The 61,065-nt window shown below is 33.1% G+C and overlaps 2 protein-coding genes and 1 long non-coding RNA gene across 3 annotated transcripts; 2 read left to right on the top strand and 1 right to left on the bottom strand.

The window, feature by feature from the left end:
• Positions 1 to 3,609: 3,609 nt before the first annotated feature.
• Positions 3,610 to 13,887, bottom strand: LOC144856460 (mitochondrial tRNA-specific 2-thiouridylase 1-like). Its single transcript, XM_078714477.1, has 11 exons — positions 13,752 to 13,887; positions 12,775 to 12,917; positions 11,215 to 11,380; positions 10,547 to 10,719; positions 9,326 to 9,498; positions 8,695 to 8,748; positions 7,768 to 7,834; positions 7,059 to 7,159; positions 6,389 to 6,530; positions 5,545 to 5,627; positions 3,610 to 4,323 (listed from the first exon to the last, which is right to left on the bottom strand). Exons 2-11 carry the CDS (start codon positions 12,878 to 12,880, stop codon positions 4,204 to 4,206), a joined length of 1,185 nt encoding a protein of 394 aa, XP_078570603.1. The 5' UTR covers positions 12,881 to 12,917; positions 13,752 to 13,887; the 3' UTR covers positions 3,610 to 4,203.
• A 10,331-nt stretch (positions 13,888 to 24,218) lies between these two features.
• Positions 24,219 to 29,202, top strand: LOC144856453 (galactosylceramide sulfotransferase-like). The gene is made up of 3 exons (XM_078714469.1): positions 24,219 to 24,230; positions 25,565 to 25,744; positions 27,038 to 29,202. Exons 2-3 carry the CDS (start codon positions 25,578 to 25,580, stop codon positions 28,272 to 28,274), a joined length of 1,404 nt encoding a protein of 467 aa, XP_078570595.1. The 5' UTR covers positions 24,219 to 24,230; positions 25,565 to 25,577; the 3' UTR covers positions 28,275 to 29,202.
• A 28,685-nt stretch (positions 29,203 to 57,887) lies between these two features.
• LOC144856494 (uncharacterized) lies at positions 57,888 to 59,674 on the top strand. The gene is made up of 3 exons (XR_013614926.1): positions 57,888 to 58,218; positions 59,013 to 59,078; positions 59,613 to 59,674. It is a non-coding gene; the product is annotated as an uncharacterized LOC144856494 (long non-coding RNA).
• Positions 59,675 to 61,065: the final 1,391 nt, after the last annotated feature.

The raw sequence follows: 61,065 nt of genomic DNA, 5'->3' as shown, positions 1-61,065 counted from the left end.
GGTGTTTATATTGAATACTCTCTTTTGTTTATGTTCCAAAGAATTATCGAACTAGGAGAAATTCCAAATGAATGGAACAAATCTACTATTATCCCTATTTTCAAAAAAGGAAATAGGTTAGACTTAAATAATTATAGAGGTATTTCGTTGACTTCCTGTATATCTAAGATTTTCAATAGGATTATTGCTTTCTCAATAACTGATTTTCTTGAAGAAGGGGATGTCCTTTCGGAAGTACAGGGAGGTTTTCGCGCACAGCATAGGTGTGAGGATCACATTTTTACATTAAAAAGTATTGCTGCCTGCAGATTTGCAGAAGGGAAAACACCTATATGGCCTTCCTGGACTTCCGAAAGGCATTCGACAGTGTATGGCGAGAAGGGCTACTAAAAGCTATATGGAACTGTGGTATTAGGGGTAATATATGGAAACTTATTGACAAATTATATAAAAATGTTGAAGGATATGTAAAATTTGGAAACATTTCTACTGATTCATTTGTAATCGATCAGGGAGTTAAACAGGGATGTACTCTATCTCCTGTACTCTTTTCCATTTTTATTAATGAATTTAAGAAGTTGTTAGAGTCAAATAATGTTGGTGTTAAGATCCAAAATAAATGGATGGGTAGTCTTTTCTGGGCTGATGATGTCGTGCTAATTGCCAATAATGAGCATGACCTTAAAAAGATGCTTAAATTAGCAGGTGATTTTTCAAATGATTGGAAAATTAATTTTAACTATGAAAAATCAAAAGTCTTGATTTTTGGAAAAAAGATAAATAAATATAAACAATGGGATCTTGGCAAACATCACATCACAGAAACAGACACCTACCAATATCTAGGAGTGCTAATATCAAGAAATTTATGTGAACATCCGCATATTGACAATGTTGTTAAAAAGGGTAATAGATTAGTTTCATATGTTAAATCTATAATTGATAATCTTGATGACTTTGACAGAGTATATTACGGAAATATCCTATGGAAAACAATAGTTTTACCTTCTATTAATTATGCTTGCTCTGTTTGGACTGGAGGGTCCAATTCAGATATTGAGAGACTGGAACGGCTTCAAATGCAGATGGCACGATATATTTTAAAAGCACCAGTGTATACACCCAAAGTGGCCTTATATGGAGATTTAGGATGGATACCCTTAACCGTATCTCATAACATATTACAACTAAAATTCTTTGAACGTTTAGTCGGGTTAAATGAAAAACGATGGCCCAACCTATTGTACAAGACTATGCTTAATTACAACACAAAAGAATTACGATTTAAATTCCTTAGTTGTGTACGAACCACTTTCTGTAGATTTGAATGCATGCATATTTTTAACAATGTTATTAAAAATCGCACTATGGAAAATTGGTTTAATTTACTGAAACAAAATATTTTAGATAATGTAAATAATCAATGGTCAGAGGACCTCGCATCTAAAACGTCGCTATCTTTTTATGCAAAGTTAAAATCAAAGCCGGATCTTGAAAAGTTTTTACTTGATAAAACAAATTTTAATGGTGCCCGTCTTAAATTTCAAGCCCGTTCCAATACTCTCCCTTTAAATTTTAAATTAAGTAAATGGACCGTGGATAATGATGGTCTCTGTTTATTGTGTAACTCTGGAAATATAGAGGACATATCTCACTTTTTATTTAGTTGTGATGCATTACAATGTGTAAGAGAAGAACAGCTAAATATACTTAAACAAGACTTAATTTTTCATAACGAGTTAGATGTTTGGGAAACATTCTGCACCAGTAACAATGACGAAAAAATGTTATATGTTCTGGGGACGGATACACTTCCCCTCAGTAATAATGTTCTATTGAGTCTTGACAAATTTTGTAAAGTATACCTAGCAAGATCTTGGAAAATACGAAACAATCTTATACAACTCGCAGATAGCATGTAATGTTTTTGTTTTGTTGCGGTATAGAGATCTTTTTATTTTGAGTTTTTAATATTACTATTTTTTTTTTTTAAATTTTGGTACAATTTTTTTTTTTTTTTTTTTTTTTTTTTTTTTTTTTTTTTTTTCAGTTACTGTACTACTTAAAAATTGTTTGTATTTCTTTTCTTTTTAACTCATTGTATTTTGCATAAGTGCCGTACGACTACGATAGCGATCGAGTCGGCGGTTGATAATTTTATTTTGTATCTGTTTGTTTTTATTAATTTGTATCTGTTGAATGTCTATCTGTATATAGAACGCACCGTGTATGAACGGGTGCCACCGTTGTAAAGGTGTAGTTTCAATAAATTATTATAGGCCAATTAATGCCGACCCCGATTGAATAAAATGTCAGTCTATAATAGTAATCAAAAGTTTACGACTGCATTACGTGACAATACGGGAGGGGCGATTGCTTCACCATTCTATAATCTGGAAACTTTTAAAACATCTTTACAATATCGTATATTAGCGGTACGTTATTACATTATTACGTTTACAATGACTTATGTACTTACTATTATTTTCGTTACCATAGTTACAATCTGAATCATGGGAGATTATACAATTAGAAAATCATCTAATCGACTCCATTGCTATACTTTTGGTTTCCATTTTAAGTCAGTCAAACCCTACAGTTAGTCGTATATTTCTTTTCTTTAAATATGTGCAATAGTCGATGATGTAAAAATAGCGAATTTTCTGCCAAAGGAATGCCGATGAACTTTCCTACAAACTTTGAGGCAACGGCCAACTCAACCAGCTTAACTTTTTAGTAACAACAACAAAATTATAGTAACAATACGTACAAAGGAATGCGGGCAGATTAAAGATGTATTTGTCCCCATGAAAAATATTTTTTCAAAATTGTTGGTTGAATATGCCATTTTAATGCCACGTAATTGGATCGAAAAGAAATTTATTTATCTGAAAAAACTGTAATTTAAAGGAAAATAGTCAAATTGGCTGCCAGCCAATGGGTTTTTGGTTGAATTCAACCATTTATTTTCTCATTTTATAAGTGAAAACTTTGTTTTTTCCCCGTTTTCCTCTACTGAAGTGATTAACGTTATTATACTAAATTATATTAACTACAAACTAACCTATTCAAAGTCTGATTTAATTAGTCTTCATTTTTCATGTTTTTGGGGGACAATACATCTTTAAGTTAAGAAGTAAAATAATTTGAGAATAAAACCATGATAAACATACCGAACTTTATTTCTAATATTATATATATACGCATAATAAAGTACAGTATAAAACGAGTTTTTATCTCTCGTCTCCATATTTATTATGTATATAACATGACAGGATAAAAAAACATCCAATTTTAAATGTACGAAATGCCATTTTAAAACTAACTCTCACTACTTGTTATATTATTTGTTTTAAACAAGTAAAGTTTTTGCTGACCTAGTTTTTACTTTTACAAAATAAATTGATGTACAGGTATTGAACATTTGTAATATACCAATTGTACAAACTTAAAATATATTACTTTATTTGATGGGCCTACATTTATATTGTTTCTTTAAATTAATTGATTAGCATCGCTTTTCACTTTTGTTACTTACTGTTTTGTGTTATATTATGTATAATGTGTTTTACTTTTTCTGTGTGAACGCATAGTTATTGTGTACCACTGTTACAAGATTAAAGACTATTATAATTATACCATGTCCACATGGTCACAAATATGTATTATTCTTCTGATTGCCACAGATTCGTACTGATTCAAGTTGTTTCTTTTACATATTACCACAAGCTGTCGTTTTCCCAGCCAAAGCATATGTATGACACGCCATGTGTGCCAAAATGTTTATCTTTTACAAATAAATTATTATTATTACGAATTGCTATAATACAATGGCACACCCAGAATTCATAAAATAAAGTATAATAAAGTTAATGTTAAAATCTTAATACAATAGTACTATTATTTATTACTTTATTATTCTGTAGCATATCTCTCAGCTTTTGTAGAAATCAGCGTTTCCAAACCATGAACTCGGATAATGTACATCGCAAGTTACTTGATCTTGTACACTATTTGTTAGTGTCACTAGGTAGGCCTACATAGTGCCACTAGGTAGGCCTACATAGTGCCACCAGGTAGGCCTACATAGTGTCAATAGGTAGGTCTACATAGTGTCACTAGGTAGGCCTACATAGTGTCACTAGGTAGGCCTACATAGTGACACTAGGTAGGCCTACCTAGTGTCACTAGGTTGGCCTACATTTATGTCATTGACCATGTACCAGCGTGATAAGTGTCTTTATGTAAAGCATATAATGATGGACCACAATGTAGTATTCTACCACTGCCTAGGCACTCATCTCCAACATAGAGCACTGCAAACTACAAAATTGAAAAATTAAAGTGTTTCAATAAAAAGACAATAATAGTGCTTGAAACATAAAATGTGTGTAATAATAATAATATCATGGATTTATATAGTGCCTAATGCTGTGAAACCTCTAAGCGCTGTACAAAAACTAATACGATAAAAGGGATTCCAACCATGCCAAAAAAACCCAAACCGAAGTAAGGGGATACACCTTCGTTGAACCCCGGTCAGCACCAGTTGTGCCTCGGTCATCCCGGACTCAAGCGCCTCCTGCCCTACTTAAACTAGATCTAAAACAATCTTGGTGGCATGGTAAAGGAGAAACAAGAGCATTAAACTATGCAAGACAATGCGTATAACCTATTGTTATTTTGATATTAGTTTTAAACAAAGTGTTCCAATATAAACTGACAACTAGTGCACACAAGTAGTAGCTATGTTTAACTCCTCATTTCTCTATCAGAGTTACATGGCAGTTGATGTGCCCATATATGGACACAGTGATGTCATATTACTACCATATTTGGGCACATCACACTTTTTTGTCCAACTAGTTTGATAGCTTTAGAAAAAGTATATAAATTGAAAGAACAATCAATTTTACACAGGAAAATACTATTTCAATTATTTAAAACAATTCCCTTTCAATTGTAAGTAATTGAAAATCAGTAAAATCCCTTAAAATTTAATTTAAAAAGTCCTGTAGAACAACTTTAAAAGAGAGGCTTATTTCACGATGCTCGCTATACTTTACCGCTGACAAAAAATATGTGCGGTTACTATCAATACTACTTACTTAGGTGATTACTTAGGTGATATACTGGACGCAGGACTAAAGTCCTCTATATCCAGATCCAATTCTGGTATTTTGAATCCTTAACTTGTGATCGTAGATAATATTGTACTTTATAATAAACACTACCCTTTAACAAACTACCATAAAACCTTGAAAAGAAGCCCATCTCAAAAAGAAGGCCATCTTGAAAAGAGCCCACTCAAAAAGGCCATCTTGAGAAGAAGCCTATCTCAAAAAGGCGGCCATCTTGAGAAGAAGCCCATCTCAAAAAGGCGGCCATCTTGAAAAGAAGCCCATCACAAAAAGAAGGCCATCTTGAAAAGAGCCCACTCAAAAATAATAAAAAAAGAAGAAGCCCATGGGCTTCTTTTCGAGGTTTTACAGTATTCCATTCGAGACATAGGCCTAACTGTAAGTATACTAATTAAATTCTTACCTGGCCCGGTGTTAGTGCTCTTAAAGGTTTTTTCAATGAAATTAGCAAACTGTTATCACTATTCAACGTCAGTTTACAATCAACTAAAAAAATAAAAATAATATATTCTAACATAGATGAACACAAAAAGTAAATTCTTAGAAGATTGTTTGTGTGTACAATAATTACATACGTGTGACATAATTTGAGCCACCTCAAACGGTAAGGGCAAACTTTGGTTTAAAAGTATATAATGGCCAAAAGCAGAGTGACTTTTGGGAAGAAATAAACTCAGGAATTGGAAATCAAGTGGTATATTTCAAGAAATGATCACTTAAAAAATAGACTGCCATCATAACTGTGTAAAATAAAAATAGGACCTCAGGCTGAATTGAAAACTGTAAAAGATATTGTCTCCCTGAAAAAAATAATTATTAACACATTTTTTGTTTAATATGCAATTTTAATGTAACATAATAGATATCCACTTTGTTCAAAAATAGGATCGAAAAAAAATGTATTTACCTGAAAAAACTGTAATTTAAAGCAAAAAATGGTCAAATTGGCTGCCGCCAATGGGTTTTTGGTTGAATTTAACCATTTTATAAGTGAAAACATTTTTTATGTTTTTCTACGGAAGTGATTAACTTTATTAAAACTACAAAATAACCTATTCAAAGTCTGATTTAATTAATCTTCATTTGTCATGTTTTTGGGGACAATACATCTTTAATGCATAATATAACTGTGTGAACACCATGGCATTTTCATACAGCTTGTGTAAGCCACGCCAGTCTTGCACTGTACGTGTGAACGTACTCTTAGATAACCTCCCACAATTGTTTTACAATGGTATATAAATTACCTGGGACGTCTTCATGTTGGAAACGGAATTGGCACTCAAATGTTTTATTAAGTTGCAACGATGAGGGCATTGAACTTATCCAATGAACAGGTTCAGTGACAACAGATTCTGCAAACAGTGACGGATGATTTGTTGATGGTGCCTAAAAGATAAATTACAGTACCATTAAAAATGAGATTCAAGTGACCAAGCGGTTAGGACAGGGGCGTTGTTTACTGTACTTAAAGAGCCAACAATATCAATATGGGTTTCGAGGCCGACTCGCTTCTAGTTGTGGTGGAGAGCTATAAACCGTAGGTCCAGTGATCTGATCCGACTTCATAACCTTATTTGTTAACTATATTTCGCCTTGTGACTTTAAGAATCAAAATTGAGCGAGTGAGTGGCCGAGCGGTTACGACAGTGGAACCGTAATACGTAGCCACAACATCGGCAAGGTTTGAGGCTTACTCGCTCCATGGTTCTGGTGGTAGAATGAGTCTTCTCAGATAAGGACTATAAACCGTAGGACCAGTGTACACATCTGGCTTGTGTGCACTTTTAAGAACCTAGTACATCTTTCGAGACGAGTAGCGGGTTAAGCAGGTGTACTAGTTCACACACACAGCCACTGTCAAAAGATACCACAACAAGAGCCAATTGAGCAATTTCTCAAAATAATAAAACTTACAACATAAATAGTTCTTGTTGACGTTTCTTTTTCTACTACAAACCATTTGTTATTCTGTGCAGGTATGCGGGCATTCTGTCCGAGTGTGTAAAGAAAACATCCTGCAAAAATAAAATGAACAATAATAAAGCCAATAAACTTCTTCTTTTTTTAGGACTCTTGGGTGGGTTTCTTTTTGCGATGGGTTTCTTTTTGCGATGGGCTTCTTTTTGCGATGGGCTTCTTTTTGAGATGGGCTTCTTTTTGAGATGGGCTTCTTTTTGAGATGGGCTTCTTTTTGAGATGGGCTTCTTTTCAAGAATATTACTTTTGCAAACTGAAGAGAAACGAATGCTGTAAATTTTGTGAATTTCTACTACAACATGATTTTTTTTACATATTTGAAGCAGACAAGAAGAAGATACATGATGCAATCAAAGTAACATTTGGAAAGCAATAAAGTGTACAATTAAGTACTGTATATCATTAATACCATATCATAACGCGATTTTATATTTCTATTCCTCTGACATGACATTCAAATACAGTCTATCTCGAAAAAAAAGCACATACTATCTTGAAAAGAAGCCCAGTGGGCTTGATTTTGAGATGGGCTTCTTTTCGAGAATACTTTCGCAAACCCCAGACGGGCTTATTTTCGGTATTCTAATGAATAACATGGTTTTGTGACCTGCATGAAATAGCAATTCTTATTTAGTTAAAAACTTACCATTGTGGTGCCCAATAACTTCACCGTCTTCAATTGAAATAAACTTTCCAGGCGCTGGCTCTACATACTGTCAATAAACATAATAATAATTAGCAGGTATATTTGCATAACTTTAACAATTTTACGAAAACACAATATACTGCATTAATTATGGTATCTTCAGGGTAAAAAACATTTAGAAAACAGAGGGGACACTCGATAGACTGTTGGTATCGTGTATGGCGACAACAAACAGCCTATGGTATCATGTAGATGACAATTTACTCACATGGGCAACTGTGTTGCTTTTTGCTATACATTGCCCCAGTTTTCAAAAGCAATATATCAACACTTGTCTGCAAGGCAGCTTTTTGACTGAATGGTTAGTGTATTATTATCATTTGGTTTGTAGAATTAAGAGAATTATACCATTTCCTAAAAAAGTAACAAGTTACCAGTTGCATAGTGTGAAGGAAAGTTTGTAAAAAAAAATTTGGGAGAAAAACACACCAGCAATAGGTCAGTTCTTTTTCCCCAAGATTTCCCAAGTTTGTACTGCGTATGTGTACTTAGTTCTTTGATATAACTGACCAATCACAGTACACATTATTGGAGTGCAACATTTTTTTGTTTATTTTTTTTAAATACTTCTACCAAGATTTCAAAAGGTTGGCCAATGCGTGTGTAATAAAAAAAAATGTGATAAGTCTGGAGATCAATGTATGTTACAACATGTTAACAGTTTTAACAATCTATAAATATGTGAAAAGGGTATTAGGTGAAAATAATTATTTAAGTGTTGGTGTTTTGATTGAGCCTGTTGCTGTCAACAGACACGATACTCCAGGCTGTTTATTGTCGTTAAACATGATACCATCCAAGAATTGCTGGCATGTGACAGAAAATACATAGTAAAAATAAATTAAACGAACAAAATATATGTCTTACCTGTTGAATAAATTGATGAAAATTTCGCTGACCTATAAAACATATTCCCATGCTCTTAAAAAAAATATAAATAAAAAATACATCTAAAATAAAAATAATCTTGGTAAATACTCAGTATCACAATATAAACATATTTTTTTACATAAAATAATATAGACATAATAGCATATTATTTAAGCACAATATAGTACTCCTTTTGGACACCCCTTTTATTAAGGGAACTTCTCAAAAAAGGAATAAGCGTCAATATATGGCATAACCTGGCATTGTGGGGAAAATATAGTTGGGTTACATAGGTTTCGACTGTAGTGAAGCAAAGGCCACCATTATGTGGTTACATCATTGTTGAAAGATTAAAGACGTTGATAGAAAACAATCCCAGCTTTATTGAATTGTATTAATTTTAATAATGCTGTCCTCTATTGTTGGGAGAGCACAAATAGTTATATGCTACCCTCTATTGCTGAGACAGCAGAAACCAAATGACCTACTACACCAGTGGAAGTTGCGCTCACATGCATTTTCTTTCCTTTTTGTCTATATTTCACTTTGTTATTTTGATATTTTTATGCTTTTTACTATTTTTTCTTATGGATGAATAAAAGAAACTACATGATTGATATCAACTAACCTCCTTCTTCTTAACAATTTTCTCCAAGCCAGCTTGGAGTGCGATGTCTTTAACGACAGTTTTTGTCAAGTCGCCAATTGGAAAAATAACCTTTTGCAGAGCTTCCTGTCTTACTTGTGACAAAAAGAAGGTCTGATCTTTCCAAGTATCCACTGGCTTCATTAACTTTACTCCTGAAAAACATAAATCGTGGTAATAAAGTTACATGTAATTCTTTTATATTGTTAGAAGTCCCCAGGTGGATAGGTGACATTTTTACGAAGCATTTTTTATGGAAAAGTTACACTAAAGCTCTGTCTACACTTTATGTGACAAAAAAATGTGATGTGCCCATATATGTTGGATAGGTGACATTTTACGAAACATTATAAATGTGTGGCCAAACAATAAATCATGTTAGTATAACAATTTAAAAAAATTTAATAAACCATGTCATTACTAAAATTAGGTAAAAAAAACGTCGGAAAATGAGTCTTAAATTTAAACAAGTTGGCAGTATTGGTCTATTCATAAGGCATATCTGACTGGTCTGTTTCGAGGAGATTTAATTCTTCGAACTCCCCGCTGTTTTTTTACGTAGAGTGCAAGTAGATCTTTTGTGAGCAGTTTTAGGAACTTGTAAGCAACCAGTTGAAAATTCTAATGTATAAAGTATACCATTGCAGGATTTTGTTTTATGGAAAGGTTCACTAAAGCTCTGTCTACATTATAAAACTTTATGTGACAAAAAAATGTGATGTGCCCACATATGGACACAATGACATCATATCACTACCATATTTGGCAACATCACACATTTGTCCCTTGAAATAACGGAATGGCAGGGTTTAGTTTTTTAACAACACCGAAACCAGTTCTAGAAATACCAGGATGGTGTCCGGCAGGGGATAGTTTCACCATGTAGTTTAAGTTCTATTTATTTGTTGTTAGCTGAACAAATTTCAATGTAAATGTTTTTTGGTTATCCGCCAAGTGCCCCTTGTTATTATATGTTTACAATTGACAATAAATTTACTTGACTTTGTCAAACTAGTTTGATAGTGTAAACAGAGCTTAAGAGTAAGATGTTGGTAGGTTACAAAATACAATCTTGGGAGAGTTTTATTTTTCGGGGAGAAAAATAAGGGAAGAGATGACACACAATCAACTAAACATTCAATCAAAATGATTTAGGATATTATTTATTTATTATAACATAATTTATTGATAGCAAACACTTACTTCTCTCTTTTGTAGAATCATCTTCTTGTAACCTGGCATAGTGACCAGTTGCTAGGGTATCAGCACCAATTGTGTGAAGAGCGTGGTGCAGAAAATGATCAAACTTGATATGTTTATTACATAGAATATCTGGGTTTGGTGTATATCCAGTCTGGTATTCATTTATCAGGTAGCTGAAGATAATGGAAATAATGTAGATTATCTTATGCTTGGTTCCCACTAGGGACGCAACACAACAACGTAACACAACGGAAGAGATTTGACCAATCACAAGCAATGCATTATTTAAACTGTTGCTTTTCATTGATCAACGCTGCGTCTATAGCGGGAACAAATGTCAAAGACATCATGTTTATTAAACATGTTTAGCCTCAGCTTATCCAGACATTAAAACTAAACTCCTCAGTCAGAACCATAACATATCTTAGACCCACGCATGGCATTACATATTTTTTCAGGTAGGTCAGCACACTTGAGCATTAGTAAGAAGCAGATGGGGGTATGTAATGCTATCATGAAAAATTGGTGGGGGGGGGGGGGGGGTTGGTTGTCTAGGTGATTCTTGGTAACCAATAGGACGCAACGCAGATAATTTGACCAATCAAATTCTGTGATTAAAAAAAGATACTGTCATTATTTAATTAATTATTAAATTAATATTAACAAACCTGAATACTTTATGCCAATACTCTTTTACAAAATTAACTTGTTGAAACGGAATTCCAAGTTTGTGACAAACATATTCTGCATCTTTTGCGTCATTGTCTGCCACACATTCACCGTGTTCATCTACGACATCCCAATTTTTCATAAACACTCCAGTCACTTTATATCCTTTGTACAAAAAAAGTTGCATAATATAAACTACATACTTCTTTCTTTTTTCTTTAGGCTCACAGCCTGTACAGCAAAGGATTCCTATATCTCTGTCTACATTATTAAACTTTATGTGAAAACAAAATGTTGTGTGCACATAAATGGACACGATGTCATATCACTACTACCATATTTGGGCACATCACACATTTTTTAGTAGTAGTTTGATAGTGTAAACTGAGCTTTAGAGAGTGAATGTCATGTTAATGTCGTCCTTCCGGAGTCTTGTTATTCTTTTTTTTTTAAAGTCTTTGGAAGAGGGAAGTTCAATGTCGTGAGAAAAAATCATGATTCGACTTCTGACAGGATTTGACCTCAGGAACTTTAAATAAGCTATTTTAGCTATCAAGTTATTAATATTACTTTTGCCAAAAAATGATGATTTTGCTTATCAATAAGACAAAATAAAAACAGGTCAATTTTCAATTTCAAAAAGAAACCCATTGAGAATGAAATTTAAATTACAGTTGTATCAGTAAATATTTTAAATTTTGGTTAAAGTGAACATTACAAAAAAAATATTCAACAGTGATGTTTTAAAAATAAATTTTTCATTGGGCAATATAATTTTATATAATATACATTATTTCTTGTATCCAGGTACTGTAATTATAAAAGGCGCTATGTAATTATAGATGTAAACCAAATATGTTATGCCAGTGGATTATGGATTTCGAAACTTGTACTTAATTTTGTTTTTTTTACTAGCAATTTTTTCTAACCATTGCCTAGAGGGATGGGCTTTGTTAGGTTTCGAAGGCTAGAGGACAGATCTTCTCAATACAGAAGAACCTTCGTTTTACGTACCCTGATTTTACGTTCCCTTGATTTTATGTACCCTTAAAATGACGTCATCATTTTCTTACATTGAGGGCGCAATTTAAGAACAACAAAGCACGGCTGTGTGAGGAACTCATGTGCATTCCCCTACAGCAGCGACTGTTTTTATTGATAGAAAATACAAGAACATTGATATTTTATTTTAACACTTTATTTAAACATCGCACAGCCTGTATATACAGTACTTTTCTAGGCCTCACGTCTTGCTAGGCCTGCTAGCCTGGCCTAGATTAGTCTGTCTAGGAAGGGCCTAGATTAGTCTGTCTAGGAAGGGCCTAGCTAAGCTAGTGACCACCTGCATGCTGTACAAAGTAGGCAAACACAGAAGCCTTTTTAGCTACGATCTACGTATTTGGGGGTCAATTTAAGGTCAACTTGGATTTTACGAAACCCTTGTTTTATGCACGCCCTTTGGGCCCGTACTGTACGTAAAATGAAGGTTCTACTGTACTGTCAAAAGATATTGTACCATCCCTAGCCACGGTGTATTTTTAAATAGGTTCATATTTTACCTTGACTTTTAAGGATCAAAGCAGCAACAGCACTGTCCACACCACCAGACATTGCACATGCCACATGACCCATGCACTTTGACATTCCATATATGGTGCTTTTCATTATACACTAGTTCCAATCATACACACCATACTGTAATCTATGAAAAACAATGAATGCAATCTAACAAACATGTTATATTATTTAGACTTATAATTCATATTTTTATCTTTTAATTGATTTAAAAATACAACATATTTGGCATATATAGTTAGGCCTATTAACTTTAGAAGAATTTCTGATGTATTTTTATATTGGACCAAATAAAGAATGAATGAATACAGTTAAGCATAGCCATAGTTTTTCTATCTGTTGTGTATTCATTAAGTTCAACAAACGGCCACAGGAAAAAAAAACATTATTTTTACAAAACATCAACAAATTTCTGGGATGGGGTATATAAGTTTAGCTATAGGAATACTTAATAGTTTTTTTTTTAAAGTTGATCGAGAATTGAACCTAAAAAACCACTAGCCGCAGTACCACACCATTGACTAAGCCCATGGAATTGAAGTATCATTTGAGACAGTGAATTTTAATATAATAAATTTCAGCCAGCTTATACCTCCATGACTAAACAAACCAGTAAAAAAAATCAGTGTTGTACATGAATGAACGATTTTCAATTGACCAATCAATGGGAGTCTTTCTGCCAGAATAATAAATAGGCTAGGCCTAGCTAGGCTACTTTTAGGCCTATATATACACATACATTACAGAGCGATAAGCTAGCATAGGCTAGGTCTAAATAAAGCATACCTTAGCTAGCCTAGTAGGCTAGTTTAGGCCTACCTAGTATTAGGACTAGGCCTAGCTCTAGGCCTGGCCCTAAAGCTAGCTTATGCTAGGCCTAACTAAGGCCAGGCATAATCTTCGTTCGTCGCCCAGTATCGCCCAGCAGCAATGGGGTTATTATGACATAATAAAAGTTTACCTTCTAGCCTGGCTAGGCCTGTATTCAATTAACTATTTCTTTAGCTTATAATACTAATATTATGAATCGTGATAATCACTTTACTCGCAAATATTAACACATCAGTTACACACACACGTTTTTTTTACGGTAAGCGTTATATGGGCGGCACCAGTCATGCAGGTTTGTTATGAATATTAATGAGGAGGTACTATTTGAATATTCATTTATCAAAACCCAGCAGACCAAGACCATTCAGCCTGCAGCTTCTCGATTCCGTAGGCTTTACCTTTACAGTTACTAATACATTCTAGACTATGGGATAGTTAACTATTATGTATGTATTGACATTTGTAATATATAAAAAGCATTTACATTAATTAATTAATTGTCAGTTTAACACAATGACCTTTAGATTAAAATATGGCCATAAGCATAATAGGCATAGTACGGAACTACACCCTCGGGCCTATCAGGCGATAATAAGTGAAAAAATGTAATCAATTTCTTTTTTTTTCACTTAAACAATTATTATTATTATCTTTTATAAGTGTTTTTTTGCTCTAACCAATAAGAATTCAACCCACAATTCAACGTCTAAATGATGTTCTGACCTATCTCTTATGAATCTGCTGCTTCCACAGCTGTTTATTTTTCCAATACAAAATCAGAAATTTGCTTTCTGTACACTATCAAAAACACATTTAAAAACTAGAGGGTACTCCGAGAGTACAAACCTCCGCCTACTGTAAAATTCCCCTACATAAAATTCCCCCCGAAAATGTTTTTTTTTTTACATTTTTTTTATTAGTTCTAAAGTGTAAATAGGCTAACTGCACACTACAAAGTTGTGGATGAGAGTTTGGTGTAATGGTTATGTATCCAGCCTCTCACAGTTAAGAGAGTTTTTTTTTTTTTTTTTATTTTTTTTTTTTTTGTGGACCTTGACCCTGACCCTTCAAAATTTAACCGAAATTATATGATGTGTCATTGATCATTGTGGCTAAGTTTGGTGAGAATCGGATCAAAACTGTGGTCTCTAGGCAGTAATATAGTTTTTTGTTAGTTGTGACCTTGACCTATGATCTTTCTTTCCCCCTCAAATTCGAACTCGTCCGAGCTTTTGGGGCATAGATCATTGTGTCCAAATTTGGTGAGAATCGGATAAAAACTGTGGCCTCCGGGCTGTTCACAGACACAGACACACACACACACACACACACAAACATACAGGGGTGAAAACATAACCTCCTTGGCGGAGGTAAAAAACCAAAATCATATAATATGAGAGAAAAAGAGTACAGTCGCGCCGATCTGCACTGCCCAAACGTGCAGCAGACAGCGTGTTTTGAAAGTATGACGTCATGAGCTCAGGCATGCAAAATGAATATTCATGATACATACACACCCTCTATAGTTTCTGCCTTAACCTAATAGGAAAACAAATAATGCCTCCCAGGCATGCCATTGGCAGCAACTAAAGCCTGGTTTCCATAAAATCGCTACACCGTTTCCATTGAAATCGCTACACGCGCAGATGTCGCCGACGCGCATCGGGGAGGTCTCCCCCCGATTCATCGCAGACATAGTCCATGAGATTTAGACTTTTAACTCACACAAATTGCAAGAAAAGGTTTTTTTGATGAAATGTGTTCTTTAGACCCTACTGAACACATTTATCAACGTTAGGACATTTTTCGACAACGGGAAGTAGCCTAATTTGCATAATTAAAAATGGCGGCCATTTTTAATAACGTACTCTGTATCTTGGAAACCGCTAGTCACAGATACTTAATTATGGTGTTAAAATTGTTAGAATATATGTTTTTATATTCACTTTAATGAAAAAGTTTGTCCAAAAATGAATGGAAGTGCTATTTCTAACATTATTGACCTTTGACCTTGATTTATCATATCTCAGCAACCACTAATCGGAGATATACAAATTAGGGCTTAAATTGTTCAGAAACTACACATTTATATCCAGTCTAATGGCATGTTTTTACAAAAAATGGCGGATTCTAACATTATTGACCTTTGACCTTGATGTATCATATCTTAGCAAACACTAATCTGAGAGACACACAATATGGCTCAAACTGTTCAGAAACTACATATTTATATTTAGTCTAATGGCATGTTTTTACAAAAAATGGCCGATTCTAACATTATTGACCTTTGAACTTTGCACTACATAAAATCGCATAACTTTGAAAATATTGTACATATGAAATTATTTTTAGTGTCAAATTGTTCAGAACATACATGTTTCTATAGAGTCCAATGACACATTATGTCCAATAATGACCTATTGTATGGTTATTAACATTTGAACTATATTTAAAAATGATTTTTAAACCCGGAATCTTCTTCATGTAGGCATTCATTAGAACATGTGATTTGGCACTACTTGTTTAGAATATGGTGGTAATTTAAAGTACATGTAACCAGTTGATTTAATTTAGTTACTGAAAATATTCACTTAAAAAAAAAAATATTAGACTATGTATACATACATTATAGGTTTGGATTATTAATAAATTTTAAATTAGGTCTTACATCTTACTCAGGAGAAAGTTGATGTTGACACTATTAACAGAGCTAGCCAACAAAGATGTAGGTTTTTTTATGATATATTGTACATACTTTAAATAGGCCATGCCATTTTGCAGGTTTATTAAAGTTTTTTTCAAGTTAGTAATTTATTTTTTGATCAAATTAAATTGGCATTACATAGCATATTCAAAAAAACAAATTTCTAAAGATTATTTAGTTTATATTTTGTTAAGGATAGCATCACTCTTCAGGGCATTCTTTTAGGTTGAAACATAGTCTTATTTATTAAGAAGGCCTTTTCTACTACTAGACGCATTGTTGACAACTGGAATTTTAAAAGATCGATATTAATGCAACATATTTAGTTTAGTTTAATTAATTGGCTATCGAGACTCATAGTTAGGCTGACCACCACTTGCAATATTTTCGCCGTATACAGTAAAAACCTCTTGTCATTCAGCTTCAGCTGCGAAGACGATAAGAAATAAAATAAACAAACGTGTAAACTTGTAGGCAGTTTATGGATGAATGCAATAGTTTATGCTTATAAAAAATGTAATGTACCATGGCCTACTTTAAACTAAACATAATAAGTCAACGTTGCAACTCTTACATTTTAGAGTGCCAAATCAAATGTTCTAATGGATGTCCACATGAAGAAGATTCCGGGTTTAAATCCTTTTCAAATATAGTTCAAATGTTATTAACCATACAATAGGCCATTATTGGACAAAATGTGTCATTGAACTCTATAGAAACATGTATGTTCTGAACAATTTGACACTAAAAATAATTTCATATGTACAATATTTTCAAAGTTATGCGATTTTATGTAGTGCAAAGTTCAAAGGTCAATAATGTTATAATCGGCCATTTTTTGTAAAAACATGCCATTAGACTAAATATAAATATGTAGTTTCTGAACAGTTTGAGCCATATTGTGTGTCTCTCAGATTAGTGTTTGCTAAGATATGATACATCAAGGTCAAAGGTCAATAATGTTAGAATCCGCCATTTTTTGTAAAAACATGCCATTAGACTGGATATAAATGTGTAGTTTCTGAACAATTTAAGCCCTAATTTGTATATCTCCGATTAGTGGTTGCTGAGATATGATAAATCAAGGTCAAAGGTCAATAATGTTAGAAATAGCACTTCCATTCATTTTTGGACAAACTTTTTCATTAAAGTGAATATAAAAACATATATTCTAACAATTTTAACACCATAATTAAGTATCTGTGACTAGCGGTTTCCAAGATACAGAGTACGTTATTAAAAATGGCCGCCATTTTTAATTATGCAAATTAGGCTACTTCCCGTTGTCGAAAAATGTCCTAACGTTGATAAATGTGTTTAGTAGGGTCTAAAGAACACATTTCATCAAAAAAACCTTTTCTTGCAATTTGTGTGAGAAAAGGGTCATTTTTTAGCTAAATCCCATGGACTAACAAATCGGCAAAGTTCAACCATGTTCAACTTTGCCGATTTTGTCGGCGATGAATCGTATACGCGTGTACCAAAGAATATTTAGCGCTCGCGTACTAGATCCCCGATATATTCTAGCGTTTCCATAGAATCGCTACGCTCTGTCGGCGACAGCAGTCGGCGACACGGTGTAGCGATTTTATGGAAACCAGGCTTAAACGAGTTGCAAAAGATGGAGGCCATGAGATGCAAGCAAACTCGACCACCGATTGATGATCTCATCTCTCTTCTATCTGGTGTTGATTAATTTGTATTTGCTACATAAGCTGTTGGTGTTTCTACATTAGCTGGATGTTTTACTACATTAGGGGTGGATTGTTCTACATTAACGGTTGTTTCAACGTCATTAGCTAGCGTTTTCTACATTAGCGGTTGTAACACCGGTCCCTGTTTTATTTGTAATTGTATAAAGTACATACGGTATCCTTGTGGTAATCGATTTAGTCATAATGTTGCTATTTCTAGAGGCATCGATAACTTGCATTAACACATTTTAATATAAAACTTAATGAGCTGTTTTGCGGCAACTGATCAATGAAAGATTCAAATAATGACATTTATTTACAATTTATTATGTTGGCTACTTTATTTATTACTTTAAGATATTAAAAGGCATAACGATGGATGAGTGAAATGCTTTACGTATAATTGCGTGCAGTAAGTTTACATTAGATACCTGGGTTGAGTATGGTGTTAATTTATTCATATCGTATTTTCCATATTTTACAAAATAACAGTACAAAGTTGATCAAAACGTTAAGATTAAAATGAAACAGTATAAAATGGAAGGAGGCTTTTATAATAGTATTACTTTTTATGGTATGATTACTTTTTACATCGATTTGTTTTGAATTTCAAAGGATGGAGTCTACCGCGATGTGTTACATATCATTAATAACGGGTAAGAAGAAGTGTTTTCATGTAGGCCTATGTGTTTTTTCATTATACAAAGGTAACCAAGAAGACAGCGAGACATAATAGTCCCTTAGTGCGTGTGGTTGTTGAGGATCGGCCGCACCGGATACTGCACCTTTCATTATCAGCCAAAATTATAAATCTTTGACCATGGGCATAATATAATACTTAGGTCCATGCTTTAACCAAGGCAATCGTGCTCAGTGTGTATGTTGTGCTCGTCTGCCAGTTAAAACATTAGCCCAAACGGTATGTATAGGTTTATAGTAATTAGCTTTCTTTCCCATATATTCTAGGCCAGATCAATTGGGATTGAGTGTGAAGTTGTAGCTTGGTGTCATATGGCTAAAAAACACAGGATGCATCATGTTAGGATCCTGGGCCCAAATCCAAAGTTTCTCTTGACAAAAAAAGACGTTGTTTTCGAGAGCATCTTTTTGTATACATATTGAACAGGGTTGCGAAAGAGAATCACTTATCTTTGGAAATTTGGCTAAATAAAAAGTAACAACTAGGAGCAGGCATAGAGTATAGGTTAATTTATTCTTTTAAATATATGGTTAAACAATTAGATATCAATGCAGTGTTTGCCTAGGGCTAAACACAGAGGAATGTACAATATTCCGTGTTTTTTAAATCAGTTTAATTTTAGGCAAAATATTTTCACTCAAAAGATACAAAGCAGTTTATTATTAATATTAACATATTGCCTGAAATTGTAATCATTATTTGTATGCATATACAATGTATACAAACAAAACAAACCTTTTTACCATAGTAGCAATTAAAATATAAAGTAAATATATGGCAAGGCATGCTTTTTGTTTTTTCATTCAGAAAGATTAATTATGTGATAAACATTTTTTTCTCAAAAATGTACTTTGTTGTCGTTTGCTTCAAAGTAACTGCGGCACACAATCGTTAGAAAACAGGAAAAAGAAAGGCCTAAATATAGATATATTATCCCCTGAAAAATAATTTTTGTAATTTTTTTTTTGAATATGCCATTTTAATGTCGCATAATAGTTATTGACTTCGACCAAAAATTGGATCGAAAAAAAATGTATTTACTTGAAAAAAAATTGAATTTAAAGCAAAAAATGGTCAAATTGGATTTTTGGTTGAATTTAACCATTTATCATGTTATTTTATAAGTGAAAACATTATTTTTTTGCGTTTTTTTTTCTACGGAAGTGATTCACTTTATTAAAACTACAAAATAACCTATTCAAAGTCTGATTTAATTAATCTTCATTTTAGATGTTTTTGGGGGACAATACATCTTTAAACCTGTTTAATCATCAATACATATAAAATGTAGGCCAATATTGGAAATTGACCAGAGTAGTAACGGTATACAGAGACGTAGGTTGGTTGCTGCCTGAGGATGTGCGAACATTGTAAATGCGGAACTAACTAACCTAAAATGGCACTTATACATTGATATATGAAGAAACGTAATTAATTATAAGTCTACAGTCCAATATGGTTGGGGTGGAGCTAAGAAAACATTGAAAGTATAGTTCAATAAATAGGATAACTGCGCACTACAAAGTTGTGGATGAGAGTTTGGTGTAATGGTTATGTATCCAGCCTCTCACAGTTGAGATCGCTGGTTCAAGTCCCGCTGAGGTTTTTTTAATTTCTTTTTTTTGTGGACTTTGATCTTTGACCTGACCCTTCAAATTTTTAACCACAAGTATACGATGAGTCATTGATCATTGTAGCTAAGTTTGGTGAGAATCGGATAAAAACTGTGACCTCTAGGCAGTAAAATAGTTTTTTGTTATTTGTGACCTTGACCTATGACATTTTCCTCTCAAAGTCGAACTCGTCCGAGCTTTTGGGGCATAGATCATTGTAGCCAAATTTGGCCAGATTCGGATGAAAACTGTGGCCTCCAGGCTGTTCACAGACAGACAGACACACACACAAACATACAAGGGTGAAATATAACCTCCTTGGCGGAGATAAATATATAAGTCTCAAGAACCAGCCCTACTGGAAGTTATGAAACTTTTTAAATATAGAGCTGCTAGGTGCCCGGAAAATGCACTTACATTGACATATGAAATGAAATTATAAGTGATCAGCCCACAATGGTTTGGGTGGAGCTAAGACAATTTTGAACAAGGCCATATAGATGGCTGCAGTCGCGTGCTCAAGTTAGTGTTTACCGACCGACCGACCGACCGACCGACCAAACTACTAACCGACCGAAATTGCTGAACATGTTTAAAAATGTTGAAATGTTTAAAAACATTTATATTTTTTTAATTTACACGTGCGTAGCAGTTTTGACGTGCTCGTATAACGTAATTTCGAGTTATAAAGTAAGTCAAGAAAACAGAAATCGGGCAAAAAGAGTGCAATAACATTTAACGCGCAGTGCGCAATTGCCTGAAACGTGCTCTTAAATTAATCGAAAATAAATTTTGAAAATTTTAAGCGCGCGTACGCATGCGTTACATGCGCTACGTACGTAATTGTATTGCCATATAGTGATTTATGCCCTGAAATTTATGAGTACCAAATTTTATTTAATTGTGATTCATGGTTGTGAAGATATGATTACAAACGTGATTTCACGGTTGCACGCGATTAAAAATATAGTTGCATGGGGACTTCGAAATATGAAAGTCTCCCAATCTCACTACGCCATTTGTAAGCGGTAAGTGGAAAACAAAAATATAGAATCTATGTTATTTCTTAATCACTTAAAGATGTATTGTCCCTTTGACTAATCCCAAAAAAATAAAAAATAAAAATTTTATTATAGAGTTATTAACTTTCACTAAAAATTAGTTGAAAAAAAAATCATTTAACTGAAATACAGACGTTTTTTGGTTCAAAAAATAACTTTGACTTCCAGTCACAGTTTTCGATCAAAACATATCTCATAATGCAACGCGTTTATTTGGCTACTCTGTATGCATAATCATAAAACGTCCTCGCGATCTGTGTGAAAAGACCTTCTCAACCGTGACGAGTTGTAAATAATCCTAATTAGCATCATGCATAATGCATACTCATGGTTTGAAATCTTTGTTTACTTTCGCTCATGACGATTTTCCAGACGAAATGTAATCAAATTAATTTACCTGTTAATTACGTAACCTTTTGGTTTTTCGACTTAAAGTGAATAACTTTAATACTACTTTGATATGACCAATTTAAATTTAGAATATTTTGACCTTCATTTTTTTGTGTTTCAAGGGACACTACATCTTTAAAGAAAACGCGGAGCGGACGGGCGGTTGAGCTGGAACCAGAAAAATAACATATTAATCAGAGCAAACAGGACACAAGACTGGAATTGTTTATCTTTCGTAGATAGAATCTGTTGTAAACTTCATTAGATTACTGTATGCCACTCCATGACTAAATGATAACATTAAGATTGTAATAATATTGTATACCTTCCTAAAGTTCAAATATTCCGCTGTGCAAACCCGAACAAGGAGAGTGCAACAGATATGGATATTTGGGGTAATCCTTCTGAAAGTGAAAGAATACACAATTGCTAACATGAAAACCCTTAGAGGTCAAATAGTAGGGCGACTGCATAAAGCTCTGTCTACACTATCAATCTAGTTTGACAAAAAAATAGTGGCGATGTGCCCACATAAGGTAGTGATGACATCATCGTGTCCATTAGTCTGGGTTCCAGACGGAGTTTTGTCTTAATATTAGTAAAAAGATAAATATTTTGGCACATATGGCGTTTCATACGTATACTACTTGATTTTGGATATTTTCAGACAAAAATCGCGGTCAAAATAAAAACAAACTAGAGGGTACTCGGAGAGTACAAACCTCCGCCTACTATAAAATTCCCCTACATAAAATGTCCCCGGAAAATATATATATATTAAAAAAAATTTTTTTTTATAGTTCTAAGTGTAATTAGGCTAACTGCACAATACAAAGTTGTGGATGAGAGTTTGGTATAATAGTTATGTATCCAGCCTCTCACAGTTGAGATCACTGGTTCAAGTCCCGCTGAGGCTTTTTTTTTATTATTATTTTTTTATTTCTTTTTTTTTTGTGGACCTTGATCTTTGACCCTGACCCTTCAAAATTTAACCACAATTATATGATGAGCCATTGATCATTGTGGCTAGGTTTGGTGAGAATCGGATTAAAACTGTGGTCTCTAGGCAGAGACCTTGACCTATAACCTTTTCCCCTCAATTTCGAACTCGTCTGAGCTTTTGGGACATAGATCATTCATGTGGCCAAATTTGGTGAGAATCGGATAAAAACTGTGGCCTCCCGGCTGTTCACAGACTCACACACACACAAACATACACGGGTGAAAATATAACCTCCTTGGCGGAGGTAATAAATAAAAAAAAGACAATGAATACAGACTTGGGGCAAGTCTACGTGTCCATATACATCATATTGTTTTATCACACAAAGTTTGATAGTGTAGACAGAGCTTAAGAAATAGAATGGATTATCTTGGTTGACGCGAGATGCTATTGAGATTTGTCATCTTCTCATCTTATTTCTTCTACTGCAATTTTATTGTGACGTCAAACATCATTGTTAAGGAATTGTATCGTGTTCCTGCATAATTACACTTATAGCAATTATACTCATTGTGTACAATAGGTATGCTACACATTAAAGCCAAATTATCAACACGATACGCAATTATATACTGTAGATTGTAGAAGGCCGTAGAATCATTTAGGCATAATTCGAGTTGTCAAAAATTAACTTATTTCGTCTGATTGTTTAACCGTACACGTCACATCTGTACTAAAGTCCGAACAATGTAAATACTGAAAGGTTTAAAATGATAACAGAACATGTGTTATGTGGGAGCTAGCTGTACCTTACGCGGCCAGTAACAACTCATTATTTTACTGATTCTTCCGTGTGGTCTTCACGACGTTCGGTAAGTTTTTGCATCTTGTGCTTTATATGTATGATTTATATGTATTCGGTGTAGAGTGTGTCTAAGACTGTGGACTTTGTTATAATACATAAAGGAAAGTAAACCAAGTCAAACATAGGCCTATCCTAATACACGCATAATCATCTTGTTTGATCAAGACACCATAAAAGGTCTGAAATAATATTAGCGATTGTGGCTGTTTGATTCTTGGTAACTCCACTAGATGACCTGTGCACCTTTATCGGCCTAAACGGTAAGTTTCTATAATGGTGGGCTAGCTTTTGGGCCGGCTGCTAAAATGTTTTATTTTTATTTACGGTATATAGTAGTAATCTTCCAATGTGTATCATTATTTAAAGGTATTTAAGTTTAAACACGTATTTCATTACCTGAAACGGTTAGTGAGCTACCAAGCAGGAATCGGTCCTCCTAAAGTACGCCTACACTCATGGCAAAATAATATGCTAATTTACACTTGACCTATTCTATTGACTTAAAACGGTGGCGGTTTATCTACAGATATTCTTACGAAATGCCACGCATTCACATAGGCATGTGAATTAAATGGCAGTGTTAATGTACCGCCTATGTGGGGAGACTGGGTGAGATTGAGGGGGCGATCTATCCACAATGTAGGTCCCAAAGTGAAGCACTAAGTTTAGGATGGAAGACGTAGGCCTAAATATATAGAGGAGACACACGTCTAACTTTTTTGGTGTGAACTCCTTCCGACGCCCGACGCCAGTGTATTATTACTATTAGGGAGGTTTCGCAACCTTACGAATACGATAACGAAAACGGATACGTTACACATTTGTGAAACTTTTGAGCTGATCCCCATTTCATATTCGTAAAGCGTTTTCGTGGTGACGAACATCATCAGTCATATTGTAACTACAAAACGAGTATAGTTTTTGATCTATTTTGCACATTTTGCATTTGAATCAGAAATTATTCATGATTATAATATAATTATAGATTTATTAAAAGTGATTTACTAAAGTGCCAGGTAAATTTGGATAAATAACAAGTCCTCACTCGCTTTGATGTTACACTAGGTACATGGGCTTTCAAGTCATATTTTGGACGGCGCCCTCAATATTTCGTTGCCATTCGAAACAGATTTTGAGTGGCTTACAAAAACGAATACGTGTGCGTGACGTATTCGTTTTCGTTATCGTATTCGTAGCGTTGCGAAACCTATCTAACACTGTAAATGTTTTACATAAAACTGTCATGTAGGACGTTTCTGTTAATGTAGTATTTACATAGTGGAGTTGTAGTCTGGATGCTCGCCTATCGATCCCATGATCTTTGGTTCAAATCAGCTAAGATTTTTCTAAAAAAACAAAACAAAAGAGAGTCTACGGCATGCTAACGTTGACGCGCAACAAGCAGGTTTGATTTCACCCAGGCGGGGGCAAACACAATTGGAAGGCCTTTTGCTTATGTTGCGTGAGTTGCGTTACGTAGCGTCGCTAGTGGGAACCAGGCTTTAGCAACAGTTCGCGTAATACATTTTGTATTACGTTTTGACTACGTGTGAATTAAGCTTTAAACTACTTAAACGTCGTTTTGATACATCCTAGTGGAAACCAAGGTTTGGATACCACGCATGCAGATTCAAAAGACAGTCGGGTTAAATTTGCTGATTCTTTTCTATATTTTTATTAGGAATTACACCCTCCCCCGCCCCTGCTTATTGTTTCCCGGTTCTACATACAGGCAGACGATGACAATGTGTCGTGTACATTTCTTATTAGGTCTATTGAACAGTAACGTAGTGCTAATTACTAAATCAACAATCCTCGGCATTATATCCATTGCCCTAAATGACTAGTACTGTAGCATATCGATCAATATTGCTTTTATTTTTTGAATAAGAATCTGCAGTATGTGCGCCCATTTCTTACTGTCGATACATTACTCATTTCTTCACTTCGTCTTCTTGGATTATTCTTTTCAGATACCAGGTAATAATGGCGCGAGGTGTGTTGGTTTATCGCTCAAAAGATACCATTTTTACGACATTACTATTCGTCTGTTTAGTGAGTCTCCTATGCCTGTTTTCATTACAAAGTAGCGTTCTAAGCGGCCACGAAGAAAACATCGGAAACAAAGGAAAGTCCTTGTCTTGGACATATGGGTAAGCTTACAACGTATTCATTTATTCATAAAGGTTTGGTGAATACACTGTAAAAATAGTTTCTAGATCTTAAACATCTATTTTGTACCCACTTTTTCACACGTTTATCTTTTAAACACGAGTTACATGTTTAGCGTGTTTAAACCTAAACGTGTTTATAGCTACATGTTGTTTTCCTCCACTTGTTTAGCAGTCAACATGTTTCTGTACGTGCTTAGCGTTGCAGGCATATGATTTTACTGTGGCGGAAAAAAGATCCACACATAAACACGTTTAAAACCTAAATGTGTCTTTACATTGCTCCACATTGCTCTACAACCATCAACACGTCACTGATGTGTTGAGTTGGATACAGACTACATGTTTACAATGTATTTAGAACCTGATCATGTTAATATCTAAACATTCTTCTAAGGCTAAATGTGTGGAAAAAGTGAGTAGGCCTACAAAATACATGTTTAAAATCTAAACACTATTTTTACAGTATAGATAATTACTAATTAATATTAATCAATAATTTCCCAAATCACTTACAAATAAACAAATACCCATTGATTTATACTTAGAAGTCAACCTTCGATCGTCCCTGCTTAATTAAGTATGGAAACACGCGAATGCGTATTAAATGCCAGGTGCGGGCAAACAATGTCTATTGATCATACATTCCAATAATTATCGATCTATAGTTTCCCCTATGTTTCATAATTTTTGGGATTTTATTTTTGTTACACCAGCTTGTTTAAAATAAGCACTTTTTTAATAGTGGGGGGATAGTTGAAATTACACAATAAAATCTGTATTCTTTTGTACACAAATGTTGTAAATGGAGAGGCATTTTAAAAAAAAACTATGAAAAATAAACTGTGTGGTAAAAAATGTTATCAGATGACTAAATATAGGTAATATAACTTGAATTGTACATTTCTAGTATTTTTATTCAACTTCAGAGTTTTATTTTCATGCTATAGCACAAATTATTCACTGTATATCCACCATCTTTTTTCACCTTCTATGGAGACACCAGACATGTTATAACATTAGGTTAAACTACCTAACTACTGAAAAAAGCTCTTCCTGGTTTTTATAGCAGAAATTTTCCAAATTTTGTATTTGACCTTTTTAAGGGAAATTCATGTTTTTACGTCTTGATTTTCTATTACAAATATTTTATTTTTGTACAATTAACCAGATATTATATTTAAAATTCATGCCTGTACCTCAGCTTTAAGCATTTAAAATTAATTACCTTCATTTCATTTTTGCTTGAGTTAGACGAATCTTCTTTTTTTCCAGAGATGATGTTTACGTGGACCACCATCCAGACACGTTATCTACACAAACGAGGAATAACGGTCGAGTCAACACGGTTATACCCAGGCCTACAGCAAAACGTGAATATTGCAACGAATCACGAAATATTGTATTTGTTAAAACTCATAAGACAGCCAGTACAACACTAGCATCGATTTTACAAAGATTCGGTTACACAAGAAATTTGCTATTTACACTTGGAAAACGTGGTCACGTGTTGTCGAGTACACACTTGTTCAATCGCAAAATGATACCGTCTCTTCCGCCAAACGTAAAGCTCTTCAATAAATCTCTAACCGGCTATAACCTACTCACTAATCACGTGAGATACAACCGGCCAGAAATGGATGCAGTCGTTCAAAATGCAAAGTATATTACGATTATTCGGGAACCTTCTGCGCATTTTGAGTCTTGCTTTGGATATTTTGAAATGGCGAAACGGTTAAAATTAACAAACTTTAGCAACCCGATTGAAATGTTCATGAAAACGCCAAGTAGGTTCTTGGCAAAGAAGTTCTATATGTGGCAGAGAGCCAAAAATGGTCAATTGTATGACTTAGGCCTGGATCACGAAAATCACGGCGACTTCTTTACAGTCAAGTACAAAATCAAACAATTAGATTCGGAATTCGATTTAATTTTATTGTCTGAATACTTTGACGAATCATTGATATTACTGAAAAAGTTAATGTGTTGGAGTTTTGATGATATTTTGTATATTTCGAACGGAATACGAAGTCATAGTCATCGTTACGTCATCAACGATCAACTGCGTACACGAATACGTAAGTGGAGCAGTGCTGACGTCATGATGTACAATCATTTCAACAAAACATTGTGGAGGAAAGTTAAAGAATATGGAGAGAGTTTCAATGCTGATCTTGCTGAATTTCGGCAAAGAGAACATCAGGCTATACAGAAATGTATTGACGAACAGCGGACGAATAAACGGGATAGAAGGGAGGAAAAGTTTGTTTTGAAAAGAAATATGACTGGGTCAGTTTTCTGTGAAAATTTACTAAGAGGCGATGTCCAATACACCGGCTTGATTAGACGTTTTATGCAGAAACAAGGCTTGCACCCGACGTCTCCTCCAGTCAAAGACAACGTGCCTAGAGAAAAGGCATCTCGAGGAACAAAATCTAAAAAGACTTCACCGAAAAACCAAAAAGTTGTAAATAAAACAGAAACAAAATCAAAAGTCAATAAAAAATCTTAGAATTTCCAGATCATATAAAAGCAGTTTTTTTATTTAATTTTCTAATAAGCAGCATCAGGTAAACTCTCGCACATCTTCCAGTTTGAATGAACAACATGAACTGTGTATGTAATTGAATACTTCGGCTAATTTAAACTGTTTACTATCGTTAATATATGCTATTTTGATTTATACACATGTTTTATTAGGGAAAACAAAACGATGCCCGTATGTCCGAAATCGATGAAAACTGAGGCTGTTTAATATTGCGTAATTTAAGATTATGTATGCAATTTAAACTGTGTTATCTTTATATCTATATTATTTTATTATATCTGAACGTTTACAGTTAAAGCAAAGCAAATACATCAGAGGAATGATAAATCATTGATTATACTTGAACAACAGCATGGATGAGTTTTAAATAATCATCCATGGTAATAATATGGTTTCCCACAGATCCAAATGATGGCTTAGGTTTGCCATGGGGTAAGGGCTAGCTCAACATACGTCAGGATTGTCATGGGGTAGGGCTAGCTCCACATACGTCAGGTTTGTCATGGGGTAGGGCTAGCTCCACATACGTCAGGATTGTCATGGGGTAGGGCTAGCTCCACATACGTCAGGTTTGTCATGGGGTAGGGCTAGCTCCACATACGTCAGGATTGTCATGGGGTAGGGCTAGCTCCACATACGTCAGGTTTGTCATGGGGTAAGGCTAGCTCCGCATACGTCAGGATTGTCATGGGGTAGGGCTAGCTCCACATACGTCAGGTTTGTCATGGGGTAGGGCTAGCTCCGCATACGTCAGGTTTTTCATGGGGTAAGTCTAGCTCCGCATACGTCAGGATTTATAGATAAACTGTTTGTTTGTAATGCATGCTTGATTTTTAGGACACTGTACAAAAGTCTGAACACCAACAAAATAAAATATTATAATTTCAGTTTATGTAATGGGACGTTTTGTAATGTTTGTATTTAATTTATAAAGTATACTATACTATCCCGGTCGCTGTTATTGATTCTCAAATTTCTAATGCAAAAATCGCGGATTGCTCATTCTTCAGATAATGATATTCCTTTGGTTACTATGATTTAAGTTAGACAAGTTGTAAAAATGTTATTCAATAATTATTGTAGTTTTAATTTTATGAAATTCCAGTTGTATTTCTTTTACTGTTAGATAATTTGTTAACGAATGGGCTCGGCCTTTTCTGTAAATCCCGGATGATACATAGAACGCCATAGTTAAGTATGGAACGCCATAGTTAAGTAAATAACAACCCTTTTAGAGAGTTATCTATAGGCCTAGAGACTAATAAAATATTTATACATTTGTTAAGTGTATTATTTCTACGGTAAAGTTGATAAGCTAAATTCGGTGTATTTTGATAACGGTCATGGTTGACTCCATTTTCTTAGCGTCTGGGCGGGCCAGACTAGTTTAGTGTGCGTACCGGGTACGGCACTTCTTCTTCACAAACGAGTCTGATTTAGCTGTACCGTTGTACATGCATACCGGTACCCATTTCTGTCAACTGAGTTGGGAGGAGCAAGTTGGATACAGATTCTTGCTCAAGAACCCGGCAACCCGATGACCGGATCGGAGCTTGGACCAAAAGTCCTCTAACCATTGCGCCACAAAATACAGTGCAATGGTCCAAATAATTTTATAAGGTTACAATAGAATCATTTATTTTTCACCGTTATTTGGGTATTATGAGTACCATTGAATGGACGAATATAAAACATTTGTGTTTATAAATCACCTACTTTTAACAAGAGGCCTAAACAATTCGATAAGGACAGTTACTGTACGTACTTTTGGATACGGAGTAGAGCAATCAACACACCGGGTGTGTTAACACAACAATCAACTACAGAAAGATTTTGAACAGCCTTGTGTCGAGAACATTATTATAACGAAATTCAACGGTCATAGCGATATTCAACGATGACATACAACAGTGTACGGTTGATGATGTAATTGTCTTGAAGTTGTTTGCATGTGACCGACAACTCTCCAATCAAATGACAAGAATCTACTAGGTGTGTTTTAATAATATTAAACGATATGATAAAGATACACTATCACTTATAACAAAGTTATCATTATTTCAAATATTGAGTCAGGCTGAAATCAAGATAATACGATATAAGGTTTTGTCAAATTTCCGGATTTTCTACATTTCCCTACCACAACACTCGTTCATTCACGAGGTCACATTTATCCCTAATAACTAATAACTATTGTGTACATTATGCATTAATTTTAATGATATGCAAGAAAAATTACCTCCGGAACGAGCAGAAAACTTGGTTACTTCATTATTTTAATCACTACAAATTTGTTTCGTATGACCAGCATGTAGCTGGCCGCACTCTTCAGGTGAAATATAAAACATATTTGACACAGTTATATCACAGGGCTTAATTGAAGTGAGTCATCAGGAAGTCGTATACAATAGCCTATTGTTTCAATTAGATAAATTATTTGGATCTGCAATTTAGTAAGAACTTTTTCCTATGTCTGCAAGTAGAAATTAACTCGTTCTTACGGTTCAGTGAGCATAGCTCTGGTTGACATATAATAATATACTTTTCATATATACATAAATTACATCTTTTGTTAATATTTGAGTAAGGTTTGCATTTCTTTATAATTTTCCATTAAATTGAGTAATTTGTTTTAGAGTCTTTAAGTGTCCATATATGTTTACTGAGTTCCGTTGCGTTTAACTGAACTAACTGAAAACCAGTTTAAAACCAGATACAGAAAACATACGTCTTCATTCCGGAACGAAAAACTAAGAAACACAACACAAGGGAGTAAACACAACGTAAGCGAGTTAACCAATCACACACGACAGTTGGAATAATACATCGCTTGTGATTGGACGCTAACGTTGCGCTCTGTGCATTGCGTCTCTCTAGTGGAACCAATCGTTAGTAATATACCAAACATGCAGTAATACTTTTTTTCACCAGACTATACATTGATACGGTACTCATAATCAATCAAAACATGATACAGCTAATAAAATTACAGACCGGAGTTGATGTAATTATATGTTTCTGTTGAGGGCCCCGTTGTGGACAGAAAACCCCTAGGCCTATATGAACAAATAATGTACATTACTCCCATGACGCTATAATATAATTGGATAGGTTCACCAACCCTATTAAAATTATATTATTACATTAAATAAAATAAAAACTAATATGGTATATTTATAACAATAAAGTTCACAAAAAATGATATGAAGTATATGAAATAAGTATTTAACTTTGTAAAGTTCTTTTTCTGTTTTTTTTTCTAAGGAAATAATTAGATGAGAATAAACGCGGTCACTTATAGTCGACCTACCACAATGTACACATCAAGGAAGAAATAATATCAAACTAACTTGATATCATACCGTTTGGCTATGCATCATAATCCGATATATTGTGGTACCAACAAAGTTAAACTAACGATAGAGGCCATGGGTCAATTATCATTAACTTCTTTTATAAATTTCCACTATGATAATATATATCTTATCAGCCAATCAAATCTTGAACCATGTTTCTGTTCACGTTAACACATTCGTTATATGCCTACAGTATTATCAATTAACACTTATTTAGCGCACATTTCTATGAAAAGCACACAATCAGCTACTGTCACAACATTGGTTGAATTAAAAAGTCTTTATTTACGGTTTTTAAATTATTAATTACATTATAGTTATCCGGCAAATTGTAACTGAAAATGAGCGGTCAACAAATGTCTTCGCATTACATCCGTTGCACTGCCAAACCGACTCTCTAGAAAAAGAAGCCTAAACTATCTTAAAAAGAAGTCAGATAATCATAGGGGGATTTTTCCAATGGGCTTCCTTTCGAGATTACTTTTTCAAACTAAGGAGAGGCTTCTTTTTAATGTGTTCTTTTTTTCGAAGTGGGATTCTTTACAAGGTCGGCTTCTTTTTTTAGAAATTCGTTTTCTTTCATATAAAGGAATTTCATCAGTGGGGATCAATATGTTAAACAAATAGTATTTGTTTTATATGGCCTATACAATATTTAAATAATAACTTTATCTTTATAATAATTACTGAAAAGCGAACATTAATTATAATAATAATCAGTATTTATCTATCAAATCATCTATATATAAATTATGGTTAATTCTGACATAGGCGAGCACAATGCAAAAACTTCGGTACAAATATCCGCCTTGGATACCTACCTTATCTATCTCAGATGTACCGCGAAACGTAGATTTGATAACATTAATGTGCAGTTCGACGCTATTTTTCCATATTTCTATCTTAGCAAGATATTATAAAGAGTTTTTTAACAACATTTATGATTTCAACAGTAGATTTTCTACTCAATTTCAATTCTTGGCGGTCAAGTTATTTCCGGGTTTATGATAAGTTCATCTTGCAGCAACTTGGTTTCAACTATTTTCTCTCTTTTATACACAAGGGAGCAGTTAAAATAATAGATTTGACCCTAAAGGTGACTGGGAACAGGCACTTTCCATCAATCAATACAGTGTCCCTTTGGAAGACGGAAGAAAAAAACAGATACTATAGTAGGACTGGAGCTTAAGTTGGCCATTAGTCATAGCCATTTTAGTTTTTTGTTTATTTTAGGAACGGATTGCGCGTGTGAAAGGTACAGTAGTGAAAAAATAAAAATTATACTGCAAATTAATAAAGATCAAATTAAATATACACCATAAAGAATCGGAATATATTGTGGGGAATAGTATTATAAAATTACATAGGGAGATTTGATCGAAGACATTAATCGAGTGAAATCCCGATAGCTGAGTTTTATTAAGTAAGCTGGCAGGAATAACTGTAGGCTATCTGTGTACGAGATGTCTGCCCATGTTGCAAGCCGTAATGTCTTCTTTCTTGGGCCGAAATGGCCCACTCTGTCACGGCAGTTAGTTTCAAAAGATGTTTAAATTAAATAATGTATTAATACTTATTAGAATGATATTTATTTGAATAAACGCCTCTCCAATAAAACATCACTTTGAATAATAATCAACACCCCATGCCCCCCCCCCCCCCGGCAACCCAACTATCTAATAAACGTCCATCCCATCCACATTTATAATAACACAATTATACTATTTGTAGTAGAATTCATCGCACTGTTATCTACAATTTACCAAGCATTTGTTCTTTTTTACCACTTTTCATATCTATTAGATAGAGGATTCCATTTGATTATAAATGTTACCATATTATTAAAACTAAACAATTTAACATATATCCCTCGAATAAGCCCCTCCCTCGAGTCAAATGAACTCCGCCTCCCCACCTCCGCCCTATAAGGGCCCTACCAAATAATAAAGACTATACTTTAAAATGTTATTAATCATCTAAGACACTGTGAAACAGAATAGTTTAGTTTTACAAATGTCAAGCATTTTCAATAATGGTAACCGACAGAAAACGTAAAAGAAGAACATTATCATTCCGAGAACCATCGTCTACACTTCCTAGAGGGGGAGCGAGCGAAGCGAGCTCACCCTCTAGTACATAAAACTAATACAATTCACAAAACTACATCGATAAATGAATATGTTATATTAATGAAATAAGCCAACATTAATTGAAATAAATACTACATTTTATCTACTAAATCTTACATAACACTAATACAATCCACCAAACTACATCGATAAATGTATAGGTTATATTAATGAAAAAGCCAACATCAATTGTAATAAATACTACATTTTATCTACTAAATCTTACATAACACTAATACAATCCACCAAACTACATCGATAAATGAATATGTTATATTAATGAAATAAGCCAACATCAATTGAAATAAATACTACATTTTATCTACTAAATCTTACATAAAACTAATACAATCCACCAAACTACATCGATAAATGAATATGTTATATTAATGAAATAAGCCAACATCAATTGAAATAAATACTACATTTTATCTACTAAATCTTACATAACACTAATACAATCCACCAAACAACATCGATAAATGTATAGGTTATATTAATGAAATAAGCCAACATCAATTGAAATAAATACTACATTTTATCTACTAAATCTTACATAACACTAATACAATTCACAAAACTACATCGATAAATATATAGATTATATTAATGAAATAAGCCAACATCAATTGAAATAAATACTACATTTTATCTACTAAATCTTACATAAAACTAATACAATCCACCAAACTACATCGATAAATGTATAGGTGTATAGGTTATAGTAATGAAATAAGCCAACATCAATTGAAATAAATACTACATTTTATCTACCAAATCTTACATAACACTAATACAATCCACCAAACTACATCGATAAATGAATATGTTATATTAATGAAATAAGCCAACATCAATTGAAATAAATACTACATTTTATCTATACTAAATCTTACAAAACACTAAATACAATCCACCAAACTACATCGATAAATGTATAGGTTATATTAATGAAATAAGCCAACATCAATTGAAATAAATACTACATTTTATCTACCAAATCTTACATAAAACAATACATTCGACCTTCTGTACATCATTAAATGTAAATGTTATATTAATGAAAAAGTAAACATATACACTGAAATAAAACAACATTATCAAATTGACTAAACTACACTGTACATCGATAAGTGACTATACCGTAAAACTTTGAAATAAGGCCCGTGGGCATCTTATTTTTTAGGGCTCTTAGCTGGGTGCCTCTTCGAGATGTACTTCTTGTCGAGATTACTTTTGAAAACTGAAGAGGGGGGCTCAATGAATGCTGTCAAATGCTACACTGTACAAGAATATTATTTTTAGACATTTCCTGCTAATACATATATTTGCCAAGGTAGCAGACAAGAAGAAGATACAATCAAAGTACCACTTCATCAGATAATTTTAATTATTACAAGGATTGTAAGGTCATTAATATCTTTATATGATAACACGATCATACATTTCTATTCCTTTTACATTAATGCAGTCTATCTTGAAAAAAACCCAATGGGCTTGATTTTGAGATGGGAATTTTTTCGAGATCACTTTTTCAAACCACAAAAAGGGCTTCTTTTCGAGATGGGCTTTTTTTCGAGATTTTTTTTTTTTCAAACTAAGGAGCGGCTTTTTTTCGAATTGGGCATCTTTTCGAGATGGGCTTCTTTTCGAGGTCGGCTTTTCTAAAAATAGATTTTACGGTATGTCATCAAAACGGACATAGTACCCCACATCAGCAATTCGTTTTTTCTAAAGGAGAAATACAATCATGTCGCTCCACTTCATCCGTATTAGGGACCGGGATGCTAAACAAATATTATTTGTTTAATATAGGCCTAACGTACGAAATGTTCACATTAATAATTTTATCTTAATGATTAGTGAAAAGCCAACATTAATTTTAATGATAAAAATACAGTAAATACTTTATCTACCAAACCTTACATAAATTCACAAAATCCACCAAACTATATCGATAATTGTATATGTTATAATTAATGAAAAAAACAACATCAATTGAAATAAAAACTAAATTTTATATACCAAATCTTACATAAATTGAATACAATCCACCAAATTACATCGATAAATGAATATATAGTAATGTAAAAGCCAACATAAATAATTAAAATAAAAACTAAGCCTACATTTTATCTACCAAATCTTACATACATAAACCTAATACAATCCACTAAACTACAGCGATAAATGTATATGTAATGTACTTTTTTACGTCTTTTATGGGATCGTCCCACTTTTATTTAATTTTCAATAAACACGTTCTCTATCAATTGTTTTGTAGTACAAAACATATTTTATAGCTTCCGGCGAAACACTTTTTACGTGTAACTCAGTGGGAACTTGGGCTTACTTATGTTTACATGTGCACATATAGGCAATTGTGAAAAGATAAGGGTTGACCGACGAGTTTATTGGTATAATAAACGTCGCTGCCCACACGTAAATTTCCTCAGGAATATCCCACCACCCCATTTCTGAACAGAAACTCATTAGGATTATCGGGAACCAGCAACAGAAATCGGTAAAGACAATGATTCCTAATTTCCGCGCCATTTTTAATTGCTCCTTTCGTTTTTGTCTTCTACAGACGGTGGCTCCTGACCTCTGAACTGAGAAGAAAATGGTGGCATAACTCACAGCGATGACGATAAAACCTATTCCATTAAACACAACAAATATGGCAACGGCGTACTCCCATCCTGGCCATCGGCTTCTGGTTAGCGGAAGGGCAAGACATACGCTTTGCTTTCCATAGAAATTGTCGCCAAAATACGGTATGTCGATGAGGTTTAGTTTGTGCACAACTGGTAGAAAACTAAGCACAAAGAAAACCAGCCAAGCGATTCCGATGAGAATTCTGCAGTATTTGCGATTGAGACGTCGGGTGCTAAATGGGTTTACGATGTTAACAGCGCGATCAACGCTCATAACCGTTAAAGTAAACACCGAACATTCACCCGAAAGAGTAGAAACAGCCCCGGAAAAGCTACACAAGAAGCTGTCCTTCCAATCCTTTGCAACTACCCAGTATCGTCCTCTGTAATAAACATCCGCACTTGCAATTGTTATTAAATAAATAGCCATTAACAGGTCGGACACGGCAAGGTTGGTGATCAGTGTGGTTTGAACTTTTTTCGCACTGCTGTTGATATTACCGGTGTTGTCATCCTTTTCATAACATCTTGAAATTATTACTACTAAATTTCCGATGACGGATGATATCCCAATAAGGAACATCAACACCCGTAAGACTTCTCTTTTGAGTAAGTCTTTGCATGAAGCAAAGACATCGGTCGGCTTGCAGATTTCAATGTCACCCACAAGACAGCATATGCGAGGAAAATCCGATTGCCTATTTTGGTGATGTATAAATAAAAACAGTATTATTTGTAATGTAAACGTGTATATATTGCATTATTACGAAATCTTATTCGTCCTCCTGAAAAGGGATTTTTGAATTGTTTTGTTGAATGTGCCATTTTGATATCACATGATAGTTATTCACTTTGACCATGGATCGAAAAAAAAATTATATAAAAAAACTGTAAAAAGAAAAGTCAGATTGGCGTTTATTTTGTCTGTTTTTACTACGGCAATGATAAACATTATTAAAACTAAAAAAATAGAAAATGAAAAGTCTGATTTTATTATTTGTTATTGTTTATGTTTGTTGGGTATACAATAATAAAAGTATAATACAATAATTATTATTATCGAATTCACTATGTCGAAATGTCTTACTATGTCGACATAGTAATTCGATAATACTTTCTTACCTGACTATACGTTGATTTTAAGTTACTTATAGATTTAAGTTACCTTATATTTTATGTGAAATTCAATTTCTTTAAGTTAATTTGATGGAACCAATATTAATATGTAAACTTCACACCGACTTGTAGGTTCATGTATGGTATATTATATTAATAAAACTATGTGAATACTTACAAGTAGTTTATGCTGATCAAGTTTTCAAAAGTACTATCTTTGTAATTTTTTAATCCGTTGCCTTCTATCCTCCTGCAAAAAAACATTTAAGAATAAAAATAAGTAAAAAATTCAGTGGTGTTAGGTCATGAAGAAAGCCAAAGTTGAGTTGGGGTCACTGTGGACATTTCTCATTATTGGTTAAACCCTGTACGTTACTAACCGTAAGATGATTGGAGAGTTATCTTGGATCCCACTTAACGTAAGGACGTAAAAGGAAGCAATTTGACCAATCACGACATAACATAATAGGTCATCCGAATTGTTGTGATTGGTCAACTCATTTGCGTTTTGCCTACGTCGTTGCATTGCGTCCAAGTAGTGGGAACCTAGATTTGGAGTAGTATATTTTATTCAGCACTTTATTGTTTCCTACTCGGCAAGATAAGCATATACTTCTTGTTTTCATTTTTTTGTTGTTAACTTTAGATGATGTTCATTTGAACAATATCAACAGACAAACCAAACGAAAACTTAAGTTACAATTTGTTCTAGATTCACCCTAATTTTGACTGATTAAGATTTAATAACCTCGTAATAATGTTTTAGACACGTCGTTATTGTGACACTGTGTTTAATACAGCCGAATGTCGTTTACAACTTAGCTGATCCAACGTATTTAAAATGAATGCAGTGTGTAGAGGTAGGAGGAGAAACTGTTGGAGTTGTTTATTTCCTATAAACGTACAACCGTACAAGAATCGGGTGTCCAACGCCAGTGGCCTAAAGCATACGTGTATTTCGAGCTATTAAAAAGTTTTAACATTTTACAGACTATGTCTACGATACGTAGTGTGTTGTATGTAAAATAGAATTTGGTAGTCCGATGAATTGTTCAGAGCATACAAACAACTGCATGTAGATTATTAAATTGTTACACAGTTAAGTATTAACTTACAGTTGTAACAGTGACGAAGCAAACGCAGAAAATGCACCTTGCTCTATGGTAGTTATAGCGTTATCCTCTAAATACCTGCAAATAAATCAATATACACAAATTTCCAAGAGGTATTATAATACTACTATATAACAATACAATAACTAGAATAACAATCAATATTTCATAGTACAGTTATGTAATTGTTTTCATCATTTCAGTGGCCGATTTAGACTTTCTCTCTGACACACAAATAATTGTCAAAGGCAGGCTAATTATGAGGTGCAAATATGAGAGAAGGGAAATTATAAATTGTATAGAAACAGATATCACCTCACAAGCAAGCTATTACTCAACCATACAATGTGAGGAAATACATCAAGACACCAATGGTTTGACTGTGGTCTCTTTATTTATAAAACGTGAATATCAGCAAAATGGCTAAACTCTGGAAAATGCTATGTTCACATTTTAACTTAAATTAATCTTACGGACGAATAACGTGAATAATGTACGTAGGCCTACAATCCAAATTAGGTCCGATTTGTTGCGCGTGCGAATAAAGAACCAGTGCTATTCCACCGTACGGAGGGATAAATAACAGACGCCTCTCAATTACTTCATTTAATAACATTTAAGTAATAATAATAATTTACTGTAAAACTAACGAATCCAAGCATCAATACACACAATACAACTACAGGAGCCTATGTTAGAATAACGGATACATCAGTCATAATCAAAAAATCCAGTAATGCAAATGATTAGCCTACAAATGAAATAATATAAAAATAAATGTTATATTACAACGAAAAAGTATGATAAATAAGAGAAACACTCACAGTTCTTTCAATGATGTCAAATCATCAAACACATTTGCTGCTAATGTTGTTATTTTATTACTAGATAAACCCCTGTGAAAACCGTGAAATAATACAATAAATAAGTATACACAGTACCAAAGGATAGTACCTGGAACCGTGAACAATGCGTTAAATAATAATTATTACAGTTCCCAGGTACATTACGATCAATAATTATTTTTTGTATTATTCTTGAAAAAACAGATAGCTGTATTGTGCTAAAAGAAACCAAAGAGCTTCTGTAGCCGATTGGACGTGCCATTCCAACAGTACAGTCATTAAAATGTATACACAAGGATATAATAATACTTGTTGATGTTACTTTGGCCCTTATTACCATATTATTAAATGACGATGATGCATGAATTCTGCTAATTTTTTTTTCATTGTGGGATTATTTCTTTATAGAAGAGCAAAATGAAAGATATTACGCTTGAAGGTATTGTACATTATACTTTAGAAGTATTAATGTATAAATACAATAATAATTATTAGGCTAAGGGTCAAACTGTGCCTGAAAATAAACAAGATTCAAAGCACTACACAGCTGAGCCCCCTGGTTGAGTGACAACACATAGTTCACCCGATACAATTTTCTGCGGAACAAAACGAAGAATATACAAAAATAAATTAAATGTAATTAATTTTATACAAACAATTTATGAATAATGGCATATTAAATTATCGATAATTATAAGGATGTTGATTCTCTCATTTGTGCCGATGCAATTGATACGTCCTAAGTTCACCTAAATACGGAGGGCCCGGATAACGATATACGTGTAGGGCCTACGTAACAGATGCATCTCATGACCGATGACGATTTCATAAGAGATATATAACATTTGTTCCGCGTGCTCAATAAGCTTATTACTGTAAACACTATTGCAGCAGATTTTATGTGAATAAAAAAATGTCGATCATTCCTTTTAGTGTAGACAACAACATAGAGAAACTTGAACATGTGAACGCACACTTAACGTCATGCATCTGAAATGCCTCTTATGTTACCCGGTTCTTAGTTTCTACATGACCATATTTCTCCAGTATATAGGAGAATTTGGAAATACAGAGCCTCATGTGTATCACATGTGGTGCCTGTATCATTAGCTTATGAATTAGGTTATTGTCTATTATAGCAGGTGATACATGTGATGCTGTATTAACCGAATGTTCCTATGATACTAGAGAAATCGAGATACAATACCAAGAATCAGGTGTATGTTAGACGTTACTTCGGCTTGGAATGGAGGTCTTAGCTTTAACCACCTTCTTCTATGACTGTACAATTTTGTGAGGCAAAAATTATACCTTGTACACATGGACAAGGTGCCGTAGAGACATATTGTCTAGTTGCTAAATCCTTCCTGAAACTTGTTTTTTCTGAAGAATGTTATCCAATAATAAACAAATAATTATGCTATATTGTCGAGTTTTCCTATGTTACTAGTAAAAATCGAGATACAGGTGTGTTAGACCAGAATACGTTCCTCCGGCTTGGAACGAAGGTCTTCGCTTCGATCATGTTCTGAAATGTGCCTGTAAGATTGTGTTAAGCAACAAATATACCTTGTATACGGTACCTCAGTAGCCTGCCGTACAGACCTGTGTATCTTACAACGAAAATATACTATTCCAAAAGTATGATAAACATAGAAAGCACTCACAGTTCTGTCAATGATGTCAAACCATCAAACACATTTGCTGGTATTGTAGTTATTTGGTTATAGTCCAACCACCTGAAAACCGTTAAAAAAGAAACAAATAATTATATGTATAGTATGCCTACCAAAGAACAGTACGATCAAGGATTATTTATTTTTGTTAATTTCGGAACAACAACGATAACATCAAATAGGTATATTGTGACAAAAAAGGCCTAGAAGTATAAAGCCAGTGTTAGTAGTAAAATCTGGTTGAATGACAACATAGTTAACCCTAATACAATTTTCTGCAGAACAAAGGACTTTTACCTAAAATAAAATCTGACGAATAGTAACAAAATGACAAATGAAAAGCAATTAATAAACCTTAGATTTATGAATAACAACATCTTTCGATAGTTATAGTTAAATAATTAAATCTCAATGTTATAGAAATCAAAAAAGTTGAAATAAAAATAAAGTGTATAGCCTGGTATAAATATGGATCTCGACCATCAGTGAAGAAGACGGCTACAAGAACAGTAAGGATGAGTTCTCATACGATTCTTTCATTCGTGCCGATGAAATTGATACGTCCTAAGCCCATCTTATCACTGTAGTAACGAAGGGATAACGCTATATTATAGAGGAAGATAATAGCAGTATTTGATTTTTGCCAATGAAATTAATACGTCATAAGTTTGCCTAACTACGAATGGATAAGGCTATATACGTGTAGGGCCTATGTACCACACTATTGTAGATTTATTTATTTTATTTTCAATCTTTCTACATAACAAAACATAGGCCTATAGTATAACAGGGGAGTAGCGGAAAAGCAAAAGTAATAAAACTGTTATCTTGTGATGTGCTTGAATAGCCCCTGAAAACTAAAACGATACAATAAAACCAAAATTATAACAATAAATATAGAAAAAAAAACATAGAAAAATATGCTATTTATAAAATGCTAATAAAAGTGTTACAATATAAAAATACAATTGCTCTAAGAACATTCTGATTTTAGGTCTATAAAAGTTGAAAATTCAGAGTAAAGTACAATCTAAAAAATCATGTACATTTGCATAACTTTTGGTTTATAAAATATGAAAATTTACAAATCTATAAAATTTTACTTTAATCTGTGTTTAAACTTTAAAAAAACGACTCTCCAATAAGATTATTTCTAATCGTAACACAGTTTGAGAAACCGTACTATACCTGAGTATTTAAAAGTATCAGTACGGGCTCTACCATAATAAAAGCTAAGTATATATTGGTGTCGGTTATTAACTAAAAAAAGAACCAACAGAATCAACATAGATAACAGATGCCTCTCATAACGACGTTTTCGTAGTCTAAAGCCTGTTTTCCCGTCGACGTTATTCGACGCTATCGTTAACAATAATCGGAGATCTTCTACGTAAACATTGAAATGTTAACGATTTACAGGAAAATGTACTCGCGATCGTAATCATTTCAACTTGATCGTTTTCAAACGATCGTTGTTGAACTGTTAACGATCAACGACGATAGCGTCGAATAACATCGACAGGAAAACAGGCTTTATTTTGTTTGATTGGCGATCGAAAAAGAATTCGTAATGTTTATGACGTATGACGTCATATACTGTAATTTATTTATGATAATATTAGTTTCCTTTTGGTTAACTTTAGGTGATGTTCATTTGGACAATTTCAGCAAGACAAACTAAACAAACACTTATGTTGCAATTTGTTCTAGGTTCACCCTAATTTTGACTTATTTTTTACTGGATTAAGATTGAATGACCTCATAACAATGTTTTATACCCCTTTCGCACCAAATAAGCAAAACTCCGGAGACACTCCGGAGTTGACGCCTCGGTGTTTTGGTGTGAAAGGGGTATTAGAAACGTCGTTTTTGTGACACTGTCTGTGTTTCATACGGCAGAATGTCATTTTAAACTAAGCTGGTCTAACGTATTTTAAATGAATACAGTGTGTAGAGTAGGTAGGAGGAGAAACTGTTGACGTTGTTTTTCTGACAACTTGGTAATACAGAACATCATGACATCACATGCCTCTATCATTAGCTTATGAATTAGGTTATGGTATATGATAGTAGGTGATACATGTGAAACATGTGATGTTGTATTACCGAAAGCCTGATACTATAGAAATCGAGATACAATACCAAGAATCAGGTGTATGTTAGATGTTACTTCGGCTTGGAATGGAGGTCTTAGCTTTAACCACCTTAATTCTGTAATGTGCCTGTACAATTTTTTGAGGCAAACATTATACCGTGTATACACAGATAGAGTGCCGTATAGACATATGTATTGTCTAATTGCTTAATCCTTTCTGAAAAAAATGTACAGTTTCAGAATGTCAGTTAAAACTTGGGTGGTCCAACATATTTGAGATGAATGCAGTGTGTAGAGGTAGGAGGAGAAACTGTTGGGGTTGCTTATTTTCTATAAACGTCCAACCGTACGAGAATCGGGTGTCCAACACCAGTGGCCTTATGAATACGTGTATTTCTATTAAAACGTTTTAACATTTTACAGAAGGCCTACGTAGTGTGTTGTATGTAAAATAGAATTTGGTAGACCGATAAATTGTTCAGAGCATATAAACAACTGCATGTAGATTATTATATTGTTACACAGTTAAGTATTAACTCAGAAGCAAACGCAGAAAATGCACCTTGCTCTATGGTAGTTATAGCGTTACCATCTAAATACCTGCAAATAAATCAATATACACACATTTCCAAGAGGTATTGTAAAACTACTATATAACAATACAATAACTAGAATAACAATCAAGTTTTCTGCTATATTTCATAGTACAGTTATGTAATTTTTTTCTTCATTTCAGTGGCCGATTTAGACTTTCTCTGACACACGAATAATTGTCAAAGGCAGGCTAATTATGAGGTGCAAATCTGAGAGAGGGAAAATTATAAAATGTAGAAATAGATATCACCTCACAAGCAAGCTATTACTGAACCATACAATGTGAGGGAAGAAATCAAGAGACCAGTTGTTTGATTGTGGTCTCTTTATTTATAAAACTTGAAAATCAGAAAAATGGCTAAACTCTGGAAAATGCTATGTTCACATTTTAACTTAAGTTAATCTGACGGACGGATAACGTCAATAATGTACGTAGACCTACAATCCAAATTAGGTCCGATTTGTTGCGCGTGCGAATAAAGAACCAGTGCTATTCCACCGTACGGAGGGATAAATAACAGACGCCTCTCAATTACTTTATTTTTCATTTAATAACATTTAAGTGATAATAATAATTTACTGACAAACTAACGAATCAAAACATTAATACACACAATACAACTACAGGAGCCTATGTTAGAATAACGGATACATCAATCATAATCAAACAATCCAGTATTGCAAAGGATTAGCCTACAAATGATTTAATATAAAAATAAATGTATATTACAACGAAAATATACTATTTTCAAGTGTATTATAAACAAGAGAAAGCACTCACAGTTCTGTCAATGATGTCAAACCATCAAACACATTTGCTAATATTGTAGTTATTTGGTTATCGTACAAGTACCTGAAAACCGTTAAAAAAAGAATCAAATATTGATATGTATAGTATGCCTACCAAAGAACAGTATGATTAAGGATTATTTATTTGTATTAATTTCGAAATAACAACGACAACATCAAATAGCTATATTGTGACACAAAAGGCCTAAAAGTATAATGCCAGTGTTAGTAGTAAAATCTGGTTGAATGACAACATAGTTAACCCTAATACAATTTTCTGCGGAACAAACGACTTTGACCTAAAATAAAATCTGACGAATAGTAACAAAATGACAAATGAAAAGCAATTAATATACCTCAGATTTATGAATAACAACATCTTTCGATAATTATAATTAAATAATTAAATCTCAATGTTATAGAAATCAAAAAAGTTGAAATAAAAATTAAAGTGTATAGCATGGTATAAACGTGGATCTCGACCATCAGTGAAGTAAACGGATAATATGTATTCGTCAATGATGGACATGTATCTGTAGAAGAAGACGGCTACAAGAAAAGTAAGGATGAGTTATCATACGATTCTCTCATTCGTGCCGATGGAATTGATACGTCCTACTGTAAGCCCACCTTACCACTATTGTAGTAACGGAGGGATAACGCTATATTATAGAGGAAGATAATAGCAGTATTTGATTTTTTCAATGAAATTAATACGTCATAAGTTTGCCTAACTACGAATGGATAAGGCTACTGTATATACGTGTAGGGTCTACGTTTACTAGTTTCCTTTTGGTTAACTTTAGTTGATGTTCATTAGGACAATTTCAGCCAGACAAACTAAACAAACACTTAAGTTGCAATTTGTTCTAGGCTCACCTGATTTTGACTTATTTTTTACTGGATTAAGATTGAATGATCTCATAACTATGTTTTATACCCCTTTCACCCCAAATAAGCAAAACTCCGGAGACACTACGGAGTTGACGCCCCGGTGTTTTGGTGTGAAAAGGGTATTAGAAACGTCGTTTTTGTGACACTGTCTGTGTTTCATACGGCAGAATGTCATTTTAAACTAAGCTGGTCTAACGTATTTTAAATGAATACAGTGTGTAGAGGTAGGAGGAGAAACTGTTGACGTTGTTTATCTGACAACTTGGTAATACAGAACATCATGACATCACATGCCTCTATCATTAGCTTATGAATTAGGTTATGGTATATGATAGTAGGTGATACATGTGAAACATGTGATATTGTATTACCGAATGTTCCTATGATACTATAGAAATCGAGATACAATACCAAGAATCAGGTGTATGTTAGACGTTACTTCGGCTTGGAATGGAGGTCTTAGCTTTAACCACCTTAATTCTGTAATGTGCCTGTACAATTTTTTTGAGGCAAACATTATACCGTGTATACACAGATAGAGTGCCGTATAGACATATGTATTGTCTAATTGCTTAATAATCCTTTCTGAAAAAATTTACAGTTTCAGAATGTCAGTTTAAACTTGGTTGGTCCAACATATTTGAGATGAATGCAGTGTGTAGATGTAGGAGGAGAAACTGTTGGGGTTGTTTATTTTCTATAAACGTCCAACCGTACGAGAATCGGGTGTTCAACGCCAGTGGCCTTACGAATACGTGTATTTCTATTGAAACGTTTTAACATTTTACAGACTATGACCACAAAAGGCCTACGTAGTGTGTTGTGTGTAAAATAGAATTTGGTAGACCGATAAATTGTTCAGAGCATACAAACAACTGCATGTAGATTATTAAATTGTTACACAGTTAAGTATTATCTCAGAAGCAAACGCAGAAAATGCACCTTGCTCTATGGTAGTTATAGCGTTATCATCTAAATACCTGCAAATAAATCAATATACACACATTTCCAAGAGGTATTGTAAAACTACTATATAACAATACAATATTAGAAAAACAATCAAATTTTCTGCTATATTTCATAGTACAGTTATGTAATTTTTTTCTTCATTTCAGTGGCCGATTTAGACTTTCTCTGACACACACATAATTGTCAAAGGAAGGCTAATTTTGCCATTATGAGGTGCAAATCCGAGAGAGGGGAAATTATAAAGTGTAGAAACAGATATCACCTAACAAGCAAGCTATTACTGAACCATACAATGTGAGGGAAGAAACCAAGATTATTTGACTGTGGTCCCTTTATTTATAAAACTTGAAAATCAGAAAAATGACTAAACTCTGGGAAATGGTATGTTCACATTTTAACTTAAGTTAATCTTACGGAAGGATAACGTGAATAACGTACGTATGCCTACAATCCAAATTAGGTTCGATTTGTTGCACGTGCGAATCAATTTAGAGTCAACTCGGCCTCACGTCAACTGAGCTGCGTCAACTCGGCCACATTAAAGTATGGAACGCCAAAAATAGTGTTTATATTTCAATTATACCACATAGTTACGTTCAGTACTGAAATATTTTAGAATTTAAAAGAATAAAATATCTATGTGACGAAGACGGATATGACGAACCTCAAAAATCATGTGACAGAAATGATTTTAAGACTTATATTCACATAGATATACAATGTAATAACATGATAAAGATATACAAAACAAAATTTACAACAAAAAAGCCCCTGGCAATAGCAAAATGTCAAATCCGTCACTGACCGTCATCTCCGTCACATCTCCGTCACAAAGAAACATTGGGAAATTTGACGGAGATAAGCGTGACGGAGATGATGTATTTAGCATAGGACAGGACAGGATCACCCTGTTAGACATCACGCATGTCTGACAGCGGAGACGGAGTGCATACTGCTAGATACATGAATAAATTGTACTTCCAGTTGAAAAAAACCCCATAAATTATAATTATTTAATGAGTTCTATACCGTTCGGATATGACGTTCAAAAGGTACGCAACTGTAATTTTTATAAAACCTTGTTTTATTAGCTTTTTTTTAGCTCTTTTATTGAAAATAATTTGCGGCTAGATTTATTTCCATGATGTCTTCGCATGTTTACAACGCACAATCAATTTTTCTCGCCATTCATTAAACTTTAGACGGCACATTTAAAATATGTGACGGTATATGACACAAAATTGTGGGACAAGCTTTCTTCTGAATACAAACTTTAAAGTTTGCGATTTAATGTATGTATGATGTATTTTGAAGAATAAAATCGCATGACATCATGATTAACTAATTTTTTACAAAATTTCATGAACAAAAGTCCTGTTATCAAGTATACACGGCGAACATAAAATTGAAGATGTACGATCGAGGGTTGCCTGAAATATATATATTTTTTAATTAACAATATCAATGTTATTATCTTTGGTTTATGTAATTAATTATTCTTACAATAATGTTGATTATGATATAAGTCAATAATTTGTATTTTTTAATAAGGAATTTTTAGTCTCTATCACATCAAAGTACCGGAACACGATTTCAGACACTTACTGAAGAAAAGTTCGTAATAAAAGTCCTCTTATTGGAAATGTACAAGATACAATGAACTGTGTCCATTAGATTTTCTACATTTTATGTAACATTTGTTTGTGTTATGCCAGGTTTGAACAATTTATGCAATTGAAAATTGGGTGGAATTCCTTGCGCAAATTGAATCCAAATACTCGATTAAAATGTTAAAATAGTGCAATGTATTTTAATATTTGATCAAACCAAAGTTAAAATAAACTTGTTACGCATAAATATAAAAATAATATAAAATAAAGTCAATTCAATTCAGAGTAACATTTATTTTCTTCAAATTAAAACAGTATACAAAATGGTGTAAAGAAAGGTAATTAAATTGAAGAAGGCATGTTAAAAAAAGCAAAAAGCTTGTGACAGACATGCCTAAACAAAGATGAGATTTAAACTACACAGAAAAAGAAAATAAAAAAGAAAATAAAAAATAACGAAATATAAATTTACATAACATGGGTTAAACTAAATAAGAAAATAACTAAAAAAAATAATTTTGGTATAAGTTAAGAACTGTTCGTCTTCTTGTTACTCATCATTATAATTATTATCATAAAATGTAATATAATAAAAATTAATATTTGGATGTGATATATTTTTAAAGTTTAAATGAAAAGTTTTTCTTAGATACAGCATCTTTATTATTTTAAGGTAGTTTATTCCATAGTTTAGGTCCACTAAATCTTATGTTATATTGAAATGATGTTTTTTTATGAAGAGGGTAACGCATTAAAAGAATAAATGTTATCAAAATTGCGCAATTTCAAAATAAACAAGCTTGTGCAGATTCAAATTGCGAAATCTTTGTGCTATTTTGAATCGTGCATATAACATCCACATTCATACTAATATTCATCCCTATACATGCGTACTTCGTTTTAATTATTTTTCTTCTGTTCATTAGAATGATTTTGTCCCATTTATTTGCACTTCCGTTTCATACTTTAACATGGCCTACTGTAGTTGACGTGAGGCCAAGTTAACTTGAGGCCGAGTTGATTTGAGGGCGAGTTGAATTTAGCCGAGGCGGTTTAGAGCCTTTGATTATAATAAAATACAACAGTATAATTAGTTTTTATAATATTGAACATTTTAAATTTATTATACTCTTTTTCCTATTGTTATTTCTACTCTGAAAGACCTACGAACTAAAAATATAAAATGTAATAGGAATTTGACTGAAGAAATGATTTGCACATTTGTAGAATACCTGTTGCACATTTAACGTCAAAACTGATCGCTTTTACTTTTTGCACATTTCACGGCTCCACAAGGTCTTAACCAACTTCTGAAATGTGACTGTACAATTTTGTTTTGTACACATGGATAAGGTGCCGTAGAGACATATGTATTGCTAAATCTTGTCTGAAACTTGTTTTTAGTCGCGCGGTCTGTCTGTCTGTCGGTCTGTCTGTCTGTCGGTCCGGTATCACTATGCATTGTAGCACGCGACTTAATGGCTGTTGGCCTTGTTTTTTAAAGAATGTTGTCCATAGATGTACTACTGATTTGATACGTAATTGTATAATTGTAACATAATGCGAAATGTTCCTTACCATGCTAGTAGTGGTGCAGTTATTAAATAATTACATGATTTGTAAATTAGTTTTTATTATCACAGCGTGCAACACAATGTGACGTATTGTCTGCAAACTCTTAAGAATGATGAATTAATAGGCCTATGTATTTTATAATAATTATGTAATTTCTCAATTAATAAAACATACCAGTTATAATAACAAATTACTGTAAAAAAACAGACGAATCCAAGCAAAATACATTATGGTAAAGTATTACAGTCATCTTTTATCATTATTATGATAATAATAATAAAAAAAAACAACAAAAAACATCAGGTATTATTATTTTAGATTTGCATGAATATTCTGTAATTGTAAAGCATAACAAGTAAAACGATGACTATAATAATTGTGGTTATCTTACAACGAAAATATACTATGTTCAAAAGTATGATAAACAAGAGAAAGTACTCACAGTCCTGTCAATGATGTTAAACCATCAAACACATTTGCTGGTAATGTTTTTATTTGATTACTGCCCAAATCCCTGAAAACCGTGAAAAAGCAATAATAATGATATGTATAGTTTCAAGGTACAGTAAACAACCATATTATATGTTATTATAATGTTATTACTTTCTAAAAACAACAAAAAATAGCTACTACATTGTGCCAAAAGAAGCCAAAATGCTTTTGTCGCCAATTAGGAGTGCCAGTGCAATAGTAATTGTATAATACTAGTTAGAAAATAATAGTACTTGTTGATATTACTTCGGCCCTTATATTATCATTGTTTACATACTGTATTAATAACTATGTTTCATTAACTGCTTTTACATCAATGTAATTACCATATCAATAAAATGATTCGTGGATATGGATCAACATCTACAATACAATACAACCGACAATAGCCTTATTACAAACACACATATTATTAAACGATGTGATGATCCATGTATTCTGCTATTTAATTTTTCATTATGGCATAATTTCACACGTCTGCCGGTGGTTCTACAGTAAATGAATTAAAGATTAAAAGTATACAGCCAGTGTTAGTAGTAACATCTGGTTGAATGACAACATAGTAAACCCTGATACAATTTTCTGCGGAACAAACGACTTTGACCTAAAATAAAATCTGACGAATGAAAAGCAATTAATATACCTCAGATTTATGAATAAGAACATCAATTTTCGATAATTATAATTGAATAATTACATCTCAATGTTATAGAAATCAAAAAAGTTGAAATAAAAATTAAAGTGTATAGCATGGTATAAATGTGGATCTCGACCATCAGTGAAGTAAACGGATAATATGTATTCGTCAATGATGTACATGTATCTGTAGAAGAAGACGGTTACAGTAACACGGTTAAAGTAAGGATGAGTTCTCATAAAATTCTCTCATTCGTGCCGATGGAATTGATACGTCCTAAGCCCACCTTACCACTACTGTAGTAACGGAGAGATAACGCTATATTACAGAGGAAGAAAGTAGCAGTATTTGATTTGTGACAATGAAATTATTAAGTCATAAGTTTTCCTAACTACGAATGGATAAGGCTATATACGTGTAGGGCCTACGTACCACACTACTGTAGATTTATTTATTTATTTTATTTTCGATCTTCCTACATAACAACAAAAAAAAAACATAGGCCTATAGTATAACAGGGGAGTAGCGGAAAAGCAAAAGTAATAAAACTGTCATCTTGTGATGCGCTTGACCAGCCCCTGTCAACAATAAAACCGAAATTATGACAATAAATATAAAAAAATACATAGAAAAATATGCTATTTATAAAATGCTAATTAAAGTGTTACAATATATAAATACAATTGCTATCAGAACATTCTGATTTTAGGCCTATAAAAGTTAAAATTCAGAGTAAAGTACAATCTAAAAATCATGTACATTTGCATAACTTTTGTTTTATAAAATATGAAAAGTTACAAATCTATAAAATGTTACTTTAAACTGTGTTTAAAATTAAAAAATCGACTCTCCAATAAGATTATTTCTGATCGTAACACAGTTTGAGAAACCGTACTATACCTGAGTATTTAAAAGTATCAGTACGGGATCTACCATATGAAAGGTAAGTATATATTGGTGTCGGTTATTAACTATCAAAAGAACCAGCAGAATCAACATAGGTAACAGATGTCTCTCATAACGACGTTTTCGTATTCTTATTTTGCTTGATTGGCGATCGAAAACCATTCGTAATGTTTATAACGTATGACGTCATATACTGTAATTTAATTATGCTAATATTAGTTTCCTTTTGGTTAACTTTAGTTGATGTTCATTAGGACAATTTCAGCCAGACAAACTAAACAAACACTTTAGTTGCAATTTGTTCTAGGTTCACCCTAATTTTGACTTATTTTTTACTGGATTAAGATTGAATGACCTCATAACTATGTTTTATACCCCTTTCACACCAAATAAGCAAAACTACGGAGACACTCCGGAGTTGACTCCCGGTGTTTTGGTGTGAAAGGGGTATTAGAAACCGTCGTTTTTGTTACTCTGTGTTTCATACGGTAGAATGTCATTTTAAACTAAGCTGGTCTAACGTATTTTAAATGAATACAGTGTGTAGAGGTAGGAGGAGAAACTGTTGACTTTTTTTATCTGACAATTTGGTAATATAGAACATCATGACATCACATGCCTCTATCATTAGCTTATGAATTAGGTTATGGTATTTGATAGTAGGTGATACATGTGAAACATGTGATGTTGTATTATCGAATGTTCCTATGATACTATAGAAATCGAGATACAATACCAATAATCAGGTGTATGTTAGATGTTACTTCGGCTTGGAATGGAGGTCTTTAACCAACTTAATTCTGTAATGTGCCTGTACACTTTTTTGAGGCAAACATTATACCGTGTATACATGGAAAGGGTGCCGTATAGACATATAATTGCTTAATCCATTCTGAAAAAATGTACAGTTTCAGAATGTCAGTTTTAACTTGGCTGGTCCAACATATTTGAGATGAATGCAGTGTGTAGAGGTAGGAGGAGAAACTGTTGGCGTTGTTTATTTTCTATAAACGTCCAACCGTACGAAAATCGGGTGTCCAACGCCAGTGGCCTTACGAATACGTGTATTTCTATTAAAACGTTTTACAGACTATGTCTACAAAAGGCCTACTTAGTGTGTTGTATGTAAAATAGAATTTGGTATTCCGATTAATTGTTCAGAGCATACAAACAACTGCATGTAGATTATTAAATTGTTACACAGTTAAGTATTAACTCAGAAGCAAACGCAGAAATTGCACCTTGCTCTATGGTAGTTATAGCGTTATCATCTAAATACCTGAAAATAAATCAATATACACACATTTCCAAGAGGTATTGTAAAACTACTATATAACAATACAATAACTAGAATAACAATCAAGTTTTCTGCTATATTTCATAGTACAGTTATGTAATTTTTTTTTTCATTTCAGTGGCCGATTTAGACTTTCTGTGACACACGAATAATTGTCAAAGGCAGGCTAATTTTGCCATTATGAGGTGCAAATCTGAGAGAGAGGAAATTAAAAGTGTAGAAACAGATATCACCTCACAAGCAAGCTATTACTGAACCATACAATGTGAGGGAAGAAATCAAGAGACCAGTTGTTTGATTGTGGTCTCTTTATTTATAAAACTTGAAAATCAGAAAAATGGCTAAACTCTGGAAAATGCTATGTTCACATTTTAACTTAAGTTAATCTTACGGACGGATAACGTGAATAATGTACGTAGACCTACAATCCAAATTAGGTCCGATTTGTTGCGCGTGAACCAGTGCTATTCCACCGTACGGGGGATAACTAACAGAGTCCTCTCAGATCATAATTACATTATTTTTCATTTAATAACATTTAAGTGATAATAATAATTTACTGTAAAACTAACGAATCAAAACATTAATACACACACTACAACTACAGGAGCCTATGTTAGAATAACGGATACATCAATCATAATAAAAAACATCCAGTATTGCAAAGGATTAGCCTACAAATGAAATAATATAAAAGTAAATGTTATATTAAAATGAAAATATACTATTTTCAAAAGTATGATAAACAATAGGAAGCACTCACAGTGTTGTCAATGATGTCAAACCATCAAACACATTTGCTGCTAATGTTGTTATTTTATTATAGGTTAAATCCCTGTGAAAACCGTGAAATAATACAATAAATAAGTATAGGCCTACTCAGTACCAAAGGATAGTAACTGGAACCGTGAACACATTTGCTGATATTGTAGTTATTTTATTACTGTATAAACTCCTGAAAACCGTAAAAAATACGATAAATAAGTATACACAGTACCAAAGGATAGTACCTGAAACCGTAAACAATGCGTTAAACAATCATTATTACAGTTCCCAGGTACATTACGATCAAGAATTATTTTTTGTATTATTCTTGAAAAAACAGATAGCTGTATTGTGCTAAAAGAAACCAAAGAGCTTATGTAGCCGATTAGGAATGCCATTCCAACAGTACAGTCATTAAAATGTATACACAAGGATATAATAATACTTGTTGATGTTACTTTGGCCCTTATTACCATATTATTAAATGACGATGATGCATGCATTTCATCATAGAAGAGCAAATTGAAAGATATTACGCTTGAACGTATTGCTCATGAAACAGATAAAAGTATTAATGTATAAATACAATAATTAGTATTAGGCTTAGGGTCAAACTGTGCCTAAAAATAAACAAGATTCAAAGCACTACACAGCTGAGCCCCCATGGTTGAATGACAACGCATTGTTCACCCTATACAATTTTATGCGGAACAAAACGACGAATGTACAAAAAGAAATGAAATGTAATTAATTTTATATAAAAAAATTATGAATTATGGCATATTTAATTTTTGATAATTATAAGGATGTTGATTCTCACATTTGTACCGATGCAATTGATACGTCCTAAGTTCACCTAAATACGGAGGGCCCGGATAACGATTTACGTGTAGGGCCTACGTAACAGATGCATCTCATGATCGTCGACGATTTCATAAGAGATATATAACATTTGTTCCGCGTGCTCAATAAGCTTATTACTGTAAACACTATTGCAGCAGATTTTATGTGAATCAAAAAATGTCGATCATTCCTTCTAGTGTAAACAACAACATAGAGAAACTTGAACATGTGAACGCACACTTAACGTCATGCATCTGAAATGCATCTTATGTTACCCGGTTCTTAGTTTCTATATGACCATATTTCTCCAGTATATAGGAGAATTTGGAAATACAGAGCCTCATGTGTATCACATGTGGTGCCTGTATCATTAGCTTATGAATTAGGTTATGGTCTATGATAGCAGCTGATACATGTGATGCTGTGTTTACCGAATTTTCCTATGATACTATAGAAATCGAGATACAATACCAAGAATCAAGTGTATGTTAGACGTTACTTCGGCTTGGAATGGAGGTCTTAGCTTTAACCACCTTCTTCTGTGACTGTACAATTTTGTGAGGCAAAAATTATACCTTGTACACATGGACAGGGTGCCGTAGAGACATCTGTATTGTCTAATTGCTAAATCCTTTCTGAAACTTGTTTTTTCTGAAGAATGGTATCCAATAATAAACAAATAATGATGTTGTATTGCCGAATTGTCCTATGTTACTTGTAAAAATCGAGATACAGTACCAATAATCGGGTGAATACGTAACCAGAATACGTAACTCCGGCTTTGAATGAAGGTCTTCCCTTCAAGCACGTTCTGAAATGTGCCTGTAAGATTGTGCTAAGCAAAAACTATACCTTGTATACCTCAGTAGCCTGCCGTAGAGACATATGTATTGCCTTCGCTAAATAATTGTTCCCACTCATACCTTCTAAAGGAATGTTATCCATAGATATAACATTTGTACTACTATTTTCAACACAATGTGTAGTTACTATGATAGTAGTTGTGCAGTTAATTAAAAAATGACACGATTTCTAAATTCAACATTGTCTGCTATACAGCATCTTCTGAATACAATTTTATGATAATTATATAATTTCTCATTTAGTAAAATATACGAGTTATAATAACAAAAATTACTGTAATAAAAGTTACGAATCCAAATAAACTACATAAATTAGTACATGTTTTATTTTATCATTATTAAGATACATTAATAATAATTTAAAAACAAACATCAGGTTCGATTATTTTAGATTTAAATGAAAATTCTGCAATTGCACAGGATCAAAAACTAAAACGATGACAATAATAATTATGGTTATCTTACAACGAAACTATACTATTTTCAAAAGTATGATAAACAAAAGAAAGCACTCACAGTTCTGTCAATGATGTCAAACCATCAAACACATTTGCTGATATTGTAGTTATTTGGTTATAGTTCAACCACCTGAAAACCGTTAAAAAAGAATCAAATAATTATAATGTATAGTATGCCTACCAAAGAACAGTACGATCAAGGATTATTTATTTTTATTAATTTCGGAACAACAACGATAACATCAAATAGGTATATTGTGACAAAAAAGGCCTAAAATTATAAAGCCAGTGTTAATAGTAAAATCTGGTTGAATGACAACATAGTTAACCCTAATACAATTTTCTGCAGAACAAAGGACTTTTACCTAAAATAAAATCTGACGAATAGTAACAAAATGACAAATGAAAAGCAATTAATAAACCTCAGATTTATGAATAACAACATCTTTCGATAATTATAGTTAAATAATTAAATCTCAATGTTATAGAAATCAAAAAAGTTGAAATAAAAATAAAGTGTATAGCCTGGTATAAATATGGATCTCGACCATCAGTGAAGAAGACGGCTACAAGAACAGTAAGGATGAGTTCTCATACGATTCTTTCATTCGTGCCGATGAAATTGATACGTCCTAAGCCCATCTTATCACTGTAGTAACGAAGGGATAACGCTATATTATAGAGGAAGATAATAGCAGTATTTGATTTTTGCCAATGAAATTAATACGTCATAAGTTTGCCTAACTACGAATGGATAAGGCTATATACGTGTAGGGCCTATGTACCACACTATTGTAGATTTATTTATTTTATTTTCAATCTGTCTACATAACAAAAAAACATAGGCCTATAGTATAACAGGGGAGTAGCGGAAAAGCAAAAGTAATAAAACTGTCATCTTGTGATGTGCTTGAATAGCCCCTGAAAACTAAAACGATACAATGAAACCAAAATTATAACAATAAATATAGGAAAAAAACATAGAAAAATATGCTATTTATAAAATGCTAATAAAAGTGTTACAATATAAAAATACAATTGCTCTCAGAACATTCTGATTTTAGGCCTATAAAATTTGAAAATTCAGAGTAAGGTACAATCTAAAAAATCATGTACATTTGCATAACTTTTGGTTTATAAAATATGAAAATTTACAAATCTATAAAATGTTACTTTAAACTGTGTTTAAACTTTAAAAAAAAACGACTCTCCAATAAGATTATTTCTGATCGTAACACAGATTGGGAAACCGTACTATCTCTGAGTATTTAAAAGTATCAGTACGGGCTCTACCATAATGAAAGGTAAGTTTATATTGGTGTCGGTTATTAACTAAAAAAAGAACCAACAGAATCAACTTAGATAACAGATGCCTCTCATAACGACGTTTTCGTAGTCTTATTTTGTTTGATTGGCGATCGAAAAAGCATTCGTAATGTTTATGACGTATGACGTCATATACTGTAATTTAATTATGCTAATATTAGTTTCCTTTTGGTTATCTTTAGTTGATATTCATTTGGACAATTTCAGCCAGACAAACTAAACAAACACTTAAGAGCCATTGTCTTTAAAAATCAATAAGTAAGTTGCAATTTGTTCTAGGTTCACCCTAATTTTGACTTATTTTTTACTGGATTAAAATTGAATGACCTCATAACAATGTTTTATACCCTTTTCACACCAAATAAGCAAAACTCCGGAAACACTCCGGAGTTGACGCCCCGGTGTTTTGGTGTGAAAGGTAAAATCAAGCAACTCCGGAGTTCAAAACAGCGGAGTTGAACAGCTGAACAGTCTCCGGGTGTGTAGTTACCATGATAGTAGTGGTGTAGTTACTTAAAGAATGGCATGGTTTCTAAATTCAACATTGTCTGCTATACAGCATCTTCTCACAGCTGTTTCAAACATACGAATTAAGTCATGCGCCCTCAACGTTACAAGTCGTATCGCTGGAGTAAGAATACATAAACAATTACTTACAAATCCACGTGTGCAGAGTGGAGTCAATCGTCATTTAAAGACATGTTTTAAACAGCCAATGAGAATGAGATAAAAAAATAAAGGGTCGCTAAAAATATGAATATTCATTAAAGAGTCCCTGGATGAAACAAGCAAGTTGTTGTTTTTGTTTTTAACAAGGAATGCAACGCTGAAAATTAATGGAAGGGTGGACCATAAATTACAAGCATAGACCAATTAACGCACGTGAGTGATATTTCCAAATTAGGTACATGTTTGTTTGTCCGTATCTTTAAAAAATGTAATTTTCACTCTAATTCTTTGGTACTGCATGATAATTTAGTTATCTGTGAATGTTATAACATAGTAATGGTCGAGAGGTGATGGTTGAATTTTTGAGCTATGGCCGTTTCAAATTGTGTCATTTTTAGGCTTAGGCTTGTGTCTACTCTAGTTGCAACACTGCCTTTCATGTGACAGCTGACCCAAATGAGTTTGGAAATGTTACATTATTTTAATTATTTAGGCCTGGCTGGGTAGGGTAGGCATATACCAATATTATAGGCCCTATTTTTATTTTAATACTAGGCCTACGCCCTAGCTAGACCTGTGCTCTCTAGCAGCCTACTACAGAGAAGCAGCTTTCCGGCTTAGTTAGCCTGGCCTTTGAGTAGGCTAGCCTACTAGCCTAGTAGGTATTAGTAGGCTACCTAATTAAAATTAGGCCCAGGATCTACGCCTAGGCTTATATGTTATTAATATTATTAAATCATTATAATTAATTTTAGTTTAATAAATTTACAGTATTCATTACAAAAACTGTAAATTTAATATTATGAGGATTATATATATATATATATATACCCTATGTATGCAATGACATAGGGAATATTATAGGCCTACCCTGTATGAATTACAATATAAATAATGACAAGCATCATATTAACATTTGGTTTTGCTCATCAATGCATATTCAAATTAGTATGCAATCATATTAAATTTAATAAGTTAAGTTAATTTTATAAAATTGTTATAATAATTATTAATGTTATACTATTGTAGGTACATATATAGAGCAGCAACCTGAAGTGGCTAAGCAGATTTGAACCATACCTACCATCTAGATAGGTAAGATTATTTTGCTGTTCAAGAAGTAGCAAATATTAAATTGTGTTTACCATGCTATTAATTTGTAATATTAACAATCAATCACTACCACTGGCTGGGTAGGCTAGGCCTATTATAGGCCCTATTTTTATTTTAATATACTAGCTAAACCTGTGCTCTCTAGCACTAGCAGCCTACAGAGAAGCAGCTTTCCAGCTTATTTAGCCTAGCCTAGAGCAATAGGCTAGGTATAAGTAGACTACCTAATTAGGTCTAGGCTCTACGCCTATTATTATTTAATTATTATTAATTTTAGTTTTAATATATTTACAGTATTTATTTAAATAATGTTTATTATGAGAATACCTGATTATATATACCCTATGCAATGACATAGGGCATATACCCCTACCCTGTATGTAATATTATAAATAACGAATTTTAACATTCGTTTTTGCTTATCACTGCATATTCAAATTAGTATATATGCAACCATATTAAATTTAATAAGCTAATTTTAAGTAATTCTTATAATAATGTTTTACTATTTTTTAGGTACATAGCGGCAACCCGAAGTGGAAAAATCATTTTAAACAGATTTGGACCAATACCTACCATCTATATAGGCAAGTTTATTTTACTGTTCAAGAACTAGCAAATATTAAATTGTACAGTACAGCAGTAGTACTATCAATCAATAGTAATTAGTTAGTAATTGAAATATAGACATACTCTAGTATTACTTTTACATATTCATTATCATTAGGCATTGTTAAAAGGAAATCAATACAATGCAATATTCCTTTAACATTTAAAAATGTACAATATTTTATGATCATTAAGGTTAATGAATTCTTCGTTGGCTTTTTTGCATTTGTTGGGTTTTATTATTTCATTTTGTATCATTGGAGATGTGAAAGTCAGATGAGTCTAAGTTTGACTCTAATCCACACTGCTGTTTTGTGACGGTTGAGTTTGGCATGTATTAGCTCCCTGCCTTGCTCAGAGACCACCTTCCATTCTCTCATGAATGCAATAGCATGGTGCTCAAGCATATGCAGCTTAGGCTGTATTACACCTGGTGCAATATGCCTGTATTTTGCTAAAAATACTTAATTTACACATTAATATATTTTATAATTTCAGAAATTTTGTGATGAAAAAGTCAATCTGTGGTGACTGTAGAATGGACCCGAGACCTGACTATCTTAGACATTTAAATAATAAAAAGTTCTGACAATTTTGTTGAATAGAAATGTACAATCATGGAGGTATAAAATAAATAAAATATTTTATACCTCCATGGTACAATGTATGATGTAATCTTAATTGAAAGTTGGCGGTTTTTAAACTATGCATATAAATTAGGACGTTAAAACAGTTATTTGATTATGAGGTATGTTCATTTAATTAAATTTGTTAGTATACTATAAACTTTCAAAAAGAGTGAAGATATAAGGAAGAAAAGAAGATTATGGAGCAGCTGTACCAGACAAAAAACTGTTCCCTTAAACGCCAGTGTGTTCTTTCACTTGTGAATGTAGTTTTGGCCCAGGTCATAGTTGTAGCATGCCTAGCAATTTTGTCCATGCCCTGTTAATTTAAATGTTAGCGTGGTAGTATACAGTATCCATTGCAAATTCATGAATGGCAGGTTGTACAAATGTATATAGGTAGTGATTTTACATTTGTTAGATTTAGTGCAAATTTGTGATGGCTTTTCATATTTTTTAAATTGTATTTTTTATCCTTTTCTTTAAATTTTGTTCCACAACAAAAGCAAGTAGAACGTAAAGCCTTTCGTGAAACTGTGTTGCCTACAAAAAAGAAAAGAAATGTTAATTTTACCAACCTTTAATTTTATATTATATTTATCATACAGTAGTTTGAGTATTTTTGTATAGGCTTTAATTTTAAGGGCCTAGGCCTGGTAGTTAGTAGTTTTACTAAATTTTTACATTTATGATGAATTATATTCAGTTGAAATAAATACAATGATAATAATTAA

Source organism: Antedon bifida, chromosome 11, assembly GCF_963402885.1.
Source record: "Antedon bifida chromosome 11, ecAntBifi1.1, whole genome shotgun sequence".
Classification (NCBI taxonomy): domain Eukaryota; kingdom Metazoa; phylum Echinodermata; class Crinoidea; order Comatulida; family Antedonidae; genus Antedon; species Antedon bifida.
Note: the sequence above shows the minus strand (reverse complement) of the source record. Positions and strands in the feature narration are given on the sequence as shown.

Excerpts from the sequence above, each read along its gene's own strand:
- LOC144856460 (XM_078714477.1), bottom strand. The coding sequence starts at position 12,880 with ATGAAAAGCACCATATATGGAATGTCAAAGTGCATGGGTCATGTGGCA. Across the intron at positions 7,160-7,767 it reads AGTTATTGGGCACCACAATG|GATGTTTTCTTTACACACTC; the intron begins GTAAGTTTTTAA and ends TTATTTTTGCAG. Across the intron at positions 5,628-6,388 it reads CCAACATGAAGACGTCCCAG|TTGATTGTAAACTGACGTTG; the intron begins GTAATTTATATA and ends TTATTTTTTTAG.
- LOC144856453 (XM_078714469.1), top strand. The coding sequence starts at position 25,578 with ATGGCGCGAGGTGTGTTGGTTTATCGCTCAAAAGATACCATTTTTACG. Across the intron at positions 25,745-27,037 it reads TCCTTGTCTTGGACATATGG|AGATGATGTTTACGTGGACC; the intron begins GTAAGCTTACAA and ends CTTTTTTTCCAG.